Source organism: Vanacampus margaritifer, chromosome 9 (genome assembly GCF_051991255.1).
Source record: "Vanacampus margaritifer isolate UIUO_Vmar chromosome 9, RoL_Vmar_1.0, whole genome shotgun sequence".
Lineage (NCBI taxonomy): Eukaryota > Metazoa > Chordata > Actinopteri > Syngnathiformes > Syngnathidae > Vanacampus > Vanacampus margaritifer.
Genome location: NC_135440.1, coordinates 27,542,444 through 27,607,227, shown reverse-complemented (window position 1 = coordinate 27,607,227; position 64,784 = coordinate 27,542,444). Strand labels below are relative to the sequence as shown.

Here is a 64,784-nt window from a genome sequence, read left to right as displayed (position 1 = left end):
GTTGTTCATGTGTCTCCGTGTATTGAGATTGCTTGAAATACAGATTTTATCGTGGCATCATTTTGAACAAATTCACCATACAGAAATTAATGATGGGGGTAAAAAACATGTTAGTGTTTAAAACTTCCCTAAACGCAGAATTGTTGATGGCGATCTTGGCTGTGTCTTGTACCTAATGATGTGGCTGCTGAATGCATGTGATGCGTCAAGATGACAGCCAGTGATTCCAGATCATGTGGTGGATGTTTTTTCCAGCAAGCCGAGGGACCGAAGCACGATGTTTCAGCTCGGACTGAATTATGCATTAAAGAGGCAGATGCCTCCTTGCCGAAGGCTTTCCATGTCCGGCATGGGTACTCTCCACTTTCCTGGCTTTCTTCCACTTAAACTTGTGTTTAGCACAGTGCTCTTTGGTGATGAGCCGCATGCGCTCCCTCTGCACCTCCACTCCACATCGCCTGGAGAACGCAGGCAGGCAGGCCTTGCCGGGCTAATCAGTGTCTTGGCATCAGGCCTACTCGGCTATTGTGGATGCAGCCAACCACTGACATGCGCGAGCGAGGCCTTCAACTCCTTGCCAGAGGCAATATGTGCCGCATGCTTTATTTGGAGGAACTCTGACTTGTAAAGTGGCACTCTGTCAATACGCACACGCCACAATATTGATAAGGCTCCGGTTATCTTGATCGGTTGTTTAGGTTCAATGCCGTCCACGTATTTGCCGTTGAGATGTTGTTATTGTGGTCATTTGTGGAACTGATGTTGACATGATTCTTGTAGCTAGTGCTACATCTCCACAACTATAGGGACAGCTAAGTTGAGCAATTTCATGGATAGTCAACTCCCGTACGCATATCTCGATCTAAACCGCCGCACGCGGACAACGTCATGACACAAATAAACGTAATTTCTGCTTCTTACGTTCTGCAGTCAATAAAATACATTATATTCGTGTCACTTACTACACTATCAAAGTAGCCAGTTTCCTCCTCGCTCCAAAATGTGGTTCTGTGCTTCGTTGCCATGTTTGTTTACAACAGACACACAAACTTGTATATGTGTGCGTTTATACACGCTGTGGCTTTTTCGTCGTAGGGGCTGAAAATAACGTGAAAATGCCACTGAAAAAATCGATGTACTCAAGTCAGGCTTGCTTAGTGAGTGGCAACGTAAGATGGCCGCCACACATATAAGTCGTTCTTGTACTCAAAAAGACCAAGATTCCTTATGAATAGAGCATGCACAGAACACAGACCAATATTCCGTTCATAGGAGGTAACCCGATCACGTTTATATGACAAAATATTCAAGGTAGGAAATTGGTAACCCGCGGGTCTTATTTGGATTTTTGCGTGTGTTTACATGGCCTATCGAAACCCGTTGCTGCCAACATTTGGTTTCTAAAAGACATAAACATACATAGTCCATGTATGTCTCGTATTTTTCATGTTAATATCTATTTGAATTGAGTGTATGAAGATACAAAACCTTTAAGCAATCTCATTATAATAATCCACATCTACTATCCAATGGCCGCTATCTCTTAAATTTTGAATCTTAATCCAATTATGCTGGCTCGGATGGCAACGGGAGGGTTTGGATTGACTCTCTGCTTTTTAGGGGTGGGGGTCCTTGGGCATTTACATATTAAATATAATTAATTGGCTAAGGCAGATAGTGCTAATTAATCACATTTTGTAAGACCTAAGAAACAGGCAGAGGAGTCATTACCTGCGTGCGCCTTTTTCTTTCCATTTCACCACGCTCTTAATTAAAACTCTTGGCAGCCATTGTCTTTGTTGTCGCCCAGGCTAAATATGCCAAGTTGGCAGCGCCGATGACAAGACGCCACGTAGAAGGCATGATGGCGCTCGGGGCAGGAAGTCTTTAAGTCGGGCGGCGTGGGGCCAGCGCCGCCAGGGGGCCGAAATCCAGCTTCACCTTGGAAGGAACGTCTCCAACTGTTGGCTTGGGTTTGAGCCCTCTCCTTCCTGTGTCATTGGCAGCCCATATGCTTGTTAGCCAGTGTGGCTTGTGTGCTGGGAAGGCAGAAACCGCCATGGGAAAGAAGAGGGAGGGAGGGTGCGGCATGGGGATGGGGGGGGGGGGGGGTCTTGGGCTTCTAGACATGCAACTCCCCAGAGTGATCTTGTGGCTTCTTTGGCGTCCTTTTATTGCAATCTCAGTGGGGAGCTTTGCCGATATTACACAACATTGCGAAGCTGCTCAAGTTTAAACCAGGGTGGGCTTAGCTTAGCTTCCCTGAGCCATGCGGAAAACAATTCCAGAGCTCTTTTTCCAGGGTGCTAATTGACAGGCGCAAAATGTGCGCCTGGTTGCTGCTGCCGCTTCCTCGCTTGTGGCCGGCCGAGGTGATTACCGCTGCGAGGAACGCGCTGTTCCAGGATCAGCCGCACGCAGCCGGCCACCACGCTTGTGGAATGTCTGGTATGGGGACAATGTCGTTTAAAAACAAAAAACTCTCACGGGTTCGATCGTCTTGGTTTCTGACTCAGTTGCTCGACTCTGACACGATTTTTGGCTCTTGTCACTCATTCTTACCCGAAGAAGAAAAGTCGACTCGACCACTTTGGGTGAAATGAACCACGCGAGCGTAGCCGAGCTGAAGGTTGTTGCTTAAAACATCCAGCGTCTGTCCGGCTCAAGTGTCCGTCTGACATGAGGTACGTGCTGGCAGTGTTGTGCACGCTTTGCATGCACAAGGCACGTTGGCACGCACACACAAAATGCTGGTTCTGATGTGGCTAGCGCGGTGCTCGGAAAATGCTTCGCATCCTGGCAAATGTGCTGCGGAGGCCTCGCCACAGCTCCTCCCACCCTCACGCACAATGCGACACGCCCACTCAAGCATGTCCTCTGGTTGCAGGTTCCAGTCCCGTTTGTGCGGGGAGGCTAAGGTGCAAGGATATTGTCGACTGTCCATTCCATTGACGCCAACGGGGCTAGTGCACGGGGTTAAAAATACGTTTGGGAAATGTCATCTTGAGCCCCAAGTTTGCGTGGCGCTGCGTCACGACAGCCAGCCGGCGTCAAGAATTGACCGCATCACGCATAACGTTCTAGAGTTGTTGAACCGAACAATGGAGGAGAAAATAATCGTCACGGTGGAACATTTTGATAACTCCTGCTGCTGATCCCGGGAGCGCACCAAAAAAGAACGGGAATGGAGGGCTAATAATGGTGAGCTAGCAAGTTGACGTATCTGGTAAGTATATTTCTTTATGTTTCTCGTCTATTTATAGTACTTGGAGGTGCAAACGAAGCGAATTCATGTTCAACTGCTGCAGTTCAACTTCACATCCGATGCGACGAATGCCGCTTTGAGCTACGTTAGCCAGCCGACATCCCGTGAGCCGTGTACGACGCGCAAACAAAACTTCAGCGCCGTAGAATTCTCACGACATTGCCACTTTATTTTCAAAACTTTGCCACTTTTTACTTACAACAACTTCTGACTAGTCTCATTCGATTATGATTTATTTAAAATAGCTCATTTTTATTCTTGGTTTGTTACGTCTTTGTTCATGTAATGTTGACACTTTTTTCATGTAACTTTACAATTTTATTTTCGTAATGCTGCGCCAAAAACTACTTACGGTTATCATCTGATTGATTTATAATTTTGCGATTGTAATTATTCTTGGGCTGTTATGTCTTGCGTAACATTTAAGACTTTATCCTATTGTACTTGCTACAAACTACTTATGACTTCATCATCACGACTTGTTTCTCTTAATAGCACAACTTTATTCTTGTTGTCAGGTCTTTATTCACGTAACAATGCATCTTTATCCGTGTAACTTTATTCTTGCAACTCTTCCGCTTTAGTCTAAAAAATATAACTAATGGCGACTATTTTCGTCATGATTATTTTTTCATAATAGGACGACTTCATACTTGTATTGTGAGAACTGCAGTCTTGTAAATTTGCGAGTTTTTCCTGTTGCCATATGTTTATTTACGATTAGCATTTAAGATAGCTAGCGATTAGCATCCAAACTAGCGATTTGCTCACAAACGTTAGCATGCTAGCATAGCCTACAGTATTTTTTTTATTGGACAGCAGACAAGTGTGGCACGGCATTTTCTTGTATTTTATTTTACAGCAGCATGTAAATGTTTTTATGCTTGATGTTGCAGTTTTACACCTTTGAGTCAGCTCTACGATGAATAAAAGTGCACCAATCATCAACAGGTGTTAATGAAGGGAAGTATCTGTCTGGCTATCGTGAGGACATAGCAAGGGTAGAATAGGATTTTAAGAATAGCAAGAAAAACGTCAAATGAAAAATACTCTTTTTTATGGAAACGCCTACTGGAACGTGCACGTTGCAGTAGTAAATCACAACAGGTGCAAATCTTTACAAAAGATTCACACCAGCATCCACCGACACTCTTCATCATTAGTTCCACTTGCACAATCGAATCATGTCCAATGCAAGAGCTGCATCCAAAATTTACAAAGATAATAATAACCATCATTAGTTCTGATAGTGTCAATGATAACTGATAGCATGTTGATTAGGTGTACCTAATGTTGTGGTGACTGAGCGTGTGTGTGTGTGTTGTGTGCGCGTGTGTGTGTGTGCATGCGTCAAAGTGTGTGTGAAAATGGGTCTGGCTGTAAAGTTCATGAATAAGTAATAAGCTTCCCTGCAGCAAGCAGCAACATAACAGGTGTGAGTGTGCGCGAAATGCGTGGCAGACTGCAAAATAGCCCGGGCCAATCTTTCTGGGTGATTAAAGGTAAAAAGCCACCGAGCAGGATTAGGGCCACAAATAGAATTGTGTTAATATTCACAATTGGGGTTGCAACACAGTTTCCCCCCAAACAAGTCACATTTGACATCACCAAACAGAAATGACAAAATGCCATCTAATGAAAGCACATTTCTAAACGTTAGGATCCTTTTCAGAGCAGGTACGCAAAACGGATCATTTCCAGTTGCATACCTGCTGATCTCTCGTGGTACCCACGGTTGGGAATTGCTGCACTTGCTAACAACCACGTTTTTATTTATGTAACAATATTATCTTTCATTTTCAGATTGTTTTTGCAACTGTTCGACGGCCCTTGTAACGTTACAAATGTATTCTAATCACACTTATAACTTTAGTCTTGGGACTGTTCTTGTAATTTTACAGCGTTCTGACTTTATTCTCCCGTCGCTGTTTTTAGTCTTATATCATTACAAAGATTTTTCTCGTAATTTTGCCGTCATTCTCGTCACCTTAGTGCAATATGAGGAGTTACAGTATCTTGTATCACTCACTCCTTCATTGTGGACCCCCCCCCCCCCCTCCAGAAAAAGGCCTGTATAGATAGGGAGCACCTGTGGCTGCAGTTGGCCGGGGTGCAGGCGGATGATGGGATTGAGGCCCTCGCTCAACCAAGCAGCATTTCACACAGACCGAGAGCATTGCATGGATTTCTCATCATCAAGCGTTTTATTTCCTGTGTGGCGGACATTTAATTTGGTTAAAGACCCCATTTCACCTCACTTCCCCCGGATTAAAAATCTAGGGTTACCTAATCTCTCCTAATCTGAGCTAAATCTGTCTAATCGCCATAGAAAATTACACTCACTGAGGTATAGCTGCCAAATAATCAGCTGAGGTGCAACCTGCGCTCCCCCCCCCCCCCCCAGTGGAGGACATTTGGACGCGACACACGCATGCAGTCACGCAAATCCCCTCACTGCATTGTAGTATTTTCTCCCCCATTTGCTCGTGCATGCATGAGTGGAATTGTGCACAAATTCCACCTCTCGTGTATTCTTTTTTTTTTTTTTTTTTTTGAATCACGGCTGGGCGTGGAATCTGGCACACACAAAGCGACGCTGCGCCAGAACGAACACTCACTCACCAGGATTTTTTTTTTTGGATTGAAGGATTGTGGAGCCTCAAATTGAAGGAGGAGGAGAGAGAGAGAGAGAGAGATGGAAGGAGGGGAGAGTCGGGGGTCTCAATGTGATCACGATGGGGAGTGTATTGATTTGCTGAGCGCACTCCACAATTGGCAGCATCTCTCGCCTCGCACTCCAACGGCCGCACGGCGCGCGCGTCACATCCTCGCCTTGGTGGAGAACATGTGTGTCATCTGAGCAGGAGGACAGCGATTCATTGACATTTTTTTTTTCTTTCAAATTGGCAAGCGGATGACTGTTTTTTTTGTTGTTGTTGCTTGGGAATCCGGCGCCTCGTCACGCCTCTTTATTCGAATTGCAGACACTTGCGCGCCCGCCGCCGACTTGCTTCATCGGAAAGATTGAATAATTCACGCTACAATCACGCCTCGTCGCCCCCGCCCTCCCCCGGGTGATCCTTGGCTGCCTTTCTCCGTACCTTCCCGGTGTCTCCTCGGTGGATTTATCGAGCGTTCAAGCTGCGCACGCATCTCGAATATCATCTGTTGCTGCCGCCGCCGTTACCGGAGGAGAACCGATCCCGGCATCTGCCATGTGCCGAGCCTGATCCGAAAGGAGCTTTTCTTGGACGTTTTGGGGCTAACATGGACGAGAAGGTGTTGTTACTTTTATTGCTGCTGCTGTCCTTACACGCGATGTTGCTCCCGCTGCTGTGATTCGATTCATCATGATCCGTCTATGCCGACGACCCCCCTCCCTCATTGATCCGTAAGTTTAATAGCCGCGTGAGCATTTCGGCGTCAAGTGATCCGGCGAGACGCGCACGCGGTGCATGGGAGAAAAGCATCGCTTACAAATCATTGTTTAGAAATCACACACACAATAAGGTGGATGTATCCCCCACCCCACCCCGCGCCAGCCCCGCAGCTTTGATTTCTCCCCACTTTGCACGCAAATGTTGATGATGGAGGACGACGAACTGGACGCTCATCAGGTTGATTCGGATTTCGAGCCGCAAAGCCGGCCTCGCTCGTGCACCTGGCCGCTGCCCTGCCCGGAGGATTTCCCCGAGGTCGGCGGGGGGCTCCCGCTGGCCGCCATCAAGGTGGAGCCGGAGGACGTGCCGGCGTGCCGAGCCGGGCTGCTGGCGGGCGGCGCGCCGGGCGAGCTCAAGCATCCGGCCGGCGCGCCGGTGGCGGCCGCCGTCGCCTCGCACCCGTGCCTGGACGCCGGCGGACCGCTGCGCAAAGCCAAGTCGTCTCGGCGGAACGCGTGGGGGAACCAGTCGTACGCGGACCTCATCACGCGCGCCATCGAGAGCACCCCGGAGAAGAGGCTGACGCTGTCGCAGATCTACGACTGGATGGTCCGCTACGTGCCCTATTTCAAGGATAAAGGCGACAGCAACAGCTCGGCCGGATGGAAGGTGAGACGCCGGCCAGCGAGCGCGCGCAAAATGCACCTGCGCTGCATGCACACATGCAGGTACCGTTCGGTCGCCGAGCCTTTGTTCGGCTTCCGCCAAGCAACGTGGGAGAGAGAGAGAGAGAGAAAAAGAGCGAGAGCTTTGAGTGCAAGTGAGCTCGTCCCGCTTCATTTCGGCCGCCAATCATTCGAATAGATCATCGATGGCATGATTGAGTCGCCGCTTGCGGCGTGTAACGAGCCTGCATGGCAGCCGGCAGTAGCGCACCGAACAGCCCTTTTCATTTATATGGCCTGCCCGTCACTTCAAGTAGAACAAGTCCATTAGTGCGCCTTAAGTGATAAGTGTGGCACGAGGGCATATCGGACACTGGGATTGAAATAACCTTTGATAGTATCGAAGAGTCGATTTCACTTTGTTGTTGTACAGCTGACAATGTCAACTGTGGCCATTTGAAGCCCTTTGAGACTCTTTTGTGATTAAGGGCTAAACTTGACTTGCTTCAGTGACAAGCTTACTATTAATTAGGTGTAACATGGCCTCAGATCCTGAGCAAAAAAAAAAAAAAAAAAAGCTTTGAAAGAGTCTGAGATGCTGATTGGGGGGCATTTTTGCTCCCTAAGGTCAAACCTGCATGAATTTAAACAACTTTCACGACCACAAATTAAAGGTTGCTAAATTGAAGTTCCAAGGGGAGCAACATAATGTTGTATTTTGGTACTTTTTGGGCTACAGTCAATCTTATGATACATTTTTGGGGGCAGGTGCAGCTCAAGACAAAAATGATCCATACATGATTTTTTTTTTGTAGCCTTTTCATGCACGACTTATGATAAACCATCAAGATTCTTTAAGGATTTTTGTAAGCAATTTTTGATTGGCCGACCAAGTAAGAAAAGTAATTAATTACTTAGATAACTATTTCAAAGATGAAACAGAGGGGGGGGGGGGGGGGTGTCTATACTATAGTGGAAAGATAAAGTCTGCACACCCCTGTTCAAATGCCAGATTTTTGTGGTATCCAAAAATGATAATCTCGCAAGCCACATTGATAATTGTGATTGACGCAAGGGAGTTCTGCACAAGATCAATCTGGGACGGAAGGTGGAACTTGCTGTACAACACTTCCGGCTGATTGGACGATGCGGCATCTTGTGCACGTTTGATGGATTCAAGATGGATTCTCATCGTATTTGTGAACAAATATCACCAGAATTCAACTTGCTGGCAAGATTACAAAAATGAGACCAAGATAAATCCTTAAAACCTTTTCCCACCGTTACCTAAAGTTAACCTAAAACCTGCAATGTCAAAAATGAGGAGTACAAATAAACAAGTGAAACAGCATGACTGCATAAGTGCACACACCCTCTTTTAAATGGCACGTGTTCACAATTAAGCAATCGTATTGACATTTTTGTTAACTGGGGGTCAGTTCACACCTGTCGCCGTTCCAAGTTCCTCCGATGAAGCCCAAATAAATGAAGGTGGGACCAAACTCAAGAATTTCCCTCAAATGTTTGAAATCTTTGTGTGGAATTGACAGCACAGAGTCATTTCTTGTTATGATGTACTTGAGCACTACTTGAGTGCACGCGCACGTGCACATGCCTGGATGCGACACTTGATATTTTTTGTGCCAATTGGCAAGATGCCTCTTTCAATACAATCTTGATTTAAATCGATAGCAAATCTCTATAAAGATGCGAGTCATTGGGGTGTGAAAGAGCACATCGAAAGAGTCTTAAGAAGAAATGTTGCAAATGTGTTTGTAGGATTCAACTGGCTCTCAAATACGTTTGGAACACGCTGTACCTTTTTGCCCTGCTCAGGTATACAAAGTGTTACCTTGGTGTCCACTAATGAGTCCCGTGAGGTGCGTTTAGTCAGGACGTTCCCTTGAGGGTTTCCACTGTTGTGACAGTGATGCGCATGCACGTCAAAGTTGATCGTTAGTGTTTCACGTGACACGGTCGGAGGAGGCCGATCACGTTGGCCGATCACGTCGGCCGATCACGTCGGCCGATCACGTCGGCCTCTCCGAGCCACGGGGAGTCCGCACTTGTAAGCGGGGTCACCGGGTCAGCTGCCCGCACTGTGCAAATATTCAAAAGGATGACGAGAACTGAGCACATACTGGCTGGGAGCCTAGAATAGCCCCCCCGCCCCCCGCCCCCCGCCCCGGCTCTTTTTATACCCCCCCAACCCACAGACATATGCCCGTGTTATCACCCTGCTCGCCCCTCAGCGTGACCGTTTGAGCAGACGCGAGAGAGGAAGCGCCTGCGAAAGACGTCTCACCTTCCCTTCCCGCTTTTCGCCACATTTGCATGTGAATGGCGTCGCCTTCCTTTCCGTGGCCACGCGTGAGAGCGCGCACGGCCAAGGCCGGTCCGTGGGCGCATTGTCGGGATTGCTGTCAAATACTTGACACGATATCCCGGTTTTGGAGGATATCCTTGACTACAAAGCGGGATTTAGCGCCGGCCGCCTCCTCTCTTCTCTAATCTCATTTATTGAACATGTATTCAAATGGCCATTGCTAAATTTATCGCATGGAGCTGTCACGTCGTGCCGTTACGACATCTTCGAGGCGTGTCACGCAAACCGTAGAATCGCACCGCGGCCATTCATTTCTTCCCTCTCTCTCTCTCTCGCCCTCCCCTGTAGAGGGATTTGCCTTTTTGACGAAACTTGTGCCGTGTTGCATAAGCGCTCAACTCCGTCACCGCTTCAGTCCAGACGACGCGCACCTGACTGACATTTTAATCCGGCCCCATTAAAGTGAACTCCGCTGAGGCACACGTCCAGGTAGACTTCGGGCCTACGACGCGGGCGACTTCGTCAACCGACCGCACAGGCCGACCTCTTGACCTTGTAACACCCTCTAATCTAATCATTTCCTGAAAATGGAAGAACATTTGCACTTAAGAGCCAACAATGTCATCGTTTCACCATTAATGTCATGTAACAAATGACACTGTAGGGATGTAAACAATATCCAAACGTCACGATTCAATAAATATCACGATATGAACCTCACGATGCGTACGATAATGATCACAATATTGTTGGGAGGTTGGTGATATTCAAAATAAATAATTAAGTACCTGCATAATAACTCACAATATTGTAACCCCCCCCCCAAAAAAAGGCTCATATTAAAAAAAACGAACCAATTTTGTGTTTTTGTATATAACATCTGTAACAAAGAAATAGTCTTGGTCATGTGCTCCGATTGGCTCAGAAAGAATCGATGTCGTTCTCAATGCTGTCTTCAGCTCAAGCAGGCGAAAAAGTTCTTTTTGATGGAGATGTTGACAAATATTTGCTGGTATGACGGATTGATGGCAGTGATAACCGTCAACGTGGCCAAAACAGTCCTAATTAAAATGAAACGGCACTAATAAACTAACCAGCAGAGGGTGCTAGAACTGCACAAATGGAATATAGCCTCGCCTTTTTAACAGACGCGCCGCTTTTAATATTGTGATACTGCAGTTATGGTTACATCCTTATTATCCTTACATTATTAGGGCTTTATGACATTTTCATGCGGGTCTTTTTTTTTCTCTCCTAAAACTGGTCATGTAAAACTTGATATGTGACATTTTCCGTCCAAAGTTCTACAATTTGTCTTTAGAGAATCTGAGACTGTTATAATGCAGTTACAGCAAAAATCGGAGTGTTAAAATGTTGGTGTTAAATTTCTCAGAATTGATTTAAATCCCTGAAGTGTATTTTTAACCTTGTTTGATTTAAATGGAGGTCAATGTTGGAGTTATTTGACACAGTTGATTTATTTAGTGTTAAAACAACTCTGCAGAGAGTTCATCAAAGTAAGCTCTGCCCACTTGATTAGAAGTGCTCTGCTGTAAAGACATCTCGGAGTGTTAAGTGCAAGTTACACCGATCTGTTCTTTGTCATTCCATAATATTGTGTTCGAACGTGTTTTATTTTTCAACAATCAAAAGATGCGTTAAGTTCACCAGAGTTTTAGTGCTGTTGCCGTAACGGGCCATCGTGACTGAAAGTGGTCGTTTGTCACATGAGATCCTGCAACGGGGAGAGAATTTCCTCTGTGGATGACATTGTGGGCAAAAATGGTATTACAATATCAGACTGGATTTTTTAGAATTATGTTATTGATGACATTATTTGTCTTTTTTTAAAAAAAACAAACATTTTTAATGGCATTAAGTGCAAACTTTCTGACCTTTTCAGGAAGTTGCTCCGGAGCTTAAGCAACTTGCTATTTCTGTTGAGGGCAAATGACGGGCTTGGAAGGTGGTAGCGGGCGGGCGGGCTATTCCAGGCCACCGTCCAGACAAGGGGCCCACTTCAGGTAATGGCGGGGGGATTACCTAAGACGTTTAAAGCAGACCGGCCTAATGCGCCAGCGGCTGTGCTGGCTGACCCGCCCGGCGCGAGGTCACATGTGGCCGCTGCGGGTCCCAAACAAACAGGAAGTGGAAATGCTTTTCCCGCTGATGAACTTTTAGTCCCGTTTGTGATGCAAACAGCTTTGTTGGCCCTTGCAAGCAGATTTTGTCGACATTATTGCCCAATGAACGTCTCCTTTATATGAAACTTTGTTGCGATTGTTTACATCAATCTTCTTGAAAGAGAAATCAGACATTCAGTCAGATTGTATTTAATAATGACGTATTTTGACAACGACATATTTGATTATGACATTTAAAGGATGGCCTTATCATCGACAAGCTAATTGGAAAAAGTCATTGTCTTCTCCAATTGGAGCCTTTTATTCATATTAGGCAATTCCTTTTGCAGCACGAGCAAAACATTGGCTTGAAAATTCTCTTTAAGAGATTCTCTTTCTGATGTGGCGCAGAATTTAAAAGGGAAAAAAAAGGCCGCCCATAATTGTCGGTAAGCCGCTGATGAAATCAAATGAAACGAAGTGCTATAAAGCCGGGCTGTTTGCGTAGGAGGCCAACTAAAAGCAAAGCAAGCTCTCGGGACGGCGGATCGAACCCGGACTTATACGTGGAGATTCTAGGAAAAATCCTCCTCCGCCGGCAGCGTAAATGATTCCCACCGTGAGTCACACCGGAACGGTGGCGAGATCAGAGCGCCAGACGGGGACGGGGACGGGGACGGGGACGGGGGGGGCTACACCGAGACAGCGCCATTAAGCTCCTATAAATACCTGATGGCTTCTGACTTCTTGGAAGGCTGCGGCGTCCTCGGGTCATGACTTCCCAATTACCTTCTTACAGGAGGGAGTTTAGGAAGCGCGTTGCACTTTTGAACCCTTCCTGCGCCTCCCAGCTGTACTCGTCGCCACCACGGGAGATTAATTGGCCCTTTATTGTCCGACGGCCCAAAGTTGAGCCGTAATCCGATCTGCTCTCGGGGGCTCTGTGGTGCGTTTATTTCAAGAAAATGGAGGGATCCCAACCACTCAGGCGGCCAACGGACCAAGGAAAGATAAGGTGTGTTATTAGCCGTATCGTTTTACTGATCAATCAGGACAGAGAGGCGTGGACAGCGTTTTGAATTGCACAGACCCAAAAATAATGAGCAATAAATGAAGGCGTTTTTTTTCAAAACATACGGATATTGATACCAATTAAACAAACATACAAAACCAGTTCCTGTGCTGCCTTAATACACAAGTTTCGTCCATTTTGTGACCACGTTCACCACTCAAATCGTCTTTGTCTATTGAAACAAATGGAAAGGCCATTAATCCGTTCCAGCCCCCCCCCCCCACCCCCCCCCCAAGAAAACAAAAAAACATTTGATGGCTTGCAAGTCAGGTCACTTGTATTTGATGTATCCACAGGTGCACGTGAAATGTGCGAGAGAGGCACTTGTCAGTTGCAGCCAAGCATTGGCGTTGTGTTTGTTGCCTCCTTTGTGGGGGAGGGGCGGCGTTCCAGAGGGAGGGGCTGTCTCCTTCCATAGGCGTGTACGCTGCGCCGGCGCGATTGGCCTGACAGCGTGTCACTGCACACAACGTTGCCAGCGTTGGTTTTGTTGTTCAATGGCGGGATCGGAATGCAAGCGGATGGATGTGTAGGAGTGGGTGGGAGATGCCCCCGAGGTCGCAACAAGTTCGTTAAGGCGGCAGATCGTGTCGCTGGGGTCGGCGCTGGAATTAACGTATATGTCAGCCACTGTATGGGATGCGTAACGATGCGGAAATGTGTAACAGGATTTTGTCACTCCGAGTCTTGTGGGCTTTTCCCAACACTCGAAGACTCCGCTGGGGGATTACGCGGCAGGTTGGCAACACTGACAGACAGACGCTCTGACTTACAAAAAAAACAAACAACAGTTTTACGTTGTCGTGCGGTGCAAGGTGGCCGTCAACGCGCACGTGGGCCTTGTTTGGAATCGCCTGAAAATGGGAGATGAGCGTGTACGCACCCGTTGATGCAATTCAACCAAATATTTGGTGCCACTGTCACATTTTGAAAAATAGCACAACACATCTGTACAATATATGGGAAAATAACGTCATCACAATAATGGCCCATGAAACTTTTGATGCGCAACAAATGTAATATGGAATTGTATGTTTTTATTTGACTTTGTTCAGTCTGATGCAACCTTAAAAGCATTATGAAACGAGAGGTAGCTTTTCTTGTAAAAAAAATTCATCCAGAACTCGAGTTCTACTGTAAAATATTGGAAGTTATTACAATTAATTAGTTAATAATACAGCAAGCCTACTTATTTTGCAGCATTGAAAAATGTCATTCTTCATTAGATAATACAAATGTAAATTTTTTAGGTACATGATAAATATTGCATTCAAATCATTATTGCACGATCACCTATCATGTTTTTCCGATATCGTGCCGCTGCGGTGGTGCTTTGATTTACGAGTGACCCAACGTACCGCTTTTCAGATGTGAGCCCCCATTTTCACAAATATTCTTGCTTTGACTTGCAAGTTCAAACTTGAGATACAAGCATATAACGATGCGTCAGTAGTAAACGCAACTCATGTCACATAAAGCAGCGCTTTGGGAAAAAATGTAATAGTCAACATCCATCCATTATCCGTAACGCTTATCCTCACTAGGACGATTCATCAAAAAAAAAAAAAAACTTCAAGCTGTTTAATGCTACTACCAAGTTTACTGTCAATGTAAACACACAAAAAACAACAACCAAGCAATGTTACATATAAATGGCCGCCACTAGCTTGATGTTAACATAACAAGGCGCCCTATGGATGCTAACGCTTAGCATCAATAATGACAGTTTTACAACCCTTAAAGCAACGGACTTTTCAGTACAAGTGGCAGAACAACAAATGTACACTAGACAGTAGTGGCTAGCGGTGGTGTCACTTTGTCGTTACGGTTTGGGAACTGTGACGAAAAACTGTTGGCTACCTTCGAACCAGTAAGTGGCCCAAAGAGTGTTAAAAATGTTATGTCATATTTCTATCATTTGGGGAAATTCGTTTTGAGGTCGGTTAGCATCTCGCGATGGATTTCAAGTCAATCTGAGAGGTTCCACTTGACATCATAATCATATCTGATTTAAGGGGGGAGTTAGTGTGTTCATGACATGGCGACACTTTTAGTGTGTGTGTGTGTGTGTGTGTGCGTGTGTGTGTTGTCGTCTTCGTGTGCAGGCTTGTGTCACTTGACGATTGGCTGGGAAGCCTGGAGAGGCTGGAAACTATCCGAGACATCAGCTGATTCATATTTTATCCTCCGTCTTGGCTCTGGGGAGCCGAGTAATTTGAGAGTGCGGCGCGCACACGCACGCACGCACGCACACACTTGCAGAATGAGAGCATATGATGCATGTTGGTGAGATTTACGTTGCGGGATTATGAGCAACTTCGTCTCTCGTCGTTTCAAGCCAGGTTGAATTCAGGCAGTTTATTCCTTTGAGTCGCGGGTCGGATGCCAAGATGCACACCATGCCATCGCAACCCCCCCCCCCACCCCCACGCCGGCCCCACCTTCCCCCGAAGCCTTCAGGCAGTTCATTTCTCACTGCAAATGATTAATGCTCATGCAAATGACCAAAGCACGCATTCAAAAACGCTCGACAGCAATCAGACGGCGGCGGAAAGAAAAACAATGCGAGTTTGCCCACTTTGCAATTTCTTTCCATCCGTTGTCTTTGATTTCTCCTCCTTCATCACTGCCGCCATCCGTCCGTCCGTCCGTCCGTCCGTCCTGGTCTCAGACCTTGTATGTGCATTCTTTGTGGTGCAAAGGGCACGCCAGGCGAGCAGCGCTTGCGGAGACGCGGCGAGGCCTCGGGATTGCGAGCTGGCAGAGCGCCTTAAGCGGTCCGCCTACGCTAATCTTGGAGGAAATCTCATATCTCACATTATCTCCCAGATAATAGGATAACAATGGCGGATTTCCCCTCCGCTCCTCTCCCTTGAGCTGCCGGGGCTTTCGGAGCAGAACGCGAGGGGACGAGAGAGCGTCAAGTTCACAATTCGACAGGCTTGAACTCATTTAGACGGAGTTTGCGGCTGAACGCAGCTTTAAGCAGTTCAAGCGTTTCCGAACAAGCCTGTTGGCAGAGAGAGGATTTTTCAACTATTAAAATGACATGATCAAAGAGAACGAGACATTTTCAAACACATTCGAATCGTTTTGATTGGTCAATAATTCGTAAAAATGGCACCCACACGTGGACTGGCCAAAAGTGTAGATTTTTGAAAAAATATGAAATTGGCCAAATTGTGACTTCCAAAGTTGAGTTCTGTGAGTGTCTTGTTTTATGAGGACTCATCAAATTTCACTGCCCAAATTTGGTACCAATCGGACAAACTCAAAGTCTTGAGGACGAGTTCATTGTTGACTCCTGGAAACGGGCAAAATGACCCTAAAATGGCTTCTTCAACTCAACATGGAAACTTTTTTTGTTGGTCCTCTCATGATTGATGGTTCGACCAAATTTGATGTTAAGTAAAATTAAGCTCTCACCATTTGGAGATAAGTTCTATTGTGGCAAGTCATCGGACGTTGCTCGCTCACAAATCCTAACTCCAAAATAGCAATGTTGGTTTTCTTTGAAGGACCGCTGAACATGGCTAAAATGTTTGCTTGAAACCAAAATGGCAGACTTCCTGTATCGTTTTGGTCTTTGGCCTCTTGAGACTTTTTTTTTTTTTTTAAAGGTCTACTCATGATAGACATGTCTACCAAATTCCATGTCATCAAGTGCAACTTAACACACGGAGCAGACTTCTGAGTCATCAAACTTTGCCACCTCGCCCCGCCCACACGCAAGGACAAAAATGGCAACGTCTGGCACTTTTTGCGTCCGCCATCTGTCAAAGTGGACTCGTTGATGATTCGGTAGCGTTGAAGATGGACAAAATGATCATCTAATGCCCACTTCAAACAAAAGGGCAGCAGACTTCCTGTGTGTTTTGGGGACGACTCCTTGCGCCATTTTTTTTCGAGTCTACTCATGATAAACATGCCTCGCAAATTTCCCGCTCCTCAGAAAACAAACGCTTGAGGCTGAATGAAAAGCCCCCCCCCATGGAGGTCGTCCATAAAGCAAATTTGCGGCGGTCGTGCTCACAACCGCCGGCAAGCAAATGGAAATTTTGAGCGGTATGAAGATGCTTCATGTCGTCTGAGTTTTTGAGTGCGGGAAAACCCTCCAAATGGCGATAACGGCGCCTTCAATGGCGGCCTTTGTTTTCATGTTGTTTTTGAGGCGCTTGGCCAAGTCTTCCGGGACGTTCAAATGTTTTGGGAAAGGCTGCAGCGGGAAGGCGGACGCTTTTTGCGCACATTTGCATGAAACACAAACTGGAACCACCCATGGAGGAACGCTGTGTTCTTTCCTGGGAGGGGTGAAGACAGTCTCTGTGGTGCCCGCTTTGCTGTCTGCCGCCTTTTTTTTTTTTTTTGGGATAGTTTAGATTTTTCGGGGTGGAGCGGGTTCAACAGCCCTTAGCAGCTGCGTTGGTGTGTGTCAAAGTTTGATGTCACGGACGTTTGATGGCGGCCTCAACGTGTTACACCACAGCTCGCATGTTTCCAGGAAAGGCGTTATGAAATTGGGGCGTGGGGAGGAGGGGGAGGGGAGGGGGGGGGGCTGAGGCCGGGGGACGGTCGAGGGGTTTGTGAGTCACGCCAGTGCTGCGGGATGCACTTGGGGGGGCTCCCATTCACCACACACACATCCCAATAACATGGGAATAAACATCCCCGTGTCCCTGTTGCGATTTCCTCCAACTTGTTGTCGGGTAGCAGCAAAAAATAGGACAGTGTTTGTGTGAGTGGCTTGCAGTGGCCCTGCAGCCGCTGCCACGCATTCCAAACGATTGGGAAAGCACTATTTTGGGAAGCGCTGGCATCAAACCACACATTTGCCTTCAAATCAGCGCAGGTGCGCTTTACAGGAACTCTTGTGAGAAGTTATCTTCCTTCACGGGGAACAAAATGAATGTTCGGTGGCAAATCCGTCCGCCCGTCCGTCCGTCCGTCCGTCCGTCCGTCCAAGCCTCCATTACAGTATATGAACCGCCAAAATCATATGACGGGGGAAAAAAAAAGAACTTTTGCCAACAAACATGTAAGACTTGTGGGCACTGAAACTTCTATACTTTGCCAAACAAAAGCCATGACGCCAATGAATTACAATTTTCGGAAGGGCGAGTATCGATATTGCCGGTATTGGCATCGGGCCGTCATAAATAATGAAAGATAAATATTGAAAGAAAAAGGTGTCCAAAGGAAGAAATTAAAAATGATTTAAAAAGGCGCAATATATTCCAGTTTGGCAATTTTCTTCTGTTATTTCTCGAGTTTGATCTCCCCAAATTCTGTTTTCAAAACTGAAGGTGCAGTTTACAGAAAGTTTTGTTAACCCCCCCAAAAAAATATATATATACAAAAAACAAATGGAAGAAGATCTCGAGAGTTTAGCAGAAAATCTTGCGCGAAAAAATCCAAAACAAAAATGAAGCATTCCATTCCATTTGAACTTCCTTTGACAACCCAAAGCTCTTCCTCCATATTTTTTCTACGGCAACAGTTGCTGATTTGACATGAATTTCCTTGCGCTTGTCTGCGCGAAATCCTGCTAAAGTTTCGCATTCTGCAGGCGCAGTTTTGTGAGAAAAATAGAACATTTCATGAGAATTTAGTGGGAAATGCTAAAAAAAAAAAAGAGACTACAAAACATTTGAACTTGGCAGCTTCCTTTCAAAGAACTAAAGTGTTTCCCGTATTTCCAACACATTAACTGTGCTAACAGTTATTTTTACCCTGCAATATTTTTTTACATAAAATCCAAATCAATCAACCAAGTCAATAGTGACATCACAATAAGCAGATTGTGTCAATTCCGATGCGTCATGAAGGCAACACGGTTGCTCATATCACAGCGCAGATGATCACCGGCAACAAGTGGGATCGAGTCTTTAAAAGAAAAAATATATATTCATGACTTGAAATAGCTGCCAACAAGTGACATTTTGTTTGAAATGAAATAAAAGTCATAAAAGTGGAGTCTTCAAATAACCTCCAGCGCGTGCCAGAAAAGGCTCTTTCAATGCATTGATTGGACACAATTCAATAACAAGCACACTTTGAATTTTTTTTGAACTCAAATGCACACAAAAAAGACATTCAAGTCATCAAGTGCGTCTTCATAGATACAGAAAATGTGCACGATTTTCGTATTCATGCCTCCTGCCACAAAAAAAAAAAAAAGAACAGTTGAGTCCACACGTGTGTTGCGTTCGTGTTGCTCGTGTGTGCCGGGCCTCTCGCATGCTTGTGCTGTCTCTCCGTCTGAGTGTATGTGGGTGTGTTTGGGGGGGGGGTGATGGGCTCAGTGGGAGCCCGGGTCCCGGGGGAGCAGCTCTCGTTAATAATTCAGACGAGGCTCATTATCAAGGCAGCGCAGATTTCTCCCTGATTCCACCTTAATTGCGGGCGAGCGAGCGAGCGAGCGAGCGAGCGAAGGAGTCACGCTGGCTCGTCTTCCTCCAGCGCCACCACAGGGCCAATTCTGCCCCGCTCGCTTCTGCCTCGTCTCTGGGAACGCAACGCCGTGGCCCCGGGCGGGACGCCTTCTTATTAGCGTACGCCGTAATAGCCCAACACGCTATTTTTATTTGCACTTAAAGATGCCTTGGATATTTTTCACGAGTGCCTTTTGTGGAACGACTTCTTTTGTCGGCCAGCAAGGATTTTCCCGCTTCGCGTTCCTGGCTTCAAAGCCCGACGCGGTTACGACTCACGACGCCGCACGCCACAGAGGGCCCCAACTCTTAAACGGGTCCCGCTTTTTGGCAACAATGTGTAGCATGTGGCAGCAGCTTTGTGGAGTTAAACTAGTGCTTCTCAATCATTTGTTGTTACGCCCCCGCAGGAAGTTGAAAATTACCCCCCCCCCCCCCCCCCCCCAACTCTATTCACCAAAAGCACAATTTGTCTATAAAGATGCTGCAAGCACAACTTTGCAGAGGAGCTCCTTGCGCTAATCTCTGACAATGAGAGCGCCACTGCCACCTACTGTTGTGGATGTGCAGTTGTTCTTTGTTCTAATATGGCAAAAATGATTCTATATTATTTTGTATCTGTTTATTATTCAATATTTTGATACTTGTGGTGAATCTTTTGGAAAAATATCTGATGGTGAGCGTGACGTGGACTTTGCGATGGCTTGCGTGTCGCGTTTGAGGCGTCGTTCGTTTCGGCAGCCGATCCATTTGAAGCATTTGTCATGTGACAGCCACAACACGAGGCCCTAATGTGTTTTCCTTTGCTTACATGCCTGGTGAAATATTGTAATGGCGAGTTTATCCTTGAAAAAGCCCGTTGCGCATTATCATACTGATGACGGCAAACAATATGCGGCGCCGTGATTGATGCCGGCCTGCAATAATCCTCCACTTGAAGCCTTTCTATAGGATTATGAAATGTGTCTTGTCTTGATAATTGACTCTGACGGATGCCCCCTCCCCCGCCCACAGCGCGCCATAATGGGCCTGATCTTGTCATACATGTGTATGAATATTTCAATGTAACAAGATGGCAGCGGCGCTCGATAAACAACACAGATGCGTCCTCGCCCGCCGCAAGATGAAGTGCGCCCCGAGCCCGATTGCTCCCGCGGACGCAAAACGCTTCTGCCACAAATCACGCCGTCCATTTCCTGATTCACTTTCTCCCCCCCCCACTCCCCTCCCGCTGTGCGCACGGGATGGATGGCTGCTCGCTCGCTCGTGCGCGCGCGCGTGTTGTCGCACACGTCCCCGAGGACGGCGATGATGCACGCCGAGCTAAACGCCGTCCGTCTCTGGACCGTGTCCGTCAAGGCCCCGTCGGGATCGGAAAGGGGCTTGCGGTCGGGGGATATTGTTCATCAGTTTACCTGAACTCACAAGTGATGGAAGGAGGGGCCGGGTGAGAGGTGAGGAGGCGTGTTGTTGGGCATCACAAAGGGAAATGTTGTTAGCGGTGACTGATTGCAGCAGCTTGATAGAAAAAAGGAGGAGCGGCAAGAGTTATGGGCCGAAGGGATGCTTGTTATGCTAATGGTCGGCGGCGGCGGCTGATGGATGGAGCCGAGGTCACCTCGGGTAGCGGCTGCCTAGCGCCCCGCTGAGAGCGCTAATGTCAGCTTTACCTGAGCCCAAAAGAGGGAGCCGACCTTGGAAAGGAATCACTTTGCGCGGCGAGGCTTTAAGCACGTCGCCACATTTCACTTCAGCTTGCTACGACTCCCGTTTGTCCATCACGGCGAACTGCGGCGCTCACCAAAATAAGTGTGTGAACTGCCGGCACCACAAATATTGAAAGTCGCAGTGCCGCGGTTTAGGATGAGCCCAAAGATCGTCAACTATGTGAAATCGAACACCAGAAAAATTGAAATACAATCAAAACCTCATGATGTAAACAAATCAAAACATCTTTCTTGCTAGGCTAACGCTTTAAAGGCTAATGCTAAAAGTCCACTTCTGATTGGTCACTTTGCACATGCCCAACACTTCTAGGTACAAAATGGATTCCTAATTAATATTCATCATCATCATCATTAATTGTATGAAAATAATTTGTATGTCTAATTTATTTCACTTGATCCTCAGCATAGAATGATTCATTTTAGTGCCACACTGATGACCTGAATTACTCATTCATCTCCAGTGTTACTTTTGATTATCTTTGGATACTGCAGTAAAATACTCCATAGTCTCCACTTTACTGCAATGGCCAGTTTTCTTGCTGCACGCTTGGATAAAAATGAGTCACATGACCAAAAACTAAGCATAATATGATTTCTGTCATGGTGTAGTATTATACTCCACAGTCTCAATTTTGTTTTTGTTTTTTGCTGCCCACAGTCTCCTCTTGGATAAATGTCGTCTTCTTACCAAGCAGTAAATACAGGAGGCCCCTTTTCTCTTTTGCTGTTGCGTTTTAGCTCTGGATGCCAATTTTGCTGCCACAGCCCATTTCCTGGCTGCCCTCAATCTCTTTCTCGGATAAAAGGAAGTCTTTTGACCAAGAATGAAATGTTGAGTTCCGACTGGTACCTTCATATATGTAATCGTGTGACACATGTAACGTGTTTTTTACGCCTTCTCGACACACGTGCGTGCCCACGTGCACCTTCACAAGCCAATTGTGCCGCCTGGTGCAAGCTCTGTTTTTCCCGGCATATTCCAGGCAGAAGATTTGGTGAGGTTGACGGTTTACGAGGCGCTTGTGAGCGCAGCTGGGACCGAGCGAGCGAGAGGGGAAGGCTCCGGTCAAGGCGGGGGCGTTGTGACTTTGGGGGGGGGGGTTATGTTAGGGCAAATGCTTCCCAATTGGATTTGTATGTCATTGGCGTTAATCTGGGTCAGGACCGGGTCCGGTGTTTAGTATGCTGACCGTGTGAGGTCTGAGCGCCGAGGCTGCTCATCGCCTGGAATGAACCCGGCCCGTCTGGCTCTCTCTGTCTTTTCTCTCTCGCTCTCCCTTTTTCATCCCCCTCTTCCTCCGTTTTCCTTCCCCTCGCCCACAGCCTTTTTTTTCTTTCCTCTCTCTCGCTTGCTGTCCCTGCCTTTCTTTCTTTCCTTTTTTTTTTTTTTATTTATACCTCCTTTCCACACCCCGGGGTTTTCTCAGCCGATCCCCTTCTTCATTTTTTTTTTTCTTCGTCTTGCTCTTTGCTGCTGTCAATCACTGGCGGGCCTCCTCCTCTTCCTCCTCTTCCTCCTCTTCTCTTTTCACTTGTTCCGTTTCGCCGTCGCACTCTTCCCCACAAAGTCGCCTTTTTATCGCTCATTTCCTTCGTTCCTCGCTCATTTCTCCTTCTGCTTTCATGTGCGTTTGAAATCCCCTTTTCATCTGTGGCGCTCGCTCTTGCCAGCTTTCTCTCTCTCTCTCTCTCTCTCTTTCTCTCTCTCTCCCATCCTCCCTTCCCGCCCTCACACTGGCTCGCTCACTCATTCTTTTCCCATCTTCCAAACTAAAGTGATGAATGCCGGTCTTTCTTCTGCGTAAATGTCACTATGGGAATTGTCTGTGCTCATTGATTGACTGTGGAGCAGCAGGGCGGCCACACATGCACGCCGCCGCCGCCGCCAAACGAGGAGAAGAAGACGGAAAGCAAAGCCGGCAAATGCTGCCTTGTCAGAAGTACGGGGAGGTCGCCAGGGTCCACATCTGGCCCCTCGCAGGTTTCGCATCAATTTGAAGCACTCGCCGATTCATAAAAGATCTGGATGGGGCCGAGCGGCGTGCTCAACATGCGGGATCGCTCACAAGTGGGCCACTCTGTGCTTTGTGAAGAGGGACACATGAAAGTCCACACAACTGTATTAAAAAAAAAGATGCGCATAGTGGTATGTCGCTATATTAGTTGACTCACAAGTTGTTCTAATTTCAAATCAATTGCCCCCATAAGAAAGAATGTGAAGGGACTTCATTTGTTCCAGGATCAACCTGCCACCGTCTGCGCCGTTTGGAAAAACGTCAAAATCTGTGATTCTCAGTTTTGCCAGTCGGCGCAAAATCCAGATTTTGACTTGCTAATTGTGATATGAAACGGCTTATTTTCAACCCTGGCTGCCGTCGACAGAAAGTGACGTCAAAATCCCTCGAGCTCGCAGTGGTCAGGTTTGCATCCAATTATGTCCAATTTCTTAAGCGAATTGACTGAAAATGCACAAAACGGACACGTGACTTCTGCCCGTTTCCATCTGTTCTTCTTTTGGGAATATTGAGAGGGGACTCCGCCGCAGTAGGTGGCGCTATACACCATAGAGATGTGATCCACCAGTCATTTAAAAGAAGAAGAAGACCAGGAAGCGACGTGCGATGACGTCGTATGAGTTTTCTTTTGTCATTCTTGATAAACCGTAGTGTTTGTCTTTGCTGTTTTCCATCTGAAATAATATTAATATTGGCTTCATGAATTCATTCCAAAAAGATTTTTGTTTTGTCGTCCCCACCAAACATACCTTATTTTATAGTCCGTCATTGCTTTGGGACTACAAACGTACGTGTGACGTAATATCCGGTCAAAACGGGCGACGTGTATCCAGTTTTGCCAGCGTTTATTCGCAAAACCGGTTTCCATAGGCAAAATTCGCATTTTCCTTTTTTCCATGCGCTTCAAAATCCACCCCCTCGAAGCCTAAACAACTTTTTGCGCATTTTAGGCCCTTTTTCGAATTTTTGGCGTTTCCATTATGCCATTATTTTCGCATTTCTTGAAAATTTTCATCAAAATGGGTGGATGGAAATCCAACTATTGTAAACATTATGTGACGAAATACAAGTTTGTCCACCAAGCAGCTGCTTGTAACTAAAAACTCTTAAAATAGGGCACAAATCACAAATCAAGCTAGCGCGGACCGTTAATCCCAGTTTGATCGTTCTATTTAACTATCAGGGGCGTAAAACCAGAAAGAAAGAAAACCAACAGTCTGCAGCCAGTGCGAGTGTGTGTGTGTGTGTGTGTAAGTAGGGGTTAATCATGTTCAGTCATTTTCTTAATGTCTCATGGAGCCTGCCTGAGGCGGCCGGTCTTGATAAAGGTCAAGACGACTGCTGGTTACGTGTCATCTTCCCTTATTTCATCGGGCTCAGAGCGCAGCGGGGGGGGTTGGGGGGGGGCAGACTGCCGGCCACCCGCCTCAGCCGCTCGTCTCCTCCTCAAAGGAGCTTTAGCAGCGAGAGTGGATGGCGGTGGAGGTTTCTGTGGGGGGTGAAGGAGGGGGGGGGGGGGGGTCGTTATGATTCTGTCAATGCCAGAAGATGAAAATGTGAAGCCGATCGGCGACGAGCAACCAGAAGACGAATTTGAGAGTGGAGACTCGGCGCTTCCAAGCCGGTCTTGGCTGCACTTCAGCTACATTCTGCACACTTCACTTCAAGTGTGCGTCCATTAGTGCACTCCCGTTGCACTCAGAGAGCTCGCGCACGCACGCACTTTGGGACGCATCGCGCACCCGCGTTCACATTTGAGCGAATTCCTCATATACGTTCAAATCCCAGCAGAGCGTTAGCTTACAGTCCAACTGCCCTCGCACACATTTAGCCAAAAAGCTGCGCTGACCCGCGCCAGCCATCTCGCCCACCCGTGCTCTTTCGCGCCATGTACACGCGCGCACACACACACACACGTGCACGCACGCACGCGCACAGTGCTATCCAGCAGATTGCCTCCCATCAAAATAAATAATTAAATGTGTGCAATTACAGCTTCTGAAAAAAGATCCCTCAATTAGTGCCAAATGGGTAAATGGTGCGGGGGTAGGGGCGAGCGTGCGTGCGTGCGTGCGTGCGTGCGAGCGTGCGTGCGTGCGTGCGTGCGTGCGTGTGTGCGTGCTCGTGCATGCGTGCGTGTATTTTAGAAGCAGTCGCGCAACGTAGTATTACATAAGGCGCAGGTGCCAAAGTTGAGGCCCGGGGCCAGATCTGGTCCTTCGCATTATTTTATGCGACCCGACAAGGCAAATCATGTGCGTTTACTTCATCTGTCCCAAATTTGCAAATTGTTAAATATTGCTGAGAGATTGTAGTTTAAAAATATATATATATATATATATATTATTATTATTATTTCTTTTTTTGGGTAATCAGGTAAACAATAGTTGTTTCAGAAGTAGCTATCCAACATTTCTTTCTAAATTATTTATTGTATATCAAATCAAAATCTCTTAGCACAATAACTTCATATTATGTGCATACCATGTTTAAAAAAAAAAAGAAATAGTGTGGAAAAGCAGTCCAAGAAATCTAAAGGATAAACACGCTTACTGTGATTACCACCAACAGATTTTTTTTTGTGTGCAAAAAATGGTACAGAAATGAACAAGCAAATGTAACCCAAAAAAACAAAAACAACTTTTATTTAAGTTTCTTTTTAAACTGTTCACTTTTGCTTTCTTTCAAGAAAATAAAAAAAGTTTCCAATAGTTGCCAGCAGATGGCAGTAGCAGTGTTTCGCTCATCAGCGCCAATATGTTTCTCGGCGTTCTCATTTGATCACACGTCACGTGCGAGAGTTTTGAAGTTAATTTTTCCAATCGCGTTACATTCCTAAGATGTATCACCCGATACATTTAGGTTAGCGCTTCGCTACCTGCATTTGCTTCAGGCTGCCGTCACCGTGGCAACATCCGACCATCATCCATTCACGTTGATTTCCTTGCACTGGAAGGATATTGCCAGTTGGTGGCAGTAATGAGCCGTTAAGCTGCTTTGCTACTGGCAGAACAAGGACAATACATTAGGACAATACATTAGGTACAGTCGTGTTTTGTGTGTGCAGGTTACGTGGAGAGGAAATATAATTACTGTGTGTCTTATACAGAACAATACATTTCAGTGCAATTGTTCGTCAATTAATGGGGGAAAAAATATAGTCGGATGTTGTTTTACCGGGCTTGAAAAAAAATGTGGGTTGCAAATGAGCAGGATGACCTTCTTCCAACTATTTTTGTAAATAACTGATTGTGAGCAATCTGTTTTCTCATTAACATTCGACTTGATTGAATATTTATAACAACTTTCCTCTGATTGGTTACTTCTCAAAACGAGGGCGTCTTGTGGCTCTTCATTGTCGGCTCTCGGTGCCGTGGCCCCGCCCCCTCCGGAGTGAAACGTCGCGGCCGACCTCTGAGCGGGACTGCGCGGCGCAAAAAGAAGCCACGCCCCCCTGGCTGCTTCTCAACATATTTTATTCATTCATTCATTTTTGTGAAATCCACCGACATGGTGACGCTCCAAACCCGCAAATGTATTTATAGCTTCATGTGAACGTTTACGTTGATGAAGTCATGCTCCATGAAATGTGTTCAGTTTGGGTTGTGAAAGTTTTTCCCAAAATGAACTGAAGTTGTTTTTTTTCCTTAACTCGTCTGACGCAGTCAGTCATTTTCCCCGAGTTGACTGGGTGTAATTCAGTGACACCCCTGATGTCATACGGAAGGATGGAGCTTCTTTACCCCACGTGTGCAATTGTAATCGAACCCAAATCCCCCCCCCCCCCCCCCGTCTCCCTTGACCCCCTCATAGCTGCAATCAACTTAGTGGCGTATTCCTTAAATCCTGGCAAGTCATCCGCAGCAGGCCGATGATCTCGATGAGTGGCAAGGAGGTGTTATAGGGGAGCCGGGGGGGGGCTGCGAAAAAGCGAGGGGGGTCAAGCTTGACCGTGGGTGTCTCTTTGTGTGCGTGTGTGTGCGCACTTGTCTAGAAGGAGGTGGCGCTGCGTCTGGAATAGCGATGAGGTGGCAACCGAACAAGGGCAAGTTTGTGTGGCAGTTTGTGCGCGACCGTGAGGCGTTCGCTGACCTTCTTCCACGCTTGCTGGTGTGTTTGTGCACATTACGTCGGGATGACCCGCACAAAACATCTCAGAACGTTTTACTGCATTGGAGATGTTCAATTCTAAATTTGGACTTACCTGTAAATGACTTGAGGTGATCGACTTGGCCATTGCGTCACATTTCACTGATTTGCCTTGAAAAACTCTTTTGTTTGCTTTCGCCGTATGCGTCATTCAGGTCATTGTCCATCTGCACTGTGAAGCGCCGACCTTCCAATGAGTTGTTTGAAGTATTTGGCAGAACTTGAGCAGATCATCACCCACACTTTAGAATTCATCCTGCTACTTTTTTTAGCCGTCACATCTAGTGAGGTGCTCCAGAATTGCCATTTTTTTAAATTTGAAATCCAAACAAATGGAAGGTCAAACAGTCAGATTGTGTTTCCAATCTGCGGCTCCACTAAATAGTGTGCGCGTCTGAAGCAGATCAGTGTTTACCAATATATCTCCACTCGCAGCAGCCGGGTCCAAATTGGTGTCGTAGTCCGATACGGCGTCCGTGCTACTACGAATAATCAATAATCTATTTGAGGAAGTAATTCCTTTGAGCCGTCTGCGTCCTCTTTCACCCTCTCGCTCACACATCCTCACTTTGTCTCACTCCCAAAACGTTAATCTGCCGGCTTCTCTGGCGTGCTGCCAGATTGTAGCGCCGTGACATCACGCGGCTACGCTCATTAGCATAGCGTACTGCTAAACGACGCGCTCCGCGGGCTGCCAAATCCGAACCGCCGGCGCCCAGATGTGTACTGTATATCGCCGGCGTGGCCGTTTGAAGCGTTTGTGTATCATAGCAGTAAATGCTACAACAGCAAAGCAAACAGATGGGGAGCCTTGAACCCGCAACCCGGCGAGCCAGGGGAGGATTTACCACTTGTGCTAACACCGCTAGCTTTGCAGGCACCGTTGTGTTTGGTAAATGTCAGCGATGTTGACTGTGGTATTCAGCGAAGGGCGTTGCGGGGCAGGTCACGGACCTGCGGGGGGGACGCGGAGACGCGTAGCCGGCTGGCGGAAGGGAGGGAAATGAGATGACAGTTAATTAATATGCGAACGTTTAATGGTCTCATTAGCAAATATTGGCACATGGAGAGCTGTAATCTTACATATTGAGCAGATTCCAGGTTTGCATCTCGTGAAACGCTTCTTGGCAAGCGTCAGCATCTGCCAATGAATGAGCGGCGCAATCAGCATCCTTAAAGGAAGTCGAGCGACCTTTTCACACTGCACTTAGCAGGGCGCCGTTGATGAATCTGTTCATTGTGCATGTGCGGTGACGGCGTGACGACGGAAATGAAGAGACTATGGACAGTTTTAAATGAAAAAAACTATTCATCAATTGTCAAGAATAATCAATTAAAAAAGATAATCGGTTAATTGTTACTCCTGTAATTCAGAGGGCCCAAACCCTGGTCCTCAGGGACCGGTATCCAGCCTGTTTTCCATGCCTCCCACAGCCAACACAGGTGGAGATCGCTATCAGCCTTCTCCAGAGATTGCTGATTAGCTGATGATATGAATCACCTGTGTTGGCTGTGGGAGGCATGGAAAACAGGCTGGATACCGGACCCTGAGGACCAGGGTTGGGGACCTCTGCTGTAATTCATTCATTCATTCACATTGTGTATGTTTAGCGATGGTGCTACTATGGAACGCGTCCTGCAGGTGATTCCTTATTCCACCGCACCTGTTTTCAATTCTGCAGAGCTGGCTCATGAGCTTCAGGTGTGTTGGAGGATGGGAACATCTAAAACGCTTTTCCATGGTTCTCTCCACTAACACACCTGATTCATGATCAGGATCGTTATCAGACTTTTGCAAGGCTTGCTGATGAGCTGATCATTAGATTCAGCTGTGCTGCAGGAGGGAAACAGGCTGGATAGTGGCTCTCGAGGACCCAACTTGAGCACCCCTGATCTAAAACATTTCGGATAGTGGCCCTCGAGGACCAAATTTGCACACCCCTGACCTATAAGGACAAGATGAGGAGCCAACAGGTGCTCCTCCAAATTCCCCCAGACGCAACGTTGCGTCCTCGTCTGTGGCACGACCCGGCATCCCGTCACTTGTGTCCACACATCTGGCAACATGTGTCGCACAGCTGTTCGGGCTCGTCGCGGTTGCCAGCAGGTCAAGTAGCGGAGAGGAAAAGTGCGAGGTGGGAGGTGGAGCAGAAGAAAAATGGACACGGACGGAACGGATGGAGGGAACCCGTGACGCTCCCTTTCTTAAGTGAGGACGGACGCAGACGAGGAGAGTGACGGAGGAAGGGAGGCGGCGAGGGATGGCAAGCCCGGGTCGGGGTCTCGGCGGAGGGGCCGATTGCGTGACTGAGAGGAAAGTGCAGTGCCGTGTGCGTAATGCTCTCAAGACGGGATATGAAGACATGGCGGCGGCGGCGGCGGCGGCGGCGGCGGCGGCGGGCGACTCACACAGCCACTCGCTCGCCCCCTCTGCTCCCCTTTCCTTTTCCCTGCCCGCATCTCCACTCGCTCCCTCGCTCCGTCTCCACTAATGATCCCCGCGTCCTGCCACACTGCTGGGCTGACTGATGCCCACTGACAGTCGCACTCAGGCGGAAACTTCTGCTGCTGCTGCTGCAGACGACCCCCCCCCTCACCCTCCCCCCCTCCCTTCCTTCCAGGAGAGCTGTGACACACGCACACACATGAAATGCAAAGGTGCAGCACCTTTCCGCATGCGTGTATCGTCTCATGCAAAGACGCTGTCAGATGTTTGTCGTCGAGTCTCTCACTCCGCACACGTTGCGCCTTAGCCGACCCCCCCCCCCCCACCAACCCCTGTCACGCACTTTTCACTATAAATACGCCCACGTGCGTCCAAGTGATGGACAGACGGACGATCAAGGTGATCCCGGCAAGCTCTTGAAGGTGTGATGACACGCACGAAATAACACACGCCACTGGACGCTTCGAAAGGTGCAGTCGAGCCACATTGATTGCATGGAGTGAAAATGAACAATCGAGAGAGAGAGTTTTGTCTCAAAAAGATCGGAAATCAGGGCCGGCCAATCACATCCAGAAAACTTGCTCAGCCTGGTAAAGGATGGACTGGGAAGCAAATTCAGGTCAGGAAATTACTCGTCAAGGGCCCCCCGCCAAGCTTATGAAGCGCTGGGGGAAACCCTGGCGTGATTTTCAGCTGAAAAAAGATCCGATTTTTGAATTTTCTTCTTTTCTGAAGTCAAGAATGAAACATTTCATTTGTTTGCTTGATTTGAACCAATGCTTGCTTACAGTCATAAGAAGTTATCACATTGGGATACCCTAATTATTTTTTTTCATTTGAATAAAGATAATTAAGAAAATGTGGATGCACATTTTTTTTCTTGTTAGTTTATTGTTGAGGAATCAGATTGAGACTTGGAATTGGTAGACAAAACACAAACATTCTTACATAAATGCATCTAGCCTAACTATTTTCACTTGTTACTAGCTCCAATCAATCAATCAATCAATCCCAATTTCAATCTTGAGGTGACATAATGCTGCACGGCTCCCACAGAGTGAGAGAAGAGGCAGAGTTTTACAACACTCATCCAAAAGGGTTCAGTGAATGACATGAACTTAAAATAACCACATGGCTTGGCCTTTAGCCTGCTAACGTAATGCTAATGCTAACACTTAAAGGGAACGTCTAGACAAGCCTTTTAAAGAGATATTTGAATACAAACCATGCAGATGATTTCAAATACGGCTGATTTGAGTTCCGAGTGTGCTCACAGACTGAATTCAACTCATATCTCGAGACATGGCTGCTCTATTATCCTCAATAGATGCCTGTTGACCATCTGCTGTTGAGTAACAGACTAGCACCGTTAGCGTAAATACGCTATTCACAATATGTCAACGTACGAATCCTTTCCCACCCTCGCCTTCCCCGTCTGAATCCCACTTTCCATTTTCCCGCCCAATCCGAGCGCAGGCCCCGAGACTGGCAACGGAGGAGAGGTTAGGAATTAGGTCACAGCATCTCACTCCTCTAATTAGATGCAGTTTGCTGCGTATGTGCGTGCGCGCGTCTGCGCTTAATCCCCAGGTGGCCTCTGTGGAAACGTCCTGGGAAGACGCGTTAACCCGCATTTTTGGCCGCGTGACGTCAGCAAGCACACATGACCTCCAAATGCAAATGAGAGCACGTGCGCGCTCTCACGGCGAGACGAGGGCATGTTGGCGCACGCACGCACGCACGCACGCACCGACCCCACCGTGTCTATGGAGAGTTTGCGAAGGCCTTACGTTACGAAGCGGCGACGGCGCCTGGATTTGTTTGCAAGTCAGAAAAAGTACAAGCAGCTAGCATGATGTTGGCTTGGATGTTAGCATTATTAGCACAGGTTAAGGTGAGGTCCGTGTGAGCGCTCCAAATTTCGTTGGCATTCTATATATTCAAAATATCTATATAGGGCTGTCACTGGCAGCCATTTTGACTTAAGCTCCCGGCTGTTTTTCTGGATTTGGACTGATTTTGCAAGGCCCACAGAATATTGTGTTCTATTGCTATAAAAACATGGAACCTACCAAAAGAAAAAATTGTCTCTTCTTTCATCGGGAAAAAAAGTATATTTCTGTCTATTTCCATTTTGCAGCAATTAGCATTAGAATATAGCTAAGTTTCAACATTATTAACAAATCGGTTTAAAATACTGTCAAAAAGAGCTTGTTGCAAAATGGCCCTGGCTGATCTCTTATACTGTGCTGCCATCTGCTGGCCGTTTTTTTAAAATAACAAACCATTGCTTTAAGTCACCTCTTCATGTCAGAGGTTGCATCAAAGCTTCTGTATGCGCTAGCATTAAAAAAGAAAAAGAAAAAAAAGATATAAATAGGTTTTTGGGTTTGAATGAGTTTTAATTGCCCTTATATTGATGTGATTTTGACAAACTAAATACAATACAATACATTAGAACGAAAAATCGACATGCTTTGCAAAGCACTAACTATGTTTTATTGTTCTGCTGCCCATTTTGGTGACAATCTTATTGCCGACAAATCAAGCGTATAAATACGTTTTTGGGAGTGAAGGAGAAAGTATTAAAAAATGTATTTATACGTTTTGGGGTTTGAATTTGTTAAAATTGATTATCTGATCGATTATTCCATCTGACAATTGGATAATCGCAACCCCCTCTTACCCTGAATTTTTTTTAAAAATCTACTCATTATTTATTATCTTCTGTTAAAATGCATTATCAAACACCAACAAAATTAGCCTATGCTAAACAGTTAGCAATTATGATCAGCATCGGCACGCTAATGATGACCATTGAAGGTAAACAAACGCAAACGACATTTTCCCAACTTGGCGGTAGAAGCAGTTCTTGAGGCTCACGTTTCATGGAATAGCCGAAGAAAAAAAAAAGAATAGTGAATAGGCGGGGGTTCGCTGTAGTCCAATTTAGTGTGTTGATGCTATCGCTATAGCGTGTGTGCGCGCGTTGAAGAGAGAATAGAGAAGGGTTAGTCTTAATTAAGTTTTCAGGAGGCTCTTAAAAGGTTACGGCGTGCCCGCGCACCCCCCTTACACAACCAGCATCCCTGCGCCCCCGCCCAAATTTCACTTTCCACCACCCCCCAGCTCGTCTTCTTATATCCCCACCCCCGCCCCCCCACCTCCTCCCCGTTGCGAGCCATCCCGTCATCAGCCACCCATCTGTGCGCATTAGCCATTCATGAACACCCTCATTAGGGTTGGGAGTTTGAAGCGATTGTGTTCGCTCGTCGACGGCTGGAGCGTGGCCATTAATATTTCAGCGGCTCCCGTCGAGGAGCTGAGAGCCGAGTTTGGCCCTCCAAGGCGGGAGAATGAAGGGGGGGGGATCGACAAGAGGCAATGGAACCCCCCCCCCTCCCCGTTCCACATATACACTGCCGCCTTTTAGATAGTCTCAGCTACTTAGCGTATTTCCCCCTTATTTCCATTTATTGCATCCACAGTTCAATCCCCCCGCCCCGCTCACAATAAACACACACACAAAAAGACCCTAACTCAAACTGACTTAATTGGGCGCTTTTTTGTTTCATGGCGCTCAGTGGGGAGGGGGCACTTGTGCGTTTCCTTGCAAATCCCCCCCACCAGTATCCTCATTCCTCTCAGAAGAGAGGCGCCTCCCCGGATCTCATCGTCCTCATGCCAGCTTCAAACGGGGCAGAACGAGGCCGGGGTGGGGGGGGGGGGGGTGGGGGGGGGGGGTGGGGGGGTGGGGGGGGGTATAAAACTAATACTAATAGTCTGTGATCCGAGGTGGCAAAACCAAGTCCAGAAAGTAAAAACCCTGCCGCAGTCTGGCTTTCGTCCCAGGTGCTAGCTAGCTAGCTAGCTCCCATAGTGCTCGTTTAGTTGCTAGGGAGCTAGCTAGCTAGCTAGCTAGCACCTGGGACGAAAGCCAGACTGCAGCAGGGTTTTTACTTTCTGGACCTGGATTTGCCACCTCTAGCTGTGATGCTTCCCCGTAATTGACTGCCGACAATTACGGGTGAGTCGTCGTTGTTAGTGAGTCGTTAGCCGGCGGTACGCGCATCTCCGTGGCATACGTCTGCCGATGTCGCAAGATAATGCGCAGGATGCCAAGTACAGTTGGAGATCGTGAATGAGTGTTTGATGAGTGCACAATTTCTGGTGTCCCTTTTAACACTCAACACTGTGAACTTGTACTTCCTGGTTAATTGGCCCCCTCGTCACTCACACAGAGGAAATCCGTCTATAAAATATTGATTGGCAAGATTCCGCTCCTATTTTGGCTCTCTGCTCACCATGCATACTACCACCTGCATTCTCAGTTCCAGCAGTTTTTTAAATCCCGAAAATACAGCATTCCCATTTATTGTTATCTTATTGCAGAGTAATTAGAAATTTAATCAAACAAAAATGGGCCCAAATTTTTGGCATCAAATCCTGAGCAACAGACGCGTTTCAGAAGGTCATTTAAGTGGTCGTTAAATGAGCAAAATTAGCGAAGACGCTTCATTTGAGTGAAACCTGCACTTTTTGTTGTGTCCTCCTGGGCCAGATTGGACCCTCTGACGGGCCAGTTGTTGCCCGCGGGACGCACGTCGGACACCGCTGTTGTACATGATCACGGCCCCTGTTTTAGGAACCTTTTTTTTTTTTTACCATGTGTTGCGACTTCACCTAATTAATCGGATACTTCATGCAGCGAAACGCTTTTCATTGCTTGTTTCGAAGCTACTTTGTCATCTGATATTTTTGAGCACATGATGATGTCGGCTAAAAGCAGACTTACGCCCTGAGCCGGAATTCCCCTTCTTTCACTTTTTGCTGTGCACCGGATATGCGGCCGAGCGGGAATTTAGCAACAACTTATTCGTATTTTTTTTTTCTTCTTAAAAAAATAACTAATCTTAATCGCATCTGATCTGTGTGAAATTGGTTTAGTAAACAAAAAGCCAAATGCTAGCAGTGGACAAAAATAGCGAGCACAACGGATCGATTGTGGCTTATCGGATCGGCCCCGAGGCTGGCGGGGGCCCCGTGTTGATTAAGGGACTCGTCGCCGCTATGGAAATGGGAGTCGTCGGCTGGAGCTGATGCAACGTGATAAGCGGGGTCAAGGATCTTTTGTGCGCGCGGCCGCGACATTATTACGCTGCAAAATATGAAGCAGGCTTTTTATGAACCCTTTCGCACCCCGGCCGTGATGCTAATTGCTTTTGCTAATGCTAGATTTAGTCCAATTTAAAGCAACGGCAGTGGTGCCTTGAAAATTGAGTGACAAAATAACTTGGAACTTTTTTGTTGCTGTTGCTTTGACTTGCAAGCAAAAATTTGGAGATACAAGCACTGAATGCTGCAGTCAACTTGGTAAATCCTGTCGAGTAAATTTGACTCTATTTGGAGTGGGACCAAAAAGACTTCGTTTTAGAGTAGTTGAATATTTACACTTGGAACAGAGTCAAATAAAAAGCTGGAAAAATAAATAAAAGTCACTCAGGGGTCGAGGAACTAACTCACGACTTTCATCTTGGGAGACTTTCACACTACCACCTAAGCTGTGCCCCTCCTACTGCCTGCGATCGGCCGTCTCCCAAGGCGAAGGTTGTGAGTTTGTCATTCCTCAACCCTTGAGTGACTTTTATTTATTTATTTATTTTTTCAATTCTTGATTTTACTCTCTCCCAAGTGTTAATATTACTCTAAAACCTAGAGTTTACCTTCGCAAATGCTAATATAGTGCTAGTTTTCTTTTTTAATACAGAGTCCAAATAAATAACTCTACAAGCGTCAACACCAGTCAGCACAAGGCCAACATGAACACGTTTATTAATCAATTTCAAGTAACAACATTGTTAAATAAAAGTTGTGTGTTTATTTGTTGAGCCTCACGCTCGCATTGGGAGACATTCGATATGGATCCGATTTTTATCCACATTTGATTCAAGTGCGCCACTTGAGAGTATAAACTGGGAATGTGAATCGCGCAGCGTAAATCCCGCCTAAACGTTCTCATCATGAATGTGGAAGCACGTCGTATATCATCTTGCCGCTCTGGTCTTGTAACGCGGCTCTTAAAAACGCCGCCGGATTCTCGTGATTTATCCCCAACCATTCTTTTTTCAATACTTTTTTCCTTTCGCTCTCTTTTTTTTTTTTTTTTTTTTTACATTTCCTGTCGCCGAAGCCGTAAACAAAAACAGCGGCGGCATTGTTGAGAAGAGACGCTCATTAGCCGCTTGCTGACTTAAAGGCGCTCGTTTAAGTCCAAGAGGAGACATTTGGCATTTTGACATTTCCCTCAATTTGACGGTAAACTTTCACACACACACACAAAATGAAAAAGAAAGAAGAACACCAGCACCAAGAAAAAAAGTTGTGGCACGTCATCAGATTTGGAAAACATAATGAGTGCAGCGGCCGTGACGGGAAGTCACTTATCATGTTGATCTGAACCTCATTAACGAAGCCGTGTTTACCGTAATCTTTGCAACGTATTAAAATCTCAGCGATGACCATAAAAGGACAAATAGGAAAATTGATTAATGACCTGCGAGGCTTCCTGCAAATTCAAATCAATGACTTGACTGGATGGTCCGCCGAGATGATAACTCGTGCGCTCATTCGACAGCTAATTAAAATGAAGACAACTTTTAATTACTGGGGACTTAAAGAAGGTACACGTGAAAAGAGCAACAAGCAGACCATTGAATGCGCTTCTTTCCAACCAGTTGCAAACGATTACAATCTGCTCAAACGATGTTATTGTTATTTGCCGTCACCTTGAAAATGAGCGCAGTTGAGCACATTTTGACGACGTCCAGCCGATATCCATGTTCAAATGAAATCACATATTTTTAGCGTTGTTTCATCTGTGATTTCTTTTTTAAAAGTCAAATTCATGATGCTAATGGTGGCCATTCTTCCCAGCACGAGGCAAGCGTCTTCCCTCGCGATACCTCAGTTCACTTTTGGACATCACCGACTCCCGTCGTCGTACTTCTTTTGCCGATGATTCACTATTTGGTGCCGTCGTGTTTATTTTTCCCACACGAATGTTTCTTCAGTCTCACTTTGTAATTAGCGCGAGCCAGGAGGGAAGCAACAAACACAAAAAGTTGCTTGTTCAATTATTGTTCAACTTGTTAAAAGGGTCACGGAAAAAATCTTGCAAAACCTCAACGTGATTATTACACGACAATTTCAAACTTTGGCCCAAATTTGAGCAAGGATTCTTAAAGTTGTCATGATTTCACATAAAATAATGTGGCGAGCCAGATCTGGCCCCCGGACCTTGAGTTTGACACCTGTGGCATAGAGGGCGGATCCACACAGCTGCTGGCGTGCACTTTTAATTGCTTGAAATAAAATGACGTTCCCACGGACTTCCACGTCACTCAGCAGGCCTGCCCCGCCTTTTAAAGGCATACACACATTCCATGTCGCAGATACGACAGTGTAGAAAGTGAGGACGGCAACTTAATAAAACACATTTGGTGGCTACTTTACAATTTTGTGTATTGTAGCGGGTGGTGTGGGACAAAAAATACAATTAAAATCAAAATAAACCGATCAAATATTTGAAAAATGCTAAGCTTTCTGCTTGATTTTGAACTTGAACATTTGTGATCAATCGCGCAAGCTCATCGAATGCAGCATTTGGACGTCGTTCCAAATGTTTTTCAGTGGTCACGTACAAACGGCGCGACTGCGTTGCGTGCACGCAGATGCTTGCCATGCGACTGCTCTTGCTTTTTGAGGAGAGGGGGGGGGGGGGGGTGTACTCTGGAGATGAAGGTCAAGGTCATTGCTCTGAAAACACACACACGCACACACGCAGGTCTCCGCGCTCGGCCTTGCTCGACCTCTGCTTCCCAACAAACTTGCAAGCGGGCCGCGTTCAACACCCCCTTTGTTCTGTCCTCCTCGTGTGTGTGTGTGTGTGTGTGTGTGTGTGTGTGTGTGTGTGGTCACGTGGGGGCGGGCCTAATGAAGTTCGGCGGCACCTCATCGCCCATTGAAACGGCTGCCCCCTACCGCTGTACCCACTTCACCCCCCCCCCCCTCCCCCTCCCACCCACCTCTGGCGCTGTTTCTCCCCTACCCCGTGGGAGCCGGCTGGCAGGGAGCGAGCCGGCTGCTATGGCAACAACACGGAACCCTCCTTCTCCCACAGGTCTCCTTAGCAACTGGTAGCTTGGCATTGCGGTAGTGAGTGTGCCCGGTGTGCCAGGCTTTGTGTCACACCGGCGTGTGCGCGTGCGCGTGCGCGTGCGCGTGCGTGCGTGTGTTTTATTCATGCTACTTTAACTGAGAGCGCGGAATTAAGAAGCTTATTTTATTAACATGTAACCCAAACTACCACTTGACTGACTTATCTTCACCCTTAGGGTGTGCGTGCGTGCGCGCGTGTGAGTATTGTACTTTATTATGACACGGCGGAATGCGATTAAAGGGGCAATGCAAGGAATTTTCACTTGGCGGTGGCGAGCGAAATGGAATTAAATGCTGAGAACGGCGTTCATTTAAGTGTGATCAGAGGTGTTCGCTGACCTTTGGAACGTCGGAAATGAGATTCCCATCGTTATGAATGAGATGAGGTCCAGGCTAAAAAAAAAAAAGCAGAACAGAAAAATGATGATTTGAGTTTCTTTGCGCAGAGCAGAGGCAACACAAGAAAGAATTATTTCCGGTGCTACTTTATTATCATTATTATTATTAGAAGTGCCCCATTTTCTTGCTACTGGTTGCAGCTAGCAACAACGTTTCTGAAGTTTGAACACAATTTTGTCCGGCGGGAGCAAAAAAAAGTCTACAATCGATCTTGGAAAACGATCTTACAACAATAATAAACGCAAGCGAACAACTAATTGTCACCAATTGCGGACCACCGGCAAGTCGTTTAGTTGCAATCTGAAATGAATTCAAATGATAAAGAAAACACACGACGTACCATCACAACAGCCACAAGTCGACTACTCGTTGTGCACAGATAGGCCGAGCAATGTAGCGTGCTCACCTGCAGCCAACGATGGCCGAGCAGGGCGCGTCATCACGTTAAATCATTTGAGTCAGATGTGTGTGTCTTGACCTCCCCCGGACCCCCGACTCGCCGGACCCCTGGGGTTCAATTGACCCAGGTTAAGAACCACTGGTCTAACGTGTGCGTGGTCTGGAACAAAACCTCGGTGATCAACGAGGGACGACTGCCATGCGTGTCAAAGTCAAAGAACCGCCGTGTTTTTTTTTACACGTACATTCAACAGCTTCACTTTTGTGGTGTGTTTGCTGACCTATAGAACGTGGGGAATTACATTCCCGTTGCTCTGAATAAGAGTAGTTAACGACTTAAAACTAAAGTAAATGGAAAAAAGCGATGGAGGTAACATAATCAAATCCACACGCGTCTGTTGGCCATTAAAGCGCTCGTATGTCTCAATAACGAGGCCTTTGGACACGCGACGGCTCGCACGTTCAGATCCTGCCCTGTCTTGTTAAAAAAAAAAGAAAGAAAATACAAGTCTCATAAAGCGCCTCGTCTCCAGCTTGCTGTTGCTTTTGAGCGAACAAAGGCATGGCAAGCCCAGTGGAAAATGTACGTTTGCTCCCGCGTGTGAAGTGCGAGCAGGCTGCCGGCCCCGCAGGTGGCCGAGCCCAAACACCTGTTGTGTGAATCCTCCGTGGGTGGGTGTGAGCTCGGCCTCCCTTGCAGGTATCAGCGGAAAAAAAGAAGAAGAAAAAAAAAGAAGCGGCTACGTGTCCAGCACAACACTTTTTTTTTCTTTCCGTTTTAACATGCGCGGGCGTCAGATGCGAGGCCCAGATTGTGTCCCCTTTACGCCCACCGGCAACACTCAGCTGTCCCTGGCATTAGCCGAGTGGATTTTCCGATCCCCTGTCCGGGTCTCAGATGCTGGGCTAATCTGTCCGCGTCTATTTTTACCCTCCAAAGCTGTGGCAGCCCTTCGGCCCGCCGCCCCAGCGCCTCCGCCGCCCCGATGCCAACGCTTGCCTTTGGCACGGGGGCGGGCCCGCGCTGACGAGCGGCCAACGCTTGGCTGCAATTAGTGCACAGTCAGGCAGGAATCCCCCACCAACTCCATTACGGGCCCCTCTCCACGGCCACTTCCTGATCCGGCGCACCAGCGCACGACGCTTTTGGCTTTCCATTCGGAGCCTTTTCATCAACGGCGCTCCCGCCGCGTTGCCCAATAATGGGCTCGGGTATGGAGCACCTTTTCAATCACTCAACTGTACAAACTCAGTCAATTTGAGTACAATGGGAGCCCAGGGAAGCCATGTAGAGATTTTTTTCTCTCTCTCTCTCTCTCTCTTTTATTTTTTTTTTTACCTGCGCACATTCAGCGTTCGTCAGGTTTCCATCCAATTGTTTGGAACTTTCTAAGCAAATTGACTGAAAATGCGCAAAACAAACATATGACTTCTGCCCGTTTCCATCTGTTCTTCTTTTGTGGATATCGAAAGGGGACTCCCGCCGCTGTAGGTGGCGCTATACACCATTAAGTCATGTGATCCACCAGTCATTTAAAAGAAGAAAAAGAAGACCAGGAAACGAAAAAAAAAGAAAGAAGACCAGGAAGCGACTGCGCCGTGCGATGACATAACGTTTCTTTGCTGTTTTCCATCTAAAATAGCGTTAACATTTGCTTCTTTAATTAATTCCAATAATATTTCTGTTTGGTCGTCCCCCCAAACATACCTTACTTTATCGTCCGCCATTGCTTTGGGACTACAAACGTACGTGTGACGTCATATCCGGTCTTGTCAGCGTTTATTTGCAAAACTTGTTTCCAAATGTTCCTCTTTTCGATACGCTTTAAAATCCACCCCCTCCAAGCGTCAAAACTTTTTTTTTGCAAATGTTGGGCCCTTTTTTCAAATTCCTAGCGTTTCCATTCAGAAAATGAGCCCAAAATAGCTGCTTCAAATCAAAATGGTGGCCTTCCGGTTGAATTGCGGGTCTGAAGACGTTTTGGGGCGTCCTGCTACGATGGACGCGGGGAGCCGATTTGAAACGGATGAAACTGGTGCCGAGGCAATTTTCGTTTGCAACATTATGAGGATCCTCAACAAACGTTGACGCTAATTTTCCAGTGGGCACCATTGAGTGACTTTTGGAGTCTTGCGTTGGCAGACCCCTGAAATCTATTTTCGCCATCCGATCCAATCCATATTCACGAGTTTTTAGGCTTGTTGAATTAATTGTACAAATATAAATATCGCTGCAACGCTTTAATGACATTGTGAGCGTCGTGCTAACGCGTCATTTCACAAGCTGAGCGCCACTCGAGCGGGTTGGCGTTATTACATTTGCACACACATGCCCCCCCCCCCCCTTTCACATGCGGACGCTGCGGGCAAATCCGCTTCAAAAGCATTAAAAGCGATGGCTGTGAAAAGATAGATTTACATATCTGCTGCTTAAGCTGTCTAATAACAGTCATGTGCGCTGCGGTTTGGATGGAAAACTTTTATTTTTATTTATTTTTTACTGCACCCGGGACCAAACATGACTTCTTCTAAGTCGTCCTCAAACATTTAGAAGAACTTAAATGTGTAACATAAAGCGATGACTACAACATGTTTGTGGCATTGGTGGTATTTTCCAAATATATTTACATGTTTTTTCACTTCTTAACTCTTTGACTGCCAGACGTTTTCAGAAAAGGGATGCCGTGGGTGCCAGCCGATTTAAGCATTTTTGACTGATCTTTCAAGGTCCACAGAAAATTATGTGTTTGGACTATGGAAACACATATAGTACCAAATGAAAGATTGGACTCTCATCTTTCATCAGAAAAAAAAGTGTTTGTTTCTACCTTATTCCGTTTTTCAGTAATCAACAATAGAAAATGGTTCGCTTCACCTCGGTTTTGAAAAAAACGTCTTTTAACGTCTTTGGCACTCCTCCATAGGATTTTATTAAACGTTATTTAACGTTTTTGGCAGTCAAAGAGTTAAAAAAGGTTGTTGAAGTGTAACTAACATATTAGCAGGAGCAGGGGCCATGCTCGGGAGCCATTTGGTGATCTAACCCCCCCCCCCAATTCCAACCCACAATGCTGAGTCTCACGCAGGGAGGCAAATGGCTCCCATTTTTTATAGTCTTTGGTATGACCCAGCCAGGGATTGAACCCGCAACTTCCCAGTCTCCGGGTAGACACTCCACCACTGAGCTAGACACACATTTCCGTTTTTAAACACTATATTGTTCATAATATATCATATATTATAATATGTTGTAATCACTTATAATAATAATAATAATAATAATAAATGTATTTCCAAGTGATCTATCTAGACTTACTTTCTAATGTAGCCAATTTCATTGGTTCTTTGGCCAACCAATAAAATTGGTATGCCCGTAACCACCCGGAATGGTCAAAAATCTTTTGTTTAATCAAGTCAATATGAGCTTAACCTACTAGATTGTTTTTTAATTTTTTTTTTAACCAATCTATTTTTAGAGCGTAGAGCTGGCAGATGTAACGCCTGGATCAAGACTACAAAACAAATGTGGTCTGCCACGATGGCCCAATGTCAAGACTATCGCATCTCGGTCAGAACACGACATATATGATGACATCGCCGTATCACGTCTTTTACGGTGATCGGGCTAATAGTGTCAAATAGGGGGAGGCGGGAGGGGGAAATGTGTCAAGATTGCCGGCTATAACAGTAGCAGCAATAACAACAATCCTGTTGGTGACGCCAACCGGGGGAAGCAAGGCACATCCTGTTGGTTAACATCAAGGTGCTACGTTGCAGGGTTTTCGTTGACAACGCTCGGAACCCGCAAGATCAGACATCCAAAAGATCAAACAAGATCGGCTTTTCATTTTGGCATCGGATGGCTTCTCCGATGCCAAAATGTTGTTTGCGGATTATGCCGCACCATCAGGAGTTTTGTCCTTCCCAACAAAATATATTGTGCCAAATTTTGTAGTCTGATCCTGATACTCAATAGGGTTTAGGTCTGGAGTCATGCTTATCCTTTCCCCTGACGCTTGTTGTGCAAGAACTGAGCCGCGGTGCCAACTGCCAGACTCCACACGGATCCAATCCGGCCCCCGATGCCAGTAATAGCAGCTTGATTGAGCCTGCGTGGCATGCGCGGCGCTTGCAAAGGTGACGGTGTCGCGTGGCGGAGGAGGAACTCTTTCTCACCTCCTAATAGACGACGCGCCTATTTTTAATCTCTTCAATTTGATTGCATTCCAAAAACAGGCCGCCCTGCCCATCTGTCTCTCTTAAAGAAGCCTCCTAAAGGGATTTTAATCATCTCGCTCGGAGCTGCTCAGGCAAATAGCTACATTTCTCGCTCGCGCACGCGCACGCGCACACAAACATTCCCCATCTTGTTGCTTCATAGTCTCACTTGTCGCCGCTACAACATATTGTCTGGGCTCCTTTGTGTCATATCTGTGCAGCCATTAGGCCCTTTAGACCTCATTCAAGGCTCCCACAGACACCAATCCCCTCTCCTCTCTTTCCCGCAACCCTGTCCCCATTTATCCCCTCCATTCTTTATTTCCCTTCAAAGGGGGGGACAACGGCAGCCGTGACATCAATCAGGGAAAGCGAATATTTAGCCGGCGCTAATTTCCACCAATAGCCCGGAGACAGGCTTAGCTGACAAAACTCATTCCTGCGCAGAACAAAACTGTGCCTGTGTAGAGAGCCCCCCCGCATCCCCGCCCCCCTTGCACCCCCACTCTTCCCTCCGCCGTTCCCCTGATCCCTGCCGCCTTGTGCACACGGAAAGAAGAAAAAAAAAATCACAATAAACACAGTTAGCGCTTGTGTTAGTCCCTCTTGATTTGGCCCCATCAAATGAATGCGCGCCATGCAGGGATACCCCTTTTGACCGAGACATAATGGCTCCATTCTGCGTGAAAAATGCTGCGGTAATACCAGTGGAGTGTGGCAAGCGGCTCAACCCGGTGCCACTACAAGAACAGCTGCTGCGTTTCTTAGCGGGGCCCGCCTGGCGCTTCAGCCGGCATCCATCGGGACCTGGCGCTTTCTTCCCAGACCTCGCCGCCTCACCATGAAACCGTTTGACCCGCTTCGTCTCACCCCCTCTCGGCTTCTTCTTTGGGGGTGGGCCGAGTGGGGGGCATTTCGAGGGCACCTCTTTGTGCGCCTGGGACGGGGGGCCCCTTACGGTACCTCCATTTTCCCACCCCCCGTACCTCAGAGCACAGCTGCCACTGTGCCAGTCAGGTTATCCCACACAAATCATTGGAGCAGACATAACTAACCCTCGCCCCCATCACTGTGCCAAAGAAACAATATGGGACCATTTGACCTTAACATAACAACTTTAACATCTTTTGGCCCCCCCACCACCATAATTCCCATGGCAACCCTGGATCCACTCCTTCACTACAGTGAACCCCCACTAGCAATACTTCCTAGACACCAATTTCTACTTTCCTGTGAGATCTTTGTCACCAACTTGTGGCGTCTTAGAGCTTTGTAGAAATCGCATGGAAATGTGCAGAATGGTAGAGCGTTGTTTGTTTGTTTTTTAGCTCATAACTGATGAAGACAAAGCCAAACATCTTCTAAGACAAGCAGAACGACCGTTCTGTTCTGTTGCCATCGAGTCGATGTTGATTCGATTCACAGGCAACTGCGGAGGTTCCTCAGACAAAATCGGAAATTGTGTGATTAACAGCGTTGCGTTCCAATGAGAACGCTAAGCCAGCATTTTCCTTGTTTATCATAAAATATATGATTAGACTGTCAACAGTGTTGAAAACAAACCTACATCGAGAATAGTGTTACGTCGGTCTAGACGCGATAATGTCACGTTAGCGATAGCGCCGGAGTTACCGTTTCTGTTCATTGTTTCTAGTAAGTGATCGGTTCGGTTCTTGTCGAATGCTGGGAAATCGTATGGAAGCCGCGCGGAGCTCGTGAGGTTCAACCTCAAAAGCGTTGCAGTCAAACAAAAACAACAACCGTGGACAACGACCGCACTAAGCTAGTGTTTTCCTTGTTGCTGAAATATAATTTGACTGTCAACAGTCTTGACAACAAACCTCCTCTTTTTTCACTTTTTCACACAAGTCACTTTTAGCTCTGCCTGAAAAATACAGCGTTGCGGCTTCACGCAAATTGCAATGCAAAAACAGTGAAGCGCCAATAATCAATCAATACAGAAAAAGTAACATAAATACAGGGCTGCTATTTCATCAATACACCTTTTGTAATATTAATTCATTAATTGTATATTTGGAGCAATTTTATACACTATCGTTCAAAAGTTTGGGTTCAACCAGACAATTATTTTAGTGATTTCCATTCAAACACATTCAGTATTATTATAATGTATACTTTTAAAAATAAGGATGTTTCTAAATGATGTCCAAACTTTTGAACAATTAGCTTAAAATTAAAATTGGTTGTATTTAGTTTTGTAACATCTTACAATAATCACCTGCAAACATTTTTTTAAATATCAATTTATACTCCCTCCCCCTCGCGCTCTTAACACATTTCACCTTAATAGGTTGAAGTGGTTGATTAAGAGCTCTCCTTTCCCATATGCGAGGGCATTGCGGTAACAAATGCTGTGGACCGTCTGACGACGCTTACATTTGGCAAGTTCCCAATTTCTTGAACCCAACATCTGTCACAAGGCCTTCACGAAAATACTTTTATCGTCGTTCCCTGAATCTGAAGACGACCTTACGGGTTTATTGTCGTTAGATTGTGCATCAGCGTTGGCGCGGTGTTGCTGCGGCTGGATGACATTGATTACGTCCGTTTGACCAGGACTGCGCAACAGTCACTTTCCCACTTCTCAGTTTTCGCAGTCACACTTTTCATTTGAGTACGAAGAAGCCAATCAGATGGATTGCTGTCCATTGTCTAAAATGTCCAAATCAGCTTTCTGGATACTTAAAGCCTAATGAGAGTTGATTCTGATCAGCCAGGAGAATCTTGTTCACTTTAATTGGCTGTGATTGCTCCTTCTCAATTACCTTATCCTCTTTTACTGTACAAGCATATTATCCCCCTTTGACCTAATTTACTTCGGGTGTGCTGGCCTGCAAACCGCGCCGACGACTTTCTTATAACTCTTTTTGTGCTTTTTTTACCCTCCCCCCAAATATTATGGGAGCAGAAAGTGCATGTGTATAGACCCCGCCGCTGCTTCATTAATTATTTAGCGGCCTTTCTTGAAGGCCCGTTGTATTAAAGGGGAGGGGGCGGGGGGGGGGGGTGATTTGAATAGGAAGTAGCTTCTCGGACCCGAGCGTGTGATGTGTAGTGTTCCCCTGTCATTGTATGTTTCTGCGGGCTTCATTTGTCTGCCTCGGCGAGCCGGGGGGCTGGAGGAGAAATTTCCATTCTATGAATATTTAATACATAATAAAGTTTTTGATTTTATTCTATTCAATCTGAAAGGGGGCGAAAATGTGGCGAAGCTCGCCAGGCCCCACTCAAGGACGGAAGGCAGTCGGCTTGACTCGCACACCGCCGTTTCCCAAAATTCGCGTCAGCCTCATCACAGAGACCAGATCTCGCTCAAATGACTTAAGATGTTCATGAGATATGTCAAGATGAAGTTAAAAGGTAAACTCAAGATGAATGTGTTGCTTTTTCAGAGTGAACACAACATTCACTGGCAATGAGAAGGCCTTTTGTGAGTTAGCGTAAAACAAACACGATTGCGCAGCATGCATATACAAGGGAATTCAATAAATATACACCACCTGGAGAACAAATTTCGACATGGAACATTTCAAGAAGCATATCTGCAAAATTAGATTCGGAATCTGAATGACTAACACTGAATTTTACCTACCATCAAAAATATTCAATATACGTTTTTACTTTTCAACTTCCACGATGAATACTTTTGCTGGTAGTAAAATTGATTTTCCAATAATTATTGATATGTTGCATAATAATGACATTTTTAAAATGATTAATAACTTGATTAGTAATTCAGTTTCAGGATCTGATGTTGCAGATGTACTTCCACAAAAATATGTCATGCGAATATTAAACATTAGTGAAGCTTTGCGGAATCCGATATATCGTCTACATTTGTTAGAATTTTGTGACGTCTTCACTTTTTCAATATGAAGCCGATTTCAGTTTCTTTGCCAAGGACATGTACGGCAGTTCCTCAGATTTCAAATGATGTCGACATTTTGGGAACTGTAATGATTATATCCTATAGGGTGGTTACGATGCTATATTCAGCGTCACCGCCGAATGCCGATATATAATCGAGCGAGCTGCCCACTGCCTCCACGGTGACCTGGCATGGCTCTGTGCGAGACGCCCAGCTGGGAGTGTCCCTGAATCTACTTGGGATTAGCTCAGGATTGTCTGGGATTACGCTGGGATAGAGAGGGATTAGTAGTGACTGCCTGTTTTGGGGGCGTGAGGGCCATCGTTTGGCCAAATTGCCCCCCGGCTCAGACCCGGGGGAAGCCGAAAATAAAGTGCGCGTCCACACTGTGGGAACACCTGCAAACGTGCCCCAATCTTCAAACGTTGAAAGCAGAACATGCGGCGCAGGGAAGCTGGCGGGGCGATGTTGATGACGACCGTCATGGCCGGCTGCTGTCCGAAATCTCCCAAATCTCTCTAGCAGGTGGATTCATCAGATAAAGAGGGTTTGGGATGACGGCAAATCCCTCCAAGTTTAGTGTGGCTGCTCTTCCCTCACACGGGGATAAAATTGAGATTTGAATCCGACGGGTCACACAGAGTTTTAGCCTCAAGTGCAAGTGCAGCTCGGCCAGGGTTGGCCCCGTTTACTCTCAGATGGGCTGCGGACGCTTCAAACCTTCTTCACACATCTTTACTCTAATGACAACCATGTGCAAACACTTTAGCTCTGTAGCAGAACCAGAAACTGGACTCGGTGTCTGAATGAGGACGCACAGCATGCGAACATAATGATAGGCAGGCCCAACAGGAATTCACAGGCTAGTATTTGGATTGTTATGACCCAAAAAGCTTGAATTCTGCTGAAGGTGCAATGTTTAAGACTTGAAAGTTGTAGGAGGAAGTTTAGATTTGAATGTTCAAGTGTTCCTCACGCATTCAGATCATTCAGGCCTTGTCCACACGTAGTATCTCACAAAACGAAGATATCTTTGCCTGTCATCCATGCAAAAGCGCAGATTGACATTCATGATTCTTTTAACTCTTTCACTGCCATGGACGTTAAAAGACGTCAAGTAAAAACCAACGGAGGGCCGCCAATGACGTTAAAAGACGTCATCCAATTTTTTTTATTTTTATTTTGAAACGGGTGGAGGAGAGCCTTGGCCAGCTGTGGTGAAAGTTTCAAGCAGATCTAGTTAGCCTAATGACTATTTTTGGCCCCTAGATGGCAGCAATGACTCTCTTTTGACAAGATTGGGTAGACGTCAGTAGAAGACGTGAGGCGGAGCTAGATGGCTGAAGAAGCGAACAATGGCGACCGGTTGCAAGCAGCTCACACTTGGGAATTTTTTTCAAAGACGAAAGGCATCGACCAACGCTAAAGAGCACATTGATGACGACGATGATCATCATCGATGATGATGATGGTGACTCCGAGGTTGACGCCGAAGTTGGAAGCGCTGACGCGGCGGCTATGACGACGTCATAAAGGTTCACCGGCTAGCGATGCTAACACCGGAAAACGCGGAGCACAACCGAGCACGCTCAGGCGGACGTTCGATCGGACGACGGAGAGTGCCCCGAGTCCAATGCATATTCATCGGAGGAGTGTGTCTGCTACTTGCTATTCCCCGGAAAAAAAGGCCGTCAAGAAAGTGTAACGTCTGCACGCGAAACGGACAATCGAAGTGAAACGTATCTGTTGTGCAAATCCTGCTCCCTCTCCTTGCACGCAGGAGAGCGTTACAAAAAGAAAAACTGTATTTGAAACATCCACATAATTGTAAATAGTACCACAGTTGCACACATTTGTAAATAGTTTGCGAAATTGTTTTGTCAAATTGTTACACTGTTGAATGGAAATAAACGTATTTTGCAAACTAAAAACACTTTTTCATTGTTGGTGAAAGCGTTTTACAGAAGTAAAGCACTATTTAGGTGTTTGTGGCATCATTCATGGACAAAAAGAAGTGTACAATTCACGAGAGTGCATGAAATAACATTGTTTCACAAAAAGCTCTTTTTCTCCGCTTTTTGTTTCAAAACAGAGAATTTCAGTGAAACTAACCATTTTCTATTGTTGATTACTGAAGAACGGAATAAGGTAGAAACAAACTTTTTTCTGATGAAAGATGAGAGTCCAATCTTTCATTTGGTAGTATGTGTGTTTCCATAGTCCAAACACAACATTTTCTGTGGACCTTGAAAGATCAGTCAAAATGCTTAAATCGGCTGGCACTGGCGACATCCCGTTTTTGAAAACGTCTGGCAGTCAAAGAGTTAAAAACCTCCAACCAAAGTGAAGATCTGGAAGTACTCAGTATATGCGTCTGCGTATGGACATCCAGAACCTTAGCCTGCGAAAAAATGATGTTCCTACGACACATATATGCTTTGTGTTTACATTCAGAAACAATATGGATGCCCTCTGAATGTCCTTAAAAATGCTAATTTATGCAGTTATTTTGTTTCTAAAAACGCGGTGGTAAGTTTTTTTTTTTGTAGACTGAGGAATATTCGGTTTTACAAAAACCTCAGCAGGTGCCACTGACGATGTTTGCATGCAGCCAATGACCCTTTCAAACCCACGTAAACACAAAAAGTAAAATATGCTCACATTCAGGTTTTAAAAAAACCCCATAAAGACCCCATCGTTATGCTCTATTCACAAGGAATTTTGATTTGAATGCACGACGGCCACCTTACGTTGCTATTCACTAACAAGCCTAACTTGAATACATTGATTTCTCGGTGGCGTTTTCACGTTATTTTCTGTCTCTACAGCGAAAATGCTACAGCATGCATACATGCATGTGTGTATTTAAGTCTCTGAGTAACCCTCTGGAAATACACAAGTAAACATAACGCAGCAAAGAAGCACACTTTTGGAGTGAGAAGGAAAGCAACGACTTTGTTAGTGTGGTGAGCTAAAGAAGTAAAAGCGGAAATGGCGTCCATTTACAGAAGGACTTGTCCGTGCGTCACGGTTTAGATCGGGATATTTATACGTCAGTAACTCACGCATGCAGACGGGTTGTATTTTGACCTTAAACTGAATATTGACTGCATGCAAACGTAATACTGTCTGCGATGAAAATCGTTCACCCCAAAGGAGCGTCTCAGATGTTTCCCCTCACACGCCGTCTCTGATAACTACGTTGGTAAAAAGTAAGTATATTTCAATCTTGAACGTCCAAGCACAACAGTGATCAATAAAAAGTAAAAAAAAAAAAAGGCTTACATGGCCAGTGTGAAAGGAGCTCATGTGACTCGAGGCGGCGCGATCGGTTCTTCGAAATCGTCATCAAGCGGGCATACGAGGTTGTCATCAGGAGGTGACGGTATATTTCACTTAAGGCAGGATTTGATGGGGATGATTTAGAGCGGTATGATAGGTTGAGGGGGGGAGAATGAGGGACGGTTTTGGGGTGGTGGGGGGGAAGTTGGCGCGTCAAGAAGCCGTCAGTAGCGGGGAGCGGGCGTCCCCTGCGGGCCTTTGCACAGCCGAGATGAAAGGCTGTTTAGTGTTGGAGCAGCGGCATCAAAAGAACCTCCCGCATCCTCCACACCCCCCCCCCCTCCATCCCCCCCACTCTCCTTCCATCTCTCTCGCTCTCTCACCACAATATGATATAGTTCTGCCGTTGCACGTTTACCCGGTTGCCATGGCGCCGCGCCGCCGGAGGTGTCACAGCGAGATAACCCAAGGAGGCATTCACAGATCACCTGAATTCAGTTCGTCTCCCCAACTCTCTCTCTCTCTCTCTCTCTCTCTCTCTCTCTCTCTCTCTCCCTGCGTGTTCTCTGCCAGAATTTGATTTATTTTGTTTCCCTGGCGCGCACTTCGCCGTGAATACAAATAATCTGCGACATAATGGAGATGGTGGAAGTGTGCGTACCCCTCAATCTCAATAAACCCATTGTAGCACCATATTCCCAAACCACAGGGTTTTTTTTTTTTTTTTTTTGATACTTTTTCGATTTGAGTGCCAAAGCGCTTGGCGTGCCAACAAAAAAAAAAAGCCACATTTTTCGGTGAGTGGCTCTGCTGCGCATCGGGAACTTCAGCATCCAGCAACCCTTGAAATGTAAATGATAATACAAAAATTAGATCCTCGGAATTACCGAGTCGCTGACTGTACACGCTGCCAGGATAATGGGAAAGTAATTGGTGACACACTGCATAATTGACGGCAGAGCGATTGAAAGCAGACGTGGAAAATGATTGTTGTGGGCACAGAAATGTAGGAAATAAGAAACGACACAAGAAAATAAGAAGCACTCGGTGACAGAATAGAAACTGGGGATTGCGACGGAGACAGAAAAAATGAAGGGGAGGTGAGGAAGGAGATTGGCAGTGGCAATAGATATTGGAAATCGGGATACATCCATTAGCCTTCCTTGCCCCCAGCTCAATCTCCTGATACATCCTCCCATTCAAGGCAAGCTCCAGAGAAAAACGGCGGCTGGCACTAAGCCAGGTTGGCAAAGACTTCAAACATACACTGCGAGCATCCACAGCAGCTCACAACATGGCCGGTCTGAATGGAGACGTAGAGGAGGACAGCTGGATTGATGGCAAGCAAAGTGGGAGGACTGACGTGCGTGCCGAGGGCCTCGAAAGACGGAGTCGCGGGTCGTTTCAGGTTGGCGGTGGCTGACAGGGTCTGAGCGCCTCGTCAGCTCACGCTGTCCTCTGGAGCCGTTTGTGTTTTCACCGTTTTACGGCACCGTGACTTTGGTTGATTGCACAGAATTTTGAGTGCAGTAATAACAGATGTGAAAGTGACCTGGCCATTGATAGTTCCATCCATCCATCCATTTTCTTAACCGCTTGTCCTCACAAGGGTCGCAGGGGTGCTGGAGCCTATCCCAGCTGATGACAGACTGGCCACACTTTAGACTGGTCATCTGTCAATCGCAAAGAGACAGACGAAACGGTTCACGCCTACAGACAATTTTCAGTCCCCAATGACCCTAATATATGTTTTGGAAATACAGAGAGAACATACAGTACATCCAGGCGTTGTACAAATGTGGCTGACATCGCCCCCCCCATAGGAACAAAAGACAGTCGTAAATTGAACCCCCAGTAATTGACACAGAAATGCCAAAGACCCACAATGTAAATTTCAGTGCTGACTCTAGACAGACATGTACACTTGACATTTAGAAAGTCTTAATATGATCTTTAAAACCATTTTTTCCTTCTGTCTTTGCAGAATTCCATCCGCCACAACCTGTCCCTGCACACACGTTTCATCCGTGTTCAGAACGAGGGCACAGGAAAGAGCTCCTGGTGGATGTTGAACCCCGACGGAGGGAAGATGGGCAAGGCTCCAAGGCGGCGAGCCGTCTCCATGGACAACAACACCAAGTATCTCAAGAGCAAAGGTCGCATTCGAGGCAAGCGGGTCGGACGTCCTGGAATTGGAGCAGGGTCGGCAGTCGTGGGACTGCAGGGCTCCCCTGACCACAGCAGTCCGCCGCATAAAGGCCTACCTGGTTCTGGAGGGACTTCTGTGACGGACAGTGAGTTTGATGCCTGGACAGATCTCCACTCCAGGGCCAGCTCCTCAGCCTCCACCCTAAGTGGGCGTTTGTCGCCCATCCTCGCGGAGGGGGAACCGGAGGAACCCGATGAGGGAGGGCTGTCCTGTTCCACCTCCCCCCACCTCTACCCGTCGCCCACCGCCCGCTCTCCGTCCATGGGGGCAGGCAACCGCTGTCCTCCCCTTGAGCAATTGCCTCAGCTGGCAAGCCTGACAGGTGCCATCAGTCTTGATGAACAGCTGATTGAGGACGGCTATCATCACCATCATTCACAGCAGCAACACCAACAGCACCCCTCTGTTGGCAGACATAAGCACCAAACCTCAGTCTATCACTACAGTTCTGGAGGGAAGGGCCAGTCCTCCTATGGTACAGGCGGGTATGGCACGGCAGGCATGGGCATGATGCGACACCACTCACCCATGCAAACCATCCAAGAGAACAAGCCAGCCAGGTTCTCCGGGACAATGCGAACGTACTCCAGCACCAATGCCCTGCAGAGTCTTCTAACAGGGGGGTCAGCCGGGCTGCCGTACTGCCCCAAGGAAATGATGTTGGGCCTGAAGAGAGAAGGCCATCCCTTGATGTCGTGTAACGGCTCCAACCCTCACAGCCACCACGCTGGGCACCACAACGGCCATGGCCAGAGCCACAATGGACCTCACAGCCACAACAGAACTCATAGCCATACGCCCGTTCATAATCACAACTCATCTCACAATCTCAGTCACAACAGCATCGGCCATAACCACACCCCGCCTCGAGGGCTGTCGCTCAACCCGTGCGGCAACAGTAACCCACTGCAGACCTACAATCACAAAACTCCCTACCTGTACAGCCCCCCGTCACACGCCCACCTCCCGGCGTCCACCACGCTGCCCCCAAACCCGGCGGGGATGCTTGGGATGCCCCAGGACTCCTGCCATTTGGCCACCGCGCCGCATCCGCACCCGCGTCACAACCATTACCCCGACCCGCAACACCAAGCCATGGCTAACGGACCCTTCCACCACGGTCAGGGAATGGTCGGCAGCAACGGCACCGGCGGGTACCACCACGGCTACCACCAACCCCACCCGCACGAGAGACTACCCGCTGACCTGGACATTGACATGTTTCAGGGCAGCTTGGACTGTGACGTGGAGTCCATCCTCCTCCATGACATCATGGACTCTGGAGAGGAGATGGACTTCAATTTTGACTGCTCCCTCGCCCAGGGGGTGGGCATCGGAATGGGAATGGGGATGGGTGTGACCATGGGCATGGGGATGGGAATGAGTGGACTGGCCGGGCCACAGCAAACCCACAGCAACCAGAGCTGGGTCCCTGGCTAAACTCTGGCCCACAAAAGAACAATCTTACCCATAAAGCACTGTGCTCAACTGTGACATTCCTGACTTGACACAGAGACTATAGGACCATGTCTTTCTTTGTTGTCTGTCGCCCCATCCTCTTTTTTGGTCCCCTCTACTCCCCGACCCACCCCACCTCTCCCTTTGAGTTCTAGCTCATGTCTCATTTGGTATTTCCTCATATCAGCTATACTGTGATGACAATCTCTTAGCATCATTGCTTCTCATCTACCACGAGAGCTGAACTCTCCATGCACTTTATCGCAAGTGTGTTCACGGAGCAGCTCTTGCAGAACCCGGCATGTTTTGTGAGTTGATAAAGTGTCAGAAACCAAACTCAAATAAGACCCTTAATCAGTCATAGTTAGAAGTGGGGACCAAAAAGCGCAAGAAAAAACAAACAAATCGCTGGCCGCATTACGATTGCAGCACAAAAACCTTAGCAAAAGCTCAATAAATGCAAATCAATTTTTGATCCAGAACTGTTTTCCTCATAATGAAATTCATGCTCATGAGATCCAATCAATTCTCGCCAATGTCTGCGCGGCGTTGCTGTTATTTACGGCCTCATACATTCAGACCTTGGCACTTTGACTCTTCTGTTGGATGCGATGTTTAGTTAATGTCCTCTTGCCATTCGCCCCAGGCGCGTTGTCACTACATCACCAAATGGATTCCATCATTACTCGCTTGCATGCAATTTGGTGAATTAAAAACTTGTATCACCTTGTCTCACCTGGGCCTCTGGAGCCTCTCGCTCTCTCTTACTCTTGCCCCGCTGTCTGCAAGTGGCTCTCTCTCCCTTCTGCCGGCAGAGACAAAGTGGCCATTACTCACAGCCAGCCATTAATGGGCCTTGATTGAAATTCAGCATCTTGCTTTTAATCTCCAAAGTGATGCGGCAGCGATGCGTCATTATTGAGAAGCTAACACATTGTCCTCCCATATCTCACCCGAGTGGGGAAAAAGGGATGGCGAGAGGGGGTGGAGCGCCAAGAAAGCAAAGACGAAATGGTGTGATGCCAATGTCAGCGTCCACTTTTGGGCGAGACAGAAAAGAAGTCTGGACCTAAAAGGGAAACTCGAGGTAAAGAATATCCTTTGTAGTATGTGCTCCCACTAGTCTAAACACGGCATTCGGATTAATATTGCCTTTGTGGAATAAGAGCTAACCATTTTGTCCTGTACTGTGTCAACCGTCGACTGAATTTGCACCCTCGGGCTCGCGATGCGAGCATCGCGTGATCAAACTGAGAAAACAGGCCCAGAAGTGGCAAATCCAATCCAGAAAGTAAAAACCCTGCCACAGTTTGGCTTTAGCCCCTAGTGCTAGCTAGCTAGCTAGCTCCCTAGCAGGTAAACGAGCACCATGGGAGCTAGCTAACTAGCACCTGAGGCTAAAGCCAAACTGTGGCAGAATGTTTACTTTCTGGACCTGGATTTGGTACCTCTGAACAGGACTCCCAAAATTCCCAATGGCCAGTCCACTGACATTTTGGGACTTTCGGCTGGTGGAAACTTTCAGCCATGACATTCACAATGCGAGCGGCAGAGGGAGGTATGGGACAAAATGGCAGCCCTCTGAGAGGAATGAAAATGCTTAATTGTTATTCCACGAACGTAATAATAATCACAATACTGTGTTTAGACTCGTGGGGGCAAAATGTTTGCCTTGAGTTCATCCGGAGAGTCATCACCTCGGAGGTATAACCACAGAGCTGGCATTTATGTGACCATCTTTTTCACACAGAACTCGATGTTGCACATTCACGCAGCCGTTGCACCTTTGCGCATTCAGATCATTTGACGCATAGCTATGTCATTGCCAGCGTTTTTCACAACGACAATTACTCGTGATGCAAAATGGCCAGCTTCGCACTTTGGTCTGTTACTCGGATACTGGATCAGAACCCCAACCTTACATGCAGGACAGCAAGCCAGCGTGAAAGGGGCTTGGGTTGATGAGAAGCCCGCAAAGCCATTCACAACCTCCCCACCTCCCCCGCCCCCAATTTTTTTTTCTGTGTGTTTATTCTGTTGTCGTGTAGTTGTCGTCGTGTCGTTGCAAATTCTGAGGACCAACAGCGCTGACGTTTTAGCAGTGAGGAAACTTGTGGGTGAAATGATGTCGGTAGTCGTGCAAGTGTGACCTTCTTCCCAGCCTCCGGTCGCTCGGCCGATCGGTCGCCCGCCCACGTGTGTGCTTTGCTCAATTGTCTCCATGTTTGTGAGTGGGAGGAGGGGGGTGGAGTATGTGTGTATGTGGTAAAGAAGAAGGAGCGAGGGGTGTGGGGGGGGGGGGGGGGGTTAGTCTGAAGCTTCTTTATCATTGGCCTTGAGGGAGTCATAGAGAGGACACCCTTCTTTTTTTTTTACCCTCTTCTTCTCTGGCTCCTCCAAGGAGATCCCCCCCCTCCCCCCCATCCCTCCAACGCATTTGGGCTTGTAGACAAAAGCTAAAGGTGGGTTGGGGGCGGGGTTATTGTTCCAGCCAAAGGTCAAAACGTGGCAGAGACTATCAGACCATTAAGGGAAGGAAACACACCTTCAATTGCAGGGCTTTTCGGTCGACTGGTTCCAGTCAAACGTACTGCTGGGAAGCAAAACGGGCGAGTTGTGTGAGGAGAAGCTACACGCTAGCCACACACGTCTTCGATCCCAAAAGAGAGCGCTACGTGATGTCGAATTTTCCTATATTTATTTATGAAAGAGGTTGATTGGTCTTTGCAGAATCCTAAATGTGGTTAGTTGTTTGAGTCAACGCCTGTACACCACCCGCCCTCCTCCCTCCTGTTTTTTAAGATGTCAAACCTCCTCCTCCCCCTGTTTTACTTACATTTATTTTGTACAAAATCTATATATTAAGAATATTGTAAAATAGTTTTTAAAAAAAAAATCTGAAAAGAATATCAGTTTTGTTGTTCTTTTTTTCAAGAGAATGTATCTCATCATCTGGTGACTGTTAAATAAATGCATTTAAAAGAAACTACCACAAATCTGTTGTCATTACTGGCAGAACACAAACACACCACAAAAAAAAAAAAAAAAAACGAAGACGAAAATATACATTTTTATCATTTTATTTGTTTTGTTTTTTTTTTAAATATAAATTTTTCAAAAAATGCCACAAAAAGATGCTATCAAGTTGCTCAGGCTGACTTTTTTGATTCTTTAAAAAAAAAAAAAATTTTATTTTTTGAAACACACAAAATCAATCAATCTTCAGCACTTTCAGCGAATGCTTGATAATGTGAAGCCTCACCAAAAATACACGATACCCGGATTGTGAAGGACTGTGTGTACTCACCACGATCGACAGAAGTAATCCTGCTTCACTCAGTGCTCAGTCTGTGCATTTTTTTTAAGGCTGCACATTATCAAGCATTCGCTAAAAGTGCGGAAGCAAACGCCAAAAGGTGGGCACATCCATCAATCATCAATTCCAGTCAATGACGATGCCCACCTCTGACAAAATGTAGTTCCTTGCATCGGCTCAGGCAGAAAGAAAAACTTAAAAAAAAACATTTTTTTTTTCATAAACCAGTTTATGAAAAAGAAAAAAAGAGATACAATGAGCTTTCTTCCAAGTTGTTAAGAAATTATTTTTGCTAATTTCATTTCAAATATGATGTGCTAAAGATGAAATTCTACCATTTGTAATAAGGCATTGGTCGAAAATGTGAGCAGCAACGCCTTAGTCCGGAAGTGCCCACCTCTGTACATACACAAGAGTATATACTTTCAATTATATTAGTATTAATTCCATTTGCTTTGTGAATGCATGATCAAAAGCTTTCATGTCAAATTGTGTCGATTCTGGATCCGTTCCATATTGGCAACCTTTCAAATTGAACATGTTCAGATGCTGACAAATGTAATCCAATAAAATTAGGCTGTAACGTGTTGTGCTCAACTGATTTAAGCCTTGGCGGAGGTCTGACCCAACTTGGGGTTCTCGGTCCTCGAGTTAGATGAGTGAGGATGACAATCAGACCTGTGGCAGTCTGGGGACATCATTTGTTTTTGTTTTTTCAGTCTGCATGTGAAAAACGCTGTGTGTGCATGTGCAAGTGTGTGTGTGAGCGACACACACACACACACACACACACACGAACAAACACGCAGGCATGGCAGATTGTGAGTGTCGGCGTCACGGGTGTGTGTCATGAGGCTCGTTATGACCCAGGAAGGAAGCCAGGGTAGGTTGGCCACAGCTGTCCTGCTCCCACTGGACGTGTTTTCACGGGAGGAGCGTGCAGCACTACAGCGCCGTACCGCCGGGCCCCCGCGGGACCACCCACACATACGTTCACCCCCACAAGCCACCCCTCCCCCACACAGACACATTCGTACCATTTGGAAACAACATCAAATCGCTACGTTTGTACAAAGCGCTGCAGAAAGTCGTTTCCGTTTTTAAACTTGACATGCAAGTTCAATTTGTTCTCATAACGCATTTGACTCAAAAAGTATGTCGCCATTGCAAGGCTTCAACCAGGAAGTGGCCATCAGCAAGTTGTAAAAAAAAAAATAAATAAATACTGGAGGAGTCACAGAAAGGTATAGAAGCGTGCATCCTTTGAAATCGAAAAACCACTACGAGCCGATACCCTTCAGGTCGCGTGAACGGTGCTACTGACGCCACTCGGCAACGGCAAAGCACGAAGGTGTGGAAAGTGACATTTTTGACAAGTTGAAACTTTCTCAAGACGCTCCTTGGTTTGTCCACGGGGCACGAGGACGTCCACTTTGGAGTCTGGCGTGGATCCAGAGCGAGGCTCTCCTGGGAGGCGCAGCAGACAGCCAGGCAATCCGCTCGGTCCAGGTGCTGTGCCTCGGGGAGGGTCTGCTCTTCTCTTGCTCATTATCGCAGAGAGGGAGCGAGCGAGGCAGCATTAGCGCGTCATTACTCATCTACTCAAGCATCTGGGAGCGGGTCCTTCCTCCTCCGTGCTGGATGCGGACCGCCCTCCAAGCTAAAGGCTGGCTGGGGACGCTAACCGCTAGCAGACCGAGCTGCGATGTCCTTGAGAGTTTGTCAAGTATCAGCACATCTTACTTCATCGACATATCCGTCCATTCTTCTTGCTCACAGCTCAACTGGAGCCTTTCCGAGCTGATTTTGGGTTCACCCTGGACTGGTCGCCGGCCAATCCCAAGGCATATGTCGACAAACCAGTTACAATTACAGTACACCTTTCAAAGGAGCTCAGTTTGGGGCTTGTTTAACCCCCCCCCCCCCCACCTCCCCACTTATGTCTCCTTTTTTACCACTTAAGAAACTTAGGCGCGCTAATTAACGAACCACCAGGCTTCTCATTCTGTCTTCTTCTGTTGCTTATTATTTTTCATGTTTCTCAAACAGGTTGTGCATTTTTACATACTTTGCCAATAAATCTGATTCAGAATCACACTTGACAATTTGGACTCATCACTAACATCCATGTTTTTTTTATCATTATTATTATTATTATTATTACTGTGGGAGGATATGGCAGTACCTGGAGAAAACAGCCGAGATTTGAACCCAAAGCCTTAGAAGCATAAGGCAGAAATACTCACCACTTGTCCACCGTGCTGGCCCAGCGCACTTTTACCCACAAGAGAAAAACATAATGCATTGCTAACCAAAACAGCAGCACAAGTTATCATTCTGACATTTTTTGGTTTTAATTAATCAAAGTTGTTTAATGCTGATGTTTATCCATTTATATGTATTTTTTTTTCAGTTTTCTAATATTTTGCATCATCTTATTAAACGACGAGAGTCAAAGGTGTAATCACAATAAAGCCAATACGCTAAGCAAGGCGACAAAGCGTGCTCGATAGGAAGGTTAGCATTGTACAAAATCCCTCAAGTCATGAAAAAAATGGAACATCTCAACGGTTTTGGAGCTTTCGTTCGATAAGCATCTTTTTGAGAAAACACCCGCACAACAATCACACTTTTCCACTGGATTATGTTTGCTTTTTTTTTTTTTTTGCATTCAAAAAGCTTTAAAAAAAAAAAAAACACACACAACAGGACGAGACCCGTGTGAGACGGTCGAGAGGGGTCATCACAAAAACCTTGAGGGGCTTTAAAGTCGCTCGCAAAAGTCCCGAACAATTAGCGGACTGCTCCTGGCGGACGCGACTTTCGCCATTTAAGTTATTAAGGCCGCCCGCAAGTCCACCCGGGAGGAGACTTTGCATTACCTCGGACGGCTTAAATTTCCGCGCGTCAACGTAAACAAGGCGGTATGGGCAAACATTAATAACAAGAGTTGTTGTCGAGCGCGAGTCGCTGTATTAAAAGAGGTGTCGATCACTTGCACAAACTTCAAAGTGTGTCAGAAACGACACCAGCGAGTTCTCATGAGTTGATGCGTCACAATGGCATGAGCGCGACAAGCTGCCGTTTATCGCGTGGGGTTCGTTACGTGACCTCGCCTGGGGTTCGTTACGTGACCTCGCGTGGGGTTCGTTACGTGACCTCGCGTGGGGTTCGTTACGTGACCTCGCGTGGGGTTCGTTACGTGACCTCGCGTGGGGTTCGTTACGTGACCTCGCGTGGGGTTCGTTACGTGACCTCGCCTGGGGTTCGTTACGTGACCTCGCGTGGGGTTCGTTACGTGACCTCGCGTGGGGTTCGTTACGTGACCTCGCGTGGGGTTCGTTACGTGACCTCGCCTGGGGTTCGTTACGTGACCTCGCGTGGGGTTCGTTACGTGACCTCGCGTGGGGTTCGTTACGTGACCTCGCGTGGGGTTCGTTACGTGACCTCGCGTGGGGTTCGTTACGTGACCTCGCGCGGGGTTCGTTACGTGACCTCGCGTGGGGTTCGTTACGTGACCTCGCCTGGGGTTCGTTACGTGACCTCGCCTGGGGTTCGTTACGTGACCTCGCCTGGGGTTCGTTACGTGACCTCGCGTGGGGTTCGTTACGTGACCTCGCCTGGGGTTCGTTACGTGACCTCGCCTGGGGTTCGTTACGTGACCTCGCCTGGGGTTCGTTACGTGACCTCGCGTGGGGTTCGTTACGTGACCTCGCGTGGGGTTCGTTACGTGACCTCGCGTGATGGGAAAATATTAACAAGACCATCATGTCATTTATTTTTTTTTTTTTACACCATTTTCTCTCTCCATGTGTGCAACGTTTGCAATACGTCGTTACCTGAACCCTAAGCCACTATGATGTCATCCTCAGTTGACTGCAAGTGACAAAATGGCCGCCCCCAAAACGGGGGAATTTAGCGATATTTATCACAATGCACAACCTATTATTGTAACGGAATTACATTTCTCCTAACAAATATATAACAGATATTTTTGTTTAGGTCATACTTGATATATTAAATATCCATCAAACTGAATTATTACAATTTTTATCAACCTTGGTAAAAATTAAGTATTTAGTTGTTTATTTAACTTTGATTAAATACAATTCATTCACCACAATGGCTTTGTTTCTGCGCTTTGATTTTTAACCTATAGGCACATTTGATTTTGATTTTTAAATCTCTTTGTGTACAATGGCTGAAATAATATTTCTTCTTTTTCTTCAAATGGGTTTTCAGTAGTGAAGGGAATTTAGGCAGGACAAGGTAGAAAAAATGAGAAGATAAATTAATCTGAACTTTCAGTTATGTTACTCAGAAATATTATTTGTGGAGGTCATTTTCTGGACAAAAACCAAATCGTTGACGTCCATTTCAAACGGAACTCAACCCCCAAATACTGCAAGCAAGAATACATTAGATGTGCCAGCACTCGTAAAAAACGCGCTACTCTGATTAATATTGCGTTTGGGGAACAAGAATTGAACCGAATAATTCATCAACGGATCTCAAAAACAAAGTCAAGTCACTCGTATCTCAAGGCACTTTTCTAGTCACCATCAGTTGGTTGTTCGCTACTTTTCAAGATGCATTGTGGGACATTTTGAGGATGCAATGTAGGAGATACGACACATTTGAACAGCACTACAAAATGGCAAACTGACTGTAGCTTGTGATTCTGAACACAGCCTACGAGTGTGTGTGTGTGTGTGTGCGCGCATGTGTGTGTGTGTGTGTGTGTGGACAAGCATTTGGATTGGAAGTCCAAATGTGTGCCAGGTACCTCGCACAAGTCCAATAATCTGCCGCAGATGGCGGCCTGATGGCAGCGTCTATATTTGGTAAGAAAAGTCGACGTAATAACGCACACACACACACACACACGCACACACACACACACACACACACACACACACACACGCGCACACACACACACACACACACACACACTCTGTGTGCTTTGGGTGTCGTTAACTCAAAAGCTCGGCGGAGGAATCTGGAGTCGCGTGGATGCCGTTCAGCCGCCACGCAACGTTACGATGGAAATGAACACAACAGTGGACACTTCATTAGGTACACCTCCACGTTCTAATCGGGCCCAATAAAAGAACAGATATTTTTGCTATTGCCAAGAAAATGAGGGAAGGTGGGTAGTGTGGCCAGAAACTGTACTCAAGTAAAAGTAATGTTACTTTATGATGTGACATGAGGAAAAAAGTAGTCCTCCAAATAACTACTCAAGTAAACATTTACTGAAACAAACTAATCGAGTATCTGTTGCGTAAACAAAACCAACCAAAAAAAATGTGGCGTTTCAGTAGCGCTGCTGTTTTTGTTAGCATTAGCAACTCAATGGGGGACCGCTGATTTGAGTTAAGTGTGTGATCATCAAAGAAATAAAACTCCTATCTGAAGGCGCTGCAGTATACAATGACATCATCAGTGGGTCTCCACATGGAAGGTCGCGTTTACCTCTTGCGGACCGCACACAAACCTTCTCACCACTTCTTCCTCTTGTCCCCGTGTCACCCTCATCATCCTCACCCCCCCACCCCCCACCACCCCACCCCCACCCGAGACACGTCTAATCAGTTCTTTGCTCATCTCCTGATCCACTCAGGAAGGATGAGAGGTGTTTGCGTGGGTGGGAGGAGGAAGGAGAGAGTTGTGTGTGTGTGTGTGGGGGGGGGGGGGGGGGGTGAGCAATAAAGCACAAGATGACACAATTAATGTCAAATTAATGCTCCTCGCCGGTGTCGACATCGCCTCCCTCTTGTGTTATTCCTCACCCGACCTCTGTGCCCCCTCCTCTCTCCATCCTTTACTTCATCAGCCCCCCCCCCCCCCCACACACACACACACACACATCTCAGCTTTGGTTTAGATCACGATAGCACACAGCACAGTGCTAATAGGGGCTGGGGGTGGATGGAGACTGTTGGGGGGGGGGGGGGGCATCTTCATCCTGATTGGTGTCTCTAATTACGGCTTGATACTAAAGAGTAATTAATGAGTTTGTGGCTGATGGCAGCAGCTTTGGAGCGTCAGCCTTCGATGGCGGCAGATAAGACATGCTTGCCACCTCCCGCGGGACGCACGCACGCGCAGCCTCGCATAAATAACACAAAAGTGCCTCCGATTATTAACAGTCGCCCCCACACACACGACCCCCCCCCCAACGTCAGCAGCAAGGTGAACTTAGGTAAAATACTTTTCCTCCCGGGATGGGGACGTACTAAAAGTGCACTGGAAAACAAAAGCTTTGAGGAAGCTGATTTTAAACATTCAAGTTGAATACAGCAACTCAAACAACTAAAGTGTTCCAAAATATACTTTGGATTGGACAATAAATGACATTTATCAAAAATCTGATATAAATCACATATTTATTGTTTATGGTTTAAGTAACACAAGGGAATTATGTTTTACTAAATATTTTTCTTAAAAAAAAAAAAGGGAATATCGTCGCTGCTTTGTGAAAAACTCGTTATGTCCATTTTTGTCTCAGTTTTTTTTTTTAAACATTTTTATATTTTGGGGATGAAACTGAATGTAGACATCCTAAAAACGTAAAAAAATTAAAAAAAATGGACATACAGTAAGTGTAATTCACATAGCAGCAACAATATGTTTATTTATACATATATGTATAAGAGCTCAGACTCGCATCAAAGATCCACATTTGCTATTCCATCAGATGGCTGAAATTTTGGGTAAAAAAAAAAAGTTTTTTTAAATTGGAAAATCATGGAAAACACTTATTGACGGTATACCCACAAAGCCCCCCCTCCACACACACACACACACACTTATTCAAGAATTATTAATTATCGAGTTATTTTTCCCCCCTCAATGTAATTATGACGCACATCAGTTATTTTCAGATTTTAGCTATTTGCATGCTGGCAACATAAAATTTCGCTCGAAATTGTGGTCGGCGTTTGTGCTGGTGCTTCTGTTGGCAACGAAGGCTTTGCCGGCATTGACCCACCACCACCGCTGCTGCTAACCCCCCTTCGCAAAGACGGCTCCGGCTAAAAGTGACTCACCTTACTGGCCCCCCCTTGGGTGACCCTTGGCGAGTGCGTCACTTGGGGCTAGGGGTGAAAAGGTGAGGGAGGGAGTATGAATTAAAAAAAAGAAAGAAAAAAAGGCGGGGCCTCCCAGTCGAGCGAGTAAGTGGAGCAGACTTTCAGCATGGCTGCTAACGAGCTGGCTGTCTCTCTTTCATTTCGCTCTCTCTCTTTCTTTTCTACAGCCCCCCCCCCCCCAACACACACACCCTGTTTCATTAAAGTGCCACTGTGTGTGTGTGTGTGCTGCAGGGTACTATGAGAGATGCCACACACACACTATGAGGGGCGACGCCACCGTTGTGAGACAAGCTCCATTTTTTTCCCATCGCGTCAGACTAAGTGACGTCTTTCCCACGACAGACACTTGATTAGGGACACCGCACACTCTCTATACCGAGACGTCGAAACACGAGCGGAGTAAGTTGGAGCGGAATATTAGAAACGGCTCGCACTCGCAAACTAGAACCATAGCAGCGTCCATATTGTAGAAATGGAGGCTCCCTGGAATATCAACATGGAGGCACACAAGACTGTGCAGAGACCACTTGACAAGTACAAATACTTTAAAAGCAAACATTATCTGGAAAAACAAACATACTAGTAAAATATGTTTTGAAGTTATCATTTAACAATTTGGTCACCTAATTCACATTAGGAAAACGAACCAAATATGTTTGATACGTCGAGCTAACGCTAGCTAGCTGTCGATGACAACATGC

At 46.6% G+C, this 64,784-nt stretch overlaps 1 protein-coding gene across 1 annotated transcript; it reads left to right on the top strand.

The window, feature by feature from the left end:
• The first annotated feature begins 5,737 nt into the window (after positions 1–5,737).
• Positions 5,738–55,958, top strand: LOC144057979 (forkhead box protein O6-like). Its single transcript, XM_077576034.1, has 2 exons — positions 5,738–7,314; positions 51,988–55,958. The coding sequence occupies exons 1-2, from the start codon at positions 6,844–6,846 to the stop codon at positions 53,650–53,652; spliced, it is 2,136 nt and encodes a 711-aa protein (XP_077432160.1). The 5' UTR covers positions 5,738–6,843; the 3' UTR covers positions 53,653–55,958.
• Positions 55,959–64,784: the final 8,826 nt, after the last annotated feature.

Coding starts and splice junctions, on each gene's coding strand:
- LOC144057979 (XM_077576034.1), top strand. CDS start 6,844: ATGTTGATGATGGAGGACGACGAACTGGACGCTCATCAGGTTGATTCG. Junction 7,315..51,987: donor ACAGCTCGGCCGGATGGAAG/GTGAGACGCCGG, acceptor CTGTCTTTGCAG/AATTCCATCCGCCACAACCT.